At 38.4% G+C, this 72089-nt stretch overlaps 4 protein-coding genes across 5 annotated transcripts; 3 read left to right on the forward strand and 1 right to left on the reverse strand.

Moving 5' to 3' along the window:
- The first annotated feature begins 5469 nt into the window (after nucleotides 1-5469).
- LOC114226042 (olfactory receptor 8B4-like) lies at nucleotides 5470-14861 on the forward strand. Its single transcript, XM_028125941.2, is given in 4 exon segments — nucleotides 5470-5499; nucleotides 9486-9521; nucleotides 13933-14119; nucleotides 14122-14861. Coding segments are annotated over 4 exon segments (993 nt in total).
- Nucleotides 14862-38024: 23163 nt separating this feature from the next.
- Nucleotides 38025-38951, reverse strand: LOC114226011 (olfactory receptor 8C8-like). Its single transcript, XM_028125920.1, has one exon. The coding sequence runs from the start codon at nucleotides 38949-38951 to the stop codon at nucleotides 38025-38027; it is 927 nt and encodes a 308-aa protein (XP_027981721.1).
- Nucleotides 38952-48859: 9908 nt separating this feature from the next.
- LOC114226035 (olfactory receptor 8B3) lies at nucleotides 48860-54619 on the forward strand. Of its 2 annotated transcripts, none has more exons than XM_088018019.1 (2): nucleotides 48860-48870; nucleotides 53704-54619. In XM_088018019.1, the coding sequence occupies exons 1-2, from the start codon at nucleotides 48860-48862 to the stop codon at nucleotides 54617-54619; spliced, it is 927 nt and encodes a 308-aa protein (XP_087874145.1). The 2 variants fall into 2 exon arrangements, with proteins under 2 accessions (XP_087874145.1, XP_027981735.1); XM_028125934.1 differs by lacking the exon at nucleotides 48860-48870 and adding an exon at nucleotides 52488-52510.
- Nucleotides 54620-68506: 13887 nt separating this feature from the next.
- On the forward strand, nucleotides 68507-69454 carry LOC114226037 (olfactory receptor 8B3-like). Its single transcript, XM_028125936.1, has one exon. It carries the CDS (start codon nucleotides 68522-68524, stop codon nucleotides 69452-69454), a length of 933 nt encoding a protein of 310 aa, XP_027981737.2. The 5' UTR covers nucleotides 68507-68521.
- The last annotated feature ends 2635 nt before the right edge of the window (nucleotides 69455-72089 follow it).

Below are 72089 nucleotides of genomic sequence, written 5' to 3' on the forward strand. Positions count from 1 at the left end.
TTGATTTCTTTTCTTTTTTTTTTTAATTTAAGTTCAATTAGCCAACATATAGTACATCATTAGTTTTTGATGTAGTGTTTAATGATTCATTAGTTGTGCATAACACCCAGTGCTCATCAGTAGGCTTTTGATTTCTAATACTAGTTACTTTCCACTATGGTTCACTTTCTTCCTTCATCAGCACTGGAAGATTTCATTTCAAATGTGAACTGATCTAGGATGTTAAGATCTGGTTCTTTCTACAGAAATTTCATGGAACTTTTCAAGGGCTAATTTTAAATACCACATTTTTGCAAAGAAGGTAGGAGGTATAAAACTTTGTTGAGATGGTCTTGGCTAAATGACCAAATTCTTGAAGAATTTTTCAGAGTACTTGGGGGAAGTATGCTAGGACCCAGACAGCAGCAAGCATGGTACCTCCTAAGACAGTGGTGTGGAGCTTCAGGGACTTGGACTTTAAAGGATTTGGTCATGCTGGCTGGATGACCTTATAGAAAATGTCAAGGTTATGAAGTACAGGATTTGGGAAATTTTTTATACACAATCACTTCCTTGTTTCAAATTGTGCTTTTAAAACCTGAGTGGAGAAGTCTGAAGCTCAGGGGTCAGCTAAAAATCTGGAGAATATTTCAGAACCATAGAGGGGTCATTGTGTTACAAGCCAGTAATTAGGTTAGTACCACACAGCAGCCAGTCAGCAGAGGAAATGACCACTGACTGTTATGGTACTGTATGTGACAGAGACTATGTGAGGTATTCTCTGTGTGCCTCTCTAGATCAACTCTCTGTTTCTTTGTACCTTACTTCAAGTCCTGGGAGGCATACCCCAATGGATCTTGTCAATGGGCTCCCTGACCCTCTGTTTTCTTCTGGTTGGGTGAAGCCAATGGCCGCATCAGGAGAGGAAATCAGAAGACGAGTGGAGCACAATATTGTGATATTTATTTCCCTGATTTCCTTCCAGTGGGCTACAGTAACTGCTCAGCGGGGAGTCTGCTTTTCCCTCTCCCTCTGCCATTCCATTTGCCGCTCCCCCTGCTTGTGCTCTCTCTCTCTCTCAACTAAATAAATGAATAAAATCTTTAAAAAAATACTCAGTGAAAGGAAGTCTTCCTTTACTCAATTTTCTGGTCCTTCTCTACCCTCTCCAGGGTCTGCCACTGTTGCTTGTTGGTTATATGTTCTAAGACAGTCTTTCTATGCACAGTATTTGTGTTAGCCAAGATGCAACAGTGAGTTCCTCAGGTCAGAGGGCTGAAAGCTATCAGCAGAAGTGGGGAGGCAGAAGGGACAGAGGGACAAGCAGGCAAGGAATATGATTTGTTTTGCAGAACCAGCAGTTCCTGACAAGGAAATGCCAGGCTAGGTGCTTCCTCTGATAGCCCCTTGCATAGGCCAGTCTGAGCTGGTTTGGAGCTGAGGACCCATGCAGAAGTCCCCAAGCTGTCCTGAAGTTACCTTTAACTCATTATAATACTAAGATCTCTTATGGGCAGAGTTTTCCATTGTATTTTGAACATATGATGTATGCACTAGCATGTTGGCATGCCAGGCATGTGCAGTTGAACCAAAGTGCCTAAGTAATGGAATATGTATTACGTCCCTTACTGTACATGCAAGATCCCTGTCCCTGCCTCCTAATCCACTGAATAAAAGCTTCCTGTACTAACCCCACAGGAAGACAGTGCTTTGAGAGCTATCTTCCTGTCCCCTCACTTGTAACAAGTAATAAAAAGTTCTTTGCTTTCAACACTTCCTTGAATTGTGTTCAATTCAGCGCACCCCAAGTGGTGAACCTCTGGAGTTCCGTTACACCTGCACATACGTACACAATCTTGTCCTTGTTTTCAGTCTATGAGCAGCTGCTTTAAAACATATCTACCAATGAAATCTAATTTGCAAAGGAGGGAATGAGGGGTTGTTATTGGATAAATAAATGAATAAAAAAGCAGGAAAGATATATACGAAGGGTTGTGGGTAGCCAAAAAGAGGCAGAGAGAAAGACATGCTGTGAAAACAAGGGAATGTTGGCTCTGGTTACGTAAGTGTGTATCCAAGACACAGTTCACAGAATTTGTTTTTACTGATCTCTTGTTTCCAACTTGATTTTTATGATTGCATAAAATTCTAGTATATGGATGTATTATATCTCATTAACAATTTTCTACTACTGTATGTTATTTTTGTTTTCCCAAATTATAAACAATGCTTAACAGACTTATTCCATAACTCTTTGAGTTTTCCCCTAATTAGGATATATTTTTAGACAGGGAATTACTGAATGACATAAGATTATTGAATATTATTCCAAAATTCCTATTTTTTATTTTTTTTAAAGATTTTATTAATTTATTTGACAGAGAGAGACACAGCAAGAGAGGGAACACAAGCAGGGGGAGTGGGAGAGGGAGAAGCAGGCTTCCCGCTGAGCAGGGAGCCCGATGCGGGGTTCCATTCCAGGACCCTGGGATCATGACCTGAGCCGAAGGCAGACGCTTAACAACTGAGCCACCCAGGTGCCCCCCAAAATTCCTTCTTTAAAGTTTATCTCAATTTATACTCTCACTAGCAGTATAAACATACTCAGACGCCTACTCTTGGCCAGATTCTGTACTAATAAGGGTGTCACTCATAAAAACTGAGTACCTTTAATTTTGACAGTGGTGGTGTTTGTATTACTGTCTTCTTTCGTATCTTTTATTCCTTTTTACTTCATAAACTACTTGTGGTATCTGAATGGATAAAGAAGAGAAAAGCAGGAGCAAAACTGAGAATGTTTTCTTCTGCCTTCTTTTTCTTTCTTACATATTCCCTGTAGGGGAGGGAAATAATTTTCCCTCTGTCCTTCTAGATTGTTGGCTGAGACTCCCCTGTGAGAAAAGACTGATTAACAGAAGACAAACAGAACTTTAATAACATGTATACCTCCTATAAACATGGGAGATACTCAGGAAAAATGGCCCAAGCCACCACCTTAAATACCACCTCCAGCTAAAGACAAAAGAAGATGTTGGGGTGGGGGGTGGGGGGTGGGGGAGGGTTATCACTTATGGTAATCAGGCAAAGCCCAGTAAATGAAGGTATGGTTGTTACGCAGATTTAAGTTGCTACTTTCTCCATTGATAACAGTTTCTAGAGATTTAGTCATCCCCCTCTTCTTGGTACAGAGGGGGAGACACCCTTACAAATGGAGATTTCCCTCATAAATATACATTTCCCTCACAAAGAGGCAACCACTGCCCAGTTTCCAGAGTTTCTTCTATGTCTGTTTTCTTAAAAATAATCAGATTAAGATAATCCTTATGCCAAAGAGACATATTTTGGAGTAGCAAATTCTGCTCTACTTCATCCCTTTGTTTCTTAAATGGCTTTTTCTTGGCTTCATCATAACTCTGGTTATCTTTTTGATCCAGGAAAGGAAGATACTCTGGAGCTTTCCCTTTGTGATAATCTATTGTGAGGTGTCTTTCTGGAGTATCTTTCTCCCACCTCTCTTCTCTCTCAATGCTCCTGCTCTTCGTTCTCATAGTACACTGCTCTTAACCCGTTAAGTGCTGGTCAAAATGTAGGGCCACTGCTCATTTACTTTTCTGTATACACTTACACTATACATCAGACTGTAAGTTTTGTGTGAGAAGGGTCCCTGGTGTCCATTTTGATATATCCTCCACATTTTGTGGCTGTAGCAGAATCAGACTCTACATTAGATTTGTAAATCCCAACTGTCCACTCCTTTTTATGGTCAAGTATAGTGTTGTATAAAATGGTTGACTTAAGCAAACTCCAGATCACTATTTGATCGAACACTGGCTCTGAAAGCAATTTTATAAAATACCAATAATTGCGCATTCATTCTGTACTACTCTCCATTTTCACTCATATCTCAGAGACAACATACCAAAGAAAAAATTGTACAATGAAAAACATGAATCATTCATGTATGAAGCTCCCATTTCCCCCCAAATAGCAGACTAAGCCTAAAAGATTGTGTTCAAAAAGCTAATTTAGAAAAAAGTCACCAAGACCATAGCCTGATTCTTCCTTGTTGATTTTGCAGGGCACAGTACCGCTTTCCTTTTTCTTTACTGTCACAAATGAATATATTCTATATCCTGTCAGACTTACTTCTGGAGACATTTGACAATACAGTTTTCGGAACTTTGCAAGCTCCTAGTAGTTTTATTGAGGAAAATTACTACTTTTACCTTTGTAATTAAAGTTGTGGAGAGATATTTTGAAACTATGAAATATCTTGTTCATTTTTTCACACACCAGTTTTAGCATCCATTGATAATTCTTGCCTGAAACAATATTACTCTGATGGTTGAAAAGTGGAGATTTTCTAACTCCATGAACGCCTCATTATTGTTAGTTGGCACTTTGTCAGGAAGAACCTTTCTTTCTGTATTTATTTATTCATAAACTCATTCATCTGTTTATTCATTCATATTATTGTGGACTCAAGCATTCCAATTTTATCTAATGGGTTACAATTCATTATTGTCATCGCTTATTTTGATGCTCGGTTGTCCCTTATTTATTCAGTGGGAGCCTCTTCATACTAGTTCCTATGTTCTTTTAATAATTCTCTATTAATAGATTTTGGGTACTTTGTTGCTTTACAGCAACAAAACAATATGTTTCAGGCTGATTTTGTACCTTCCCTGCCCCAGCATTGGTTTTATTTAGAGATAAATGGTGTTTAAACCAAAATATGAATGGAAGGTGGAATGACCTGTACTTAGGTAATTCTGCAAGTAGGTATTTAATGAGAGAATATTCATGTTTATAAGATATTCATTTATATGTTTTTCCCTTGAGGATACCTGTGTGTACAAGTGGTAGACCTGCCTGGTCTCTGTGAATGGGCCAATGCTCTGTGTCCCAAAGTCCATGAGCCCTGAGTGTCATTGGTGGTCCCCTTCTCACCACTTTTTACCAACTTGCATGACAGCATCCTCAGGTTCCCAGCAGTGATTGGTGAGACCCCATGAAAGGAAGAAGTGGGGCCTGGAGTGAGAGGGGGAAAAAAGTTCTGAGACTCTGTCCACACAATTTGGTTTTGATGCCATTCAGTCTAGCTTCCTTAAAGACAGGACTCCTTGTCCCATCTGCTTCCTTCCTTCACATTGTATCTTGCTTGCAGTGACTACCCTTCCCCTTTCATCCTAACTTTCCAAACTTGCATGACTTGAGAATGAAGGTGGACAAGAGTTTCACACTCAAGAGACTCATGTTCTTCAAACCCCAATAATGATATTATGGAAACTTTATGTCCTTTGGACTTTACAAACATTTAATCTTCTCTACCAGTTAAGGAACTTGCTTAAGATTGTACAGATAGTAAGTGGTGGAGTAAAGAATTGAATTTAGACTGTCTGATTCTAGAGCCCATACTCTTAACACTTGCTGCCTTCCAGAGGCTCAGTCTGTGTGTATAAGAAAAAGCACATATATTCGTCTTGTGTAATGTCCAAGTTCTTGCTGCCTTTGAGCTGGGTAAGTTCATACATTCACTTTCATTTAGAAAAATCTGCCAAAAAGATATGACAAGAGAAAGACCCTAAAGATTTTTTCTCCTTATTTGTTGCATTGAACTAATAGGGTCAGTTATATAAGTAAGTGTGGGACCTGCTGAACTCCTGTAATATGAATTGTGCAGTAATATATTTGGAAAATATTTATTTGAGGTTATATTCTAAACCTCAACCTGGTGATCTAACACATGCAGAGAATTTAATGCATGGCAGATATAGAAAGTGCTAAATAAATGTTGAACGAATCCCTAGTGAGACCTTAAAATATTAAATTATGCAGTGTCAGAGGGAGAGGAAGAGAGAGTTCCAAGCAGACTCTATGCTGAGCACAGAGCCCCATGTGGGGCTTGATCTCATGACTCTGAGATCATGAACGGAGCTGAAATCAAGAGTCGATTGCCTAACCAACTGAGCCACCCAGGTGCCCCTGCAATGTTTTGTTAATTTAATTTTAAAAATAATTTTTCTTAAATTTGCAAAAGTAATGCTCAAGTACTATAGGAGTATTTAAGGTAGAGATAAGCAAAAGATTAAAAAAAAAAATCCATGATTCTACTACCTAGAGAAAACTAGTCTTAAGATTTTAGTGTATATTCTTTCAGAATATTTTTGTGTGTGTGTAGTTGTGATGACTTAGACCATTTTGCAAAAACTATATATATACACACACACATACTATATAAATATACATATATATACTCTCTTTATATATTCTATATACTCTGCTGGTAACCTTATACTATATAAATATATATTTATATGTATATATACATACATAGAGACAGATGTGATCATGTTAAGTACAACTTTGTGACTATTTTTCAGTCTGTAACATATTGTAAACAGCTTTTCATGTGATTAAATTTTCATCAAAATCATTATTTTCAATGACTATATTCATTGTATTTAAAGCTAAAACTCGGTGGAAAGATGCAAAATGTTTCTGTTTGCTGCACAGAAAGACTTTGTTTCCTTCTTCCAAAGAGTTTTTTAACAGTGATATGTTCATCTGATGATCCTAAATTCCTTTTCTAAATTCTAAGAGTAGCTTTGTCTTTGATTTATTCTTAGTGTCAATTCTGCATATTCCTCCCACTACCTTAGTTCAGTTTTCCTGGTCTCTATCCTTCTCCTTCATCTTTTATCAAAAGTCCAACTCTAGACATTCTAACCTCATTTATGCTTTATACTTCTCTTTCCCTAGGAAAGTAGTCTCTACATCCCAGGCAGGTGAATAAAGAAGCAACCCTCTCTCTTCCCCTTTACCATCCCCATTCTAACCCAAAGGAAAGGGATAGTTTATAGGATTAATGAGAAATCGGGAGAATGAACTTACGTGGCTCAGTGTGGCTGAGCCTATGGCCCTTAGCCCCATTTCTGGTTAGGACAGGCACATTCTCAGGATTCCTATTCATCTCTTCCAACTGTAAATCTTCTCCTTCTTAATAAGTATAAAAGAATACCAACTGTTGTCCGGCTTGGTTTAGACCTATATTCACTAATTTAGTCTGTGATGCGCCATAGGGAATTATAAGGTCCTACTGTACATCCAAGCTGGGTCTTTCAACTTTATCAGCAATAAAGTTGGATTTTTTTTTTTCTGACTTCTGTGTCTAATTTCTCAATTGGATTCTGGAGCCAGAAGTGGAAGAAAGATATTATTTATTATCACCACTAACCCTTTCCAACTATCTCCCATCCCTCCCTGCTACGTATACAATAATTCAAGTCTCAGTATCATTTGCCATTCCCCAAATTTGCAGTGCTTTTTTCCCTCTAATGGCCTTTTAATTTCTTTTTGTGATTCCTTTTGCTCAGAATGTCCTCCTGATTTTCTCTGCTGGTAACCTTCTACTTATACTCAAGCCTAATAGCAATGCATTTCTAAAACCATATCATAAAACAGATTGTATATTTCCATAGTAACAATGTAATAATTGGAGAACGCTTCTGAATAAAGATCTAGCACAAAATAACCTGTTAAGAAAACCAAAGATGTACTTTCTAGAATACCCTATAATGATTTTTTTTAGGGGAAAATCATTTCCCAAGTTTTAAAAAGTGTGCAGAAAGCTATTCCATGTATTGATTTCATATGAAATTATCAAAAGCAATAAAGTGAATATAGAGTCCATGAAAAACAGAACCCTATCATAACACTGCCCAATTTAAACAAATACTAGCTATTTAACCATTAATAAAAATAATCATTGTGTCATAAGCTTCCTTAGATGTTAAATATAATCCCTTTTTTTAATTATTATTTTTTGCTATGGCCCACATTGCATTAAAAAAGCTGGCCAGATAATTCATTGAATACTTTTCTTTTTAGCCAGCAAAGAAGTTTATTATTCATTCTACTAAACAGTGTAATGAAGCTTATTAAAAAAGAGGAGTCATTGAAGAATTGAAAGTTTTAAAAACTTCGTGTAGGAGTATGAAGAATAATCTGTGGAACTGGAAATGTTTATTCACTTATCCTCAAACCATATCCAAACATTTCCATGAAAGGGGAAAAATCATTCAAAATAGAGCAAAACTTTGAGGGAGTCTGTTAGATCCCTCTGAGAAGGTGATTTTGGTAGATGTGTCTGCAGTCATCCTGGGGATAAGAGAAATTTGTACCATAGCCTGAATGATCTCCCTGTCTCCACTCCCTGTCTACAGCTCCCTGAATGTCCAGTCCCTATTATACCAGCCACGGTTATTGACTGCAAACAGCAGAAGCTGATTCTGGTTAATTTTCGCAAAAGATGGAATTAATTGGCAAGAAATTGGGGGTAATTAACAGACTCTTAGAGCAGGCTGGGGAACCAGATTTTGGAGCCAGGCAGGATCTAGGGGGAAGCCATGTGGTGGAATCACAGCCAAGTTATACCACAGAACCATCTGGTTAGGCTGCATCGGTTGCTTCTGTTGGCACCACCAATACCCAACACGTTATCAATTGGGAGTTCTACCGTCTTTGTCTTTGCCAAAATGAAATGTAAGTTGTTCCTGTTTCTTTGTGTCACTTGTCCCAGACTTAGAGTCCTGCATGGAAACATCTCACTGGCTGAGTTGTCTTACGTTCTTTGGGGAAGTTTCACAGAAGGAGGCTGAGTCTGGTTCCAAACAAGGCTCACATGAGGCAGATTCCCAAAATAAAAGGAGTACTAATGCTGGACAGTGAATATTTCTAGTTAGTTATGTACAATTTTTGTTTATTCTAGGTATCTAGGTATATATCTAGATTATATATTGGAAAGGGCAGGAATTGTGTCTGTTTTGATTGTTGCTTTATTCTTAGAGCAAAACACAGGCCCTAGAATGTGGCAAATGCTTTCTCTATATCTACTGGACCTTCTCTATTTCTACATTTCTTAAGTTATATCTTTAATTCATAGTTTTTTTCCTATGGCTGATGCTAACTTCTGGATAATTTCTTTAGATCTACCCTCCAGTTGACCTATTAGCTCTTCACCTGCGTCTGAAAGGCTGTCTAACACATTCACAGAGTTCCTCATTTCAACTATCATGTTTTCATTCCTAAAAGCTCTATTTGATTCTTTTAAAAATCTGCCCTGTCAATTTTGATGTGGCCTTCATTACACTTTCAATTGCTCTTTTTCTTTTTGAACACATTAAATAAATTATTTTGTATTCTGTCCCTGATAAGCCTAATAATTTTGCATATCTGGTTCTGTAGCTTGTGGTTTATCATTAATGATGATTTTCATTCCTGGTGGCTTATTTTGTGTCTGGTTAGTGCTTTTCATTAAGAGTTCATGATTCCCAGATAGTTATCTGGGGGAAATTCTTTGATATCTGGAGCTAACTAGTATTTTCCAGAGAGGATATTTTTTTTTTTTTTGGTTATATTTGTAATATGATTTTTTTTTTTTTTTTTGCTTGAAATGCAGAGGTTGTTAAAGTTCTCAGGGGATATTTTAGCTCTTCTCTTCCCAGAGCCAACTTAGACACATATCTTTGCTTTCTTCCTATGTGTTTTTTTTTTTTTTTTAATTTCTCTAATTTAGCCATGGACGATGTTTCCTTTTGGAGATCCAGTATTACAAATGAATAATGGTTCCAAGCTCCCAGGCTTCTAAGGTTTAGTCATGAAAGGATTTATCCTAGGATATATCTCTTATGTTCTGCATAGGCAACTCAAGTAAAACCCAACTCTGGGCCATAGGGAATCTACTAGTTCCCCAAGGGTAAACTCCAGGTCCAGTGCTGTGTACCCCTCTGAATTATTACTTTATCTTTTATCTTTTGCTCTCACAGGAATTCACTTGGTTTCTGCCACATCAAACATTAACAGATAAATGATTTTTATATTTTACCCAGAATTCTTAGTTTTGTTCTATCAGGGGAGATTTGTCTGGGTATAAAGTTTGCAAGAGTGCTGGAAATAGCTGGCCTTAATACTTATTGGATGATAAATAAATGAGTAAGTTGATTTCTACTCTAATGAACAGAGGTAATTCTTAGTCTTTCATTGCTGGGCCATTGCCACACATCTGCTAAACTGTTATTCAAGAGGGGGAAATACAGTGGATATGAAATTATGTGTACTAAAAAGAAGTATCTATTTTCTTCATAAAAATAAACCAGAAATATCTAATATGGAAACAAAAAGAAATTTTCTGAGGAGTAAGAGGGAACTGGACTAAGTAATTCAAACCTGTACTAAAAATTCCCTGGGCCATTTCCCTTAAGTATTTTCCCCTGAGGTCTATCAACTAACATACAGGTCCTAGAGGGCTTCTGCACCCCCTTAATATTGGGTAAATGACCATAAACTTGCTGTCCTGTAGTATATCTTGAGACAAGGCCGGAGGGTTCCAATATAACTGTCCTGAAGGCTAGAGGATGACAAAAGAGAAGAGTGGAAAGGGGGGAATGGGGACAGTGAGAGAGATAGAGAGGGAAGGAGGGAGGTAAAAGCTGTACCGTTTTAGGGCTGAACATTCGAAGTCACAAAGCATCCCTTCTGCCATGCTCTTTTGGTTGGAGAAATCCTAAGTCCTTGCCTAGATGCAAGGGTAGGGAACATAGATCCCATCTCTTTATTTGAGGAGTGTCAGTCCTATTGTACCAAGAACATGTGGGATGCAAGATGTGTGTGTGTGTGTGTGTGTGTGTGTGTGTGTGCGCGCGCGTGCACGCACACATGTGCATGCAGAGGTATGGCCATCTTTGGAAAAAACAAAACAATCTTCCATACACATGTGCATGGTATAGTTGTTATAAATAAAAAATTACATCAGAAAACATCCAACATAATGGCATAATGCAAGGCACTCTATAGTTGCTCCATATGCATTAATTCTTTTACCACTTGATTTTCTCCCTTTATATGAGAAATAAAGGGAGTTTTATTCTAAGAGACACAAGATGAATGAAAAATAAAAATGATGGTTTTTTGGGGTTGTGTTTTTTTTTTTTTGCATGTGCTACCATACTGAGTTTTTAGGACAATAAATTCCTATTTTATAACTTAGGGAATTATGGCTCAAAGATTCTTAGTAATTTTAGTGTTGAAATAGTTTGTCAGGATGATTTATTAAAATATTGTTTTTGTTCTCAATTTGTTTTAAGTTAACATTTAAGTGTAACATAAGGATATCGTGTGATAAATTTTTACAAATTGAACACATCTATGTAATCAGCACCCCATCAGAAACAGAACATTGTCAACAACCCTGAAGCATCCTTCATATCCCTTTCCAGTCACTAGCCTCTGACAGACCAAGTATGAATAACTGCTATCTGACTTCTAACATCACAGATTAGTTTCCTTATTTTTGAAATTCATATAAATGGAATCATAAAGTATGTACTCTTTTGTGCTTGGCTTCTTTTGCTTCACAATAGGTTTGTGATCTTTATGCTATTAACTTTCATGGCTATATGGAATTCTATTTTATTAATATCAATTTATTATCCAGTCTATAGTTGATTGACATATGGGTTGTTTTCAGTTCTTGGTTATTATGTATAATGGTGCTATGAAACTTCTTGTCTTTATTTATTTTTTTAAAGATTTTATTTATTTGACAGAGAGAGACACAGTGAGAGAGGGAATACAAGCAGGGGGAGTGGGAGAGGGAGAAGCAGGCTTCCCACTGAGCAGGGAGCCTGATGAGGGGCTTGATCGCAGGACCCTGGGATCGTGACCTGAGCCGAAGGCAGACGCTTAACGACTGAGCCACCCAGGCGCCCCCACTTCTTGTGTTTAGATAGCATGTGTACTTATTTTTACTGGGTATGCACCTAGGAGTAGAATTGACATATGTAAATGTCCAAATTTGTTAAATATTACTAATCAATTTATTGTACCATAAACAATGATATTCAACAATGTTGTACCATTATACCAATGGTTACAATGTAAAATTGTACCAATGTTTAATCCTTGTACCTACATAATTCTTCTCTCTATTCCCATTCCACCTATGTTAGGCAGGTAGCTAGGGTTTGTATTTCTTTGCTTTAGAGTTTTTGGCTAGGTATAAATCAGAAACAGCTTGCAGCAAGTGCCCTTCCCATTTTTGAAAATAAATCTACTGAAGATATAATACTGGTTGGTTAGGAGGAGTAGGTTCAGTTAAGGAGAACTTTGAGGGCAAGGAGGGTAAAAGACAGAGAGATACTCCCTCAGTCAGAATGGGGATGGAGGTCAGTGGGTCTAGGAGAAGTAGGGACCAGAGGACCTGATAGCTGCTTATGCTCTTTTTAGTAGGGTGACCATATAATTTCTTATCCAAATCCAGACACTTTTGAGAGTGAGTGTACTATTAATAATTATACAGGGATAATAGATGTAAATCAAAACTATTCCAGGAAAACTGGGATTATTTTAGGCAGCTTCAGTTAACTTACAAATGCAGTTGCTTACATGCCTTTGAATGTTTCTTAAAATATTCATGTAGCAGATCATATGGAGAGCAGCTTTATCATCCGGAGAATGACAGGATTAAAACATTTAGGTACATCTCCTGTTAATCTCAGCCTGCATACATCCATAGAGTAACTTTATACAGGTGTATGTGTGTGCTTCCTTGCATATGTGTTGTTATATTTTAATCTCCTTATATATAGCAAAGGCGTGTCTGTGGCCCTTAATAGAGCTGAGGGTAGGTGGTGTTTGTGGTGGTGTCTCCACTGTTCTGAGCAGCTCAGGCTGTTAGAAACATTTTGTCTGAGGTGCTCTCTGTAGTATCTACATAGCAAAAGTCCCTTGGAATATTTGGAAATGGTGGCTAACATAAATTTTAGGCCATTTTCCTTTAAAGTCGAGCTTAAGTGCCAAGAGTTAATGGAGAAGAAAAATAAGCCCCCACACTCAGCCGCGAATGGCATGAAATCCCTGGAGTAATAGGGAAGTTTGAGTAGAACACCCAAGTCCCAAGATGCTAGGTAATCCAGACTATAAACAAAGATGGTGCAATTCCTTCCTTATAGAAACAAGTCTCTGAGAAATTCCCAGGGGAAACTGTGTCTAAGCAGACCCCTGAGATCATCAAGTAGCATAAACTTCTCTGTGATATGCCAGCTGGGGTTCTGGTAAAAATGAGAGTTGTTGTTTTTTTTTTTTTTTTCTCCTGAAGTTGGTGTAGACCATCTGGGAAAATCCACAAACAGAAATCTTAGTCTATTCCCAGAGCACCTTGGTGACTGGGGTCTGTAAAAGGTCTGATTCTCAGCACTGAGGGAATCAGAAGAGTTAAACACTAGAGGCTGCCTGCTTTATGTATGAACACTATTTTCTCCTTTGGGCTAATGGAAAAACAAGATTGCATAAGGTCCAGCACTGAGTGGGGACAGGGAGAAGGAAGGTAAATGTCTGAATCCCATCTTCCCTGATGGCCTTCTTTTAAACCCACAACTAAGACATCTAGAATATATTGATCCCTTCCCTGCTCTCAACACTGACTTTAATGTGAGATGGCGTGAGGGGCTTAGAGGAAGAAGGTAGGGTGTGTAGAGACAGTAGGGGACACTCTTGGCTTTCTCTCCAGAGTGGGAAAGGGAGGCAGAGAATGCGTGGAGACAATGGGGGACGTGAGAGCTCCTTTCTCTCAGAGCCTAAGGCTGTGGGCTCAGGTTGTATTCCTGGCTCTTGGGGTGTCCTTCTGATAGTTCTTGGACAATCAATGCAGGTATTTCACCTCCTCACCTCTCAAGAGGGACAGAATTCTTGTGCCCAAGAACACACTCTAGCCCAGGGGAGCTGAGATATAATCACAGGAACATTGTCAACAACTTGACTAGGGGAGGGGGCATAGATGAGAAAAGAGAGTGAAAAGGTAGGACATCATGCACTGGCTCATATTCTAGAGCCTTCTTCCATCAGTCATGCTTGTGCCTATTATCAATCTATGTGTTTTATCACTTGTTTCTACAGAGAGCTCCCTGGAAGAGAACGCCTCTGAGAAACAACTCTTCAGTGACTGAGCTTATCCTAGTGGCATTATCAGAACAACCAGAACTCCAGCTACGCCTCTTCCTCCTGTTCTTAGGGATCTATGTGTTTACTGTGGTGGGCAACTTGGGCTTGATCACCTTATCTGGGCTGAATCCTAGCCTTCACACTTTTTCCTCTTCAACTTGTCTTTTATAGATCTCTGTTATGCCTGTGTGTTTACCCCCAAAATGCTGAATGATTTTGTGTCAGAAAATGTAATCTCTTATGTGGGATGCATGACTCAACTACTTTTCTTTTGTTTCTTTGTCAATTCTGAATGCTATGTGTTGGTATCAATGGCCTATGATCGCTATGTGGCTATCTGCAACTCTCTGATGTACACGGTCACCATGTCCCCTCAGGTCTGTTCTCTGTTGATGTTTGGTTCATACGTGATAGGGTTTGCTGGAGCCACAGCCCACACTGGAAGCATGCTGAGACTGACCTTCTGTAATTCCAACATCATCCACCATTATCTGTATGAAGCTCTCCCTCTCTTGCAGCTCTCCTGCACCAGCACCCATGTCAATGAGCTGGTATTTTTTATTGTTGTGGGAGTTGTCATTTCAATATCTGGTATCAGCATCTTCATCTCTTATGCCTTGATTCTCTCTAATATCTTCCATATTCCTTCTGTTGAGGGCAGGTCCAAAGCCTTTAGCACATGCGGCTCCCACATAATTGCTGTTGCTTTGTTTTTTGGATCAGGGGCATATACCTATTTAACAACCTCTTTTCCTGGATCTATGGACCAGAATAAATTTGCCTCAGTCTTTTATACCAACGTGGTTCCCATGCTTAACTACAGGTTGAGGAATAAGGATGTGAAATTCGCCCTGGGTAAAACCCTGAGAAGAGTGCTCTTCTGATGGTTCTGTTGGTATCACTTAATTACTGGTAAGCATCATACTCAAGTATCTTTTTATTTACAGGTGCAGAACTTTCCATCTTTTTTCTCAAGTAGGGGCTTCTCTCCACTTTACAAATTGGAAGTCTCTTGCTTATACTCTTCTTGAGGATTATACCATTTTGTACTACTTAAATTGGTCCATTGCATGCAATTTAACATCTATTAAGTGTCCACTGTTTATGAGACTCTACACTATGCCCAAGAGATGAGTAATATGAGGCTCCAGGCCTTCTGTCCTTTCCTTGGTAGGCTAAATGGGTTTGTCCAAGCAACATTTCTGGCTGGGAAAGGGAGCAAGTAACGCTAAAGAGGGTCCAAGAAAGTGAATTTGTTTTCTTCAGTTATGGAGACAGCTTTACCGAAGACCAAATGTAGATACCTTGGTGCCATAAGTAAGATAGTCTCCCAGCTTCTTGAGAGAGATCATAAATCATCTCATATCCATACATGTACACACAAGAGAAGGCCTTGCACAAGAGTTCTTTACACAGTTTGAAATGTAAAGATAAATCAAAATGAAAATCTTTCATTTCCAAGTTTCAGAACTCTTAGGGCTTGGAATGTAACCACGGCGTAGGCGGTTTTGTAATTGGGCCAATTTCTTGGGCTCTGTATGCTAAGGCTGAAAGCAAGAACAAAGGAGAAATTCCATGGATTTATGTGATTATGTCAATTGCTACCTCTATCCTGCCCTGGAGATACTGTGTACATTATGGGGCATTTAGGAAAATTCTTTTATTCTTTAAAGTAGGTTTAGATTTTATTGTCTCTAAGAATATGTGTATGTAGGTATGTATGTGTGTGTGTGTGTATTACAGTTAAGTACTAGAGAGTCAGGAAGAAAGAGGAGTCATATTACACTTTTTACTTGCAGGGAAACTTGGAAGTGATCCAGATTTTGAGTGCGGGAGTCCACTCTGTACTACTCTGCTGAAGATTGTGCTATTCTATATCTAATAGTTCAGATTTCAAGGAATACACCCTCATAAACTGCCCTGAGTGTAGGCAGGAAGGTGAATCTCAGGCCAGACCAACCCATGTGCAGAGATGGGAGGATGGAGACACAGTGTGGCCAGAATAATGGGGCTGAGTAAGGGCTAGAACTTGGAGTGTCTTTGAGAAGACTCTCTGTGAAGAATATTTGGTACTTTTCTTCAGGATATGGGAAGAGTCATATAAAGTACTGAGTTGAGGTACTTTGCTTTGCTTATATTCCTCACTCTTCCATAAAATCAGATAGTTGTACAATGTGTGTTGGTATGAGAAACAAGGCAGCAAAGAGCAGTTAATTCTTCACATTTACCTCTCCGCTGACACTCATGTGGAAGCAGCAGCGTCATACTGAGAAGAAAGGTAGCTCAAGTGTTCCACATCTTGGCCAGAAGAAAGACATACTGAGATGGAGCTGAGAGCAGAATAAAAAAGCAATGCGGTATGGAACTAACTAAAGAGGAGACATAAGACAAATCTATTTTCTTCAAATATGCTAAAGAGAGGAGATCTTGAAACAAGGTGGAAAAATCCGATAGATACTTGGATTATACCTAGATTATGATAATCATATGTAACATTTACTGAGTATAAACCATATGTTTGGGTACTTCTGAGGCCTTACATACATTAAAGTCATTGGAATTGTATTAATGCCATACTGAACAACTGCTTGTCGGTCCTTTGGGCTTAGCTAACTTCTACCCTCTAGAGGACTGTCTGTGTCTGTGTATGTGGGGATCTTGGCGATATTAGGAAAGAATCAAGAATAGGGCAAGATAACAGAAGTATACTATGATACAAAGAAAAAATTACCATTTTGAGTAGGAACAAGGAATAAATCAGAACCATAAAGATATGAATGAAAAGGAATAATTATGAAAAAAATGCACAAAATCCCCCAAATATCCTTCCTTACACTCATTACATACTGGCATTGGGGTGAGTAAAGGTGAAAACATAAGTTTGACTTATTGAGACATGGGCTTGGATCTTTCGGAAAGCAGTCCCTTTGAAGATCTGAAATGAAAAACCTCAGAAGTACTTTTCCTGGTTCTTGCAATAGCCAGATAAGAGACATTTATTGCTCCTACAGGAAAGATGACATTTTGTAAATTCCAAAGACCTTCACTCTTCTCACAAACAAGGATAAATCATCTTTTGGTCCTTTTAGGTCAGTGTTGAGGAACTGCTGGTTCTCAGTGGTCAGCAACCAGGAACACGTTTGGGAGCGTCTGCTTTACAGTAACTGAGAGACCTTATTTAATACTCTGTGTCAGATGTCCTCAAGTGAATCCCTCTGCCACAGTAGCAAAATGCTGCCACCTGATCACATCATGACATTTTGATTTTCAGCAAAAGAAGTTTTCCCCTTTAAGAAGCACTGTTAAAGTTGGGATTCCTCTCGGTCCAGTCCTTGGTCCACTTGGTCCACTTCTCTTCTTGGTTCTTCCTGAGGCATCTCTCCAGCTTCTCTGGCCAAGAACTATTTACTTTATGGTGACTCTTAAATCCCTAACTCTGGTTTTGATCTATGATTATAATCTTTAATCTGTTTTAAATTAGAAATATAAAACTATTATCAATGTTGATGTCCAAATAGAATTATGTAATGATTAGGTGGCAAAATAGTTTCAGAGTATAAAAAAGAATAAGCTGTTCTTGATATCTACACATTCTCTACAGTCTAAACAGGTGGGGGAGCACAGAGATAAGTGATAGACACCAAGTAGCAGGAGTGAGAGTCCAAGGAGTACCTCTGGGTAGAGCTTGGGAGGGATAGGTCAGGTGTTTCTCTATATTCTGTGGAGCAGATGGGAGGATATCTGTGACTATGGTTCATTTCTGGCCCTCAGCCCATGTATTAGATAGAAGAACATATTACCTCTCTTCCCTCACACTTCCATAAATGAAATCAGTAATTTACAAAATTGCTTCAGCTGCTAATAACATGAGTCTGACTGCAGTGGCTTAAACTCATAAGGATTTGTTTTTCTCTAACATAAAAGGCATCTAGAATAGTAGGCAGTCCAAGGATGATATGGCAGTGTGAGTCAGCAAGGACTCAGACTCTCTCTTCTCTTCTCAGTAGTGACTTCATTCTCACCGATGCATCATGGGTTCCATATGGCTATTAGAGCTTCCGTGTCCACATTCTGAGCAGCAAGAAGATACAAGGACAAAGAAAGGCAGAGGATGCTTTACCTACTCAATGAGTGATCTCCACTGACATCACCCCCTACTTACAAGGGAGACAGCGCAACTTAGCATTTAACTTCAGGACATTGCCATCCTGGAAAAACATTAGGATTTTGTTACTAATTAAGAAGGAGGAAATGGCTGGGCACCTGGGTGGCTCAGTTGGTTAAGTGACTGCCTTCGGCTCAGCTCATGATCCTGGAGTCCCGGGATCGAGTCCCGCATCGGGCTCCCTGCTCGGCAGAGAGTCTGCTTCGCCCTCTGACCCTCCCCCCTCTCATGTGCTCTCTCTCTCTCATTTTCTCTCTCTCAAATAAATAAATAAAATCTTAAAAAAAAAAAAGAAGGAGGAAATGGCTATTGGTTGGCAATTAGCAACCTCTACCAAAGAACAGAATTGGTTCCACTTGCCAGGAGGGAAGAGTTAAGAACTGAGCACTTTCCACCCCTATTTTTGCTTTCTTACTTGCTGTACTCTATGAGAGGAAGATCGATTAATCTGACAAATAAGATGGGAAAAGAGACAAATTGGGCATGGATGGAACTGGACCCAGTCTCTTCATTACTGACCTGTTGGTATTGAATTAAGACAAAATCTTGACAAGGACAAGCCAGAGCTGTGCTATTTCATTTCCAAGTCCTCCTCCTATATCTTATTGGGTGAAGTTAGAGTCCAAGTTCTGGGAGGGAGGTTTGAGTCCTGACATATTTCCCCAATTAGCTTTGCTATTAATAAAGTTTGCAGTATTTTGATCCTCTTTTGGCTCCTTGTACTTCCTCACTAGTTAGATCTCAGAGGGCAGGAAGAATGAGTGATTACTATTGCTAAATCTCCCACATGATGGTTATCTTTGCATAAAGGACTTCCGGGAACCAAAGCTCTCATTTTTGTATGCTTCAAGATGCTCCCCCTTGATCTGTAGTGGGTTACTGGAAACTGTAGGGGAGGAACAAAATCCCCTCTATCCATCTTAGATTCCTTGACTTGGGCCCTAAAAATTAGAGAGAAAAAAAAAACAGACTAAAAAGAAAAACAGAAGTGTGTGTATTAACATGTGCATCCTACATTCATACAGGAGTTCTCAGTGATGGGTGGTTAGAACTTGGGCTTAAATAGTATCTTAAAAAAAAGAATAATAAATTTGTAGGTAAGTGACAAGACAAAAGAAAAGGGCTTTGAGCTCTAGGGGTGGCAAACTGTGGAAAAATATGGGGGAAAACTAATGGATGGTAAGGACTAGTTAGTAAGGTTTGTTATGTAATTCTGTTGGTGAGGTCTCTGTGTTGAGAAGTGTCGAGAGTTGTCTCCAGTGATTAACTTCTGTCCTTCCTGGTAGGGAGAGAAGGGGAAACACCTTTACAAATTTATGTCTTGCTTTTAGGTAAATAGAGGAAAGGCAGAGAGTTTTTCTTGTATCTACTTTTTCTTAAAATTGCCTTCAGCTCAAAATAATCCTTATGCCAAGAGTGTTATATTTGGGAGTGGCATATTCTGCTACCCTTCAAAATCATACCAAGAACAAAGTTCCTAAGAATATACAAAATGCAACCCAAATAGGGCCATGGATAGAGGGACTCACTGAAAGCTAACAGGGACATTTGACAAGAAAAATTAGGCTAAAGAATCCATAATATCACAGAGCAGTGAGAAGATTTGCTTATCTTATAAAATTTGCCCAACCATTTATGAGTTCAACATATATGCACTAAATTCTTACTAAGCTACAGGTGAAGAGTTCAAGATTTCACTTTATGGGATCATTAGGACTTGAAACTGCCTCGTGTTTCCCTTAACATGCACAACCATGTGCCGTAATAGATAAATAAACTGAAGTGGTATTAATTGATACAGCTTTCTGAAATTGAGAATCTTAAATTAGAACATTTGCCTAATTAGAACAATTTGATATCTCCTTGGAGGTAAGACAAGAGTATCTACAAGCTGACAAACAAAATGAAAAAGTATATTTAAGAGTGTGAAGTAAACACTACAAAATAATTTATTATTGACTAAAACTGGATGGCAGAAAAGGACAGGGGACAGGAAGTGGAAATGTGTTAGTTGTATCATTAATCATCGTAGGGATAAAGAGTTTTATATAAAGTTGTAATTATAAAAGCATGCATCAGAATTTCACACACATAAAGAGGAAGGAAAGCAAACCATCTAGTGAATGACTAAAATAATATAAATATAAAATATGAAGTCATAACATATTATGACAGATTTAAGGCAAATATATATTATATAAATAAATGTAAATGTCCTAACCTCTCTATTAATAGAAAAAGACTTGGGCTGAATCAATAAGCAAAATACAACTCCATGTTGCATATAAATCAAGTGATTCAAAAAGGTTAAAAATAAAATGGTGGCCAAGTGAATGCAAATGAATAAACAAATAAACAATATAGATATCAATTAGAATGGAAATCAGGCCAGGAATGCTAAGTAGGAACACTTTATAATGTTATAAAGTACAGTTAACAATGTTTGTGTAAGAGTTGTGACTTTCCATGAACCAAATAGTAAAACATCAGGAACCGTAAGAAAAAAATATATTGGTGGAAGGAAACTTTAAATTGCTTTCTCAGTTTATGGCAAAACAAGTTTATAGAAAAAGAAAAAGATAGAAAATCCTATGTCTAAATAAGATAATCAGTTAGATAAATCTAATTGATATATGTCATTTCCATGCTATAAGTAAATTTAATATATATGTGTATATGTACGTGTGTGTGTGTGTGTGTGTGTGCGCGCGCGCGCGCGCGCAGTTCTGTGTCCTAGAAATTAGAAATACAACTTATTGTGAAAAGGACAAGACAGTCACATAAACTGAATAGATATTAGGTCATAAAAGCAAACCTCAATAAATTTCATGTATTGGAAATAGTACCAAAAATATTTTCTGATCACTGTGCAATAAAACTAAAACTTAAATATATAACTGGAACACAAAATCCTCTATTACCTGGCTATTACAAACTCTATTTAAAGCTACCTGTAGGTGAAAGAAAACACACAAAATTGCAAACGATCCAGGGGTTCCTGGTGGTTCATTTGGTTAAGTGCCTGACTCTTGGTTTTGGCTCAGGTCATGATCTTGTGGTTGTAGGATCCAGCCCTACATTGGGCTCTGTGCTCAGTGTGGAGTCTGCTTCAGATTCTCTCTCCCTCTCCCTCTCATTATCTCTTGCTCAAATAAATAAATAAATAAATAAAATCTTTAAAAAAATTGCAAACTCTTTAGAAGAGGAATATGAAAAGGAACATTTTACAACTTATGGAATATGTACAGCTAAAGCAGAAAAATGGCTCACAACCTTAAATACTGTATCAATAAACAGAACAATGAAAATAAATGAATTAAGCATTTAATATGTCAGGAATATAAGCATAATAAATTAAATAAGAATAGAGGGTAGGAATTAATAAAGTTAAAATCAGAAATTATTGAATTGGAAAACACAATAGCAGAAGGAATACATAAATTCAATAGTGGGTTCTTTGCAAAACTGATACAATAGATCAACTTTTATCTATTCTGATTCAGAAAAAAAGGGAGGGAGAACAAATACAAAAATGAAGAAAGAAGGGGGAAGTAGAAATAGAGGAAATAAAAAACTCCCAAATAAACTACTTTGTTTCAGCTCTATTCAAATGAATTAAGAAGCCTGGATGAAATAGACCATTTCTGAGGAAAATATAATTTAATAAAACATGCTGAAACTTTTTTTTTAAGATTTTATTTATTCATTTGTGAGAGAGACAGAGAGAGAACAAGCTGGGGGAGAGGCAGAGGGAGAGGGAGAAGCAGATTCCCTGCTGAGCAAGGAGCCCGATGCAGGACTCGATCCCAGGACCCCAGGATCATGACCCGAGCCAAAGGCAGACGCTTAACCATCTGAGCCACCCAGGCGCCCAAAACATGCTGAAACATATAGAAAATACACAGTTCAATTCCATAGGACAAATACAGAAAGTTGTCAAAGAGTTACAAAAATTCCCACACCCAAATGGTTTCACAGAAGAATTTAGCCTAAGACAAATAGTTCCTATACTATTTAAACTGATCCAAAGACTAGAAAAAGAAGAAAGTTTCTAAAATTATTTTTATGAGATGAGCATAACATTGATGCCAAAATCTGGCAAGACTGCATACAAAATAGGAAACTACAGACCAATCTTACTTATGAAAATCAATTAAAAAAATCCTAAATAACTCTAGAAACTACAGAACACTTATGAAAGAAATCGAGGAAGACACGAAGAGATGGAAAAATATTCCATGCTCGTGGATTGGAAGAATAAACATTGTTAAAATGTCTATGCTGCCCAGAGCAATCTACACTTTCAATGCAATCCCTATCAAAATACTGTTGACATTTTTCACAGAGCTGGAATAAATAATCTTAAAATTTGTATGGAATCAGAAAAGATCCTGAATCACCAGGGGAATGTTGAAAAAGAAAACCAAAGCTGGGGCATCACGATGACTGACTTCAAGCTATGTTACAAAGCTGTGATCATCAAGACAGCATGGTATTGGCACAAAAACAGACACATAGATCAATGGAACAGAATAGAGAGCCCAGAGATGGTCTTCAACTCTATGGTCAACTAATCGTCAACAAATCAGGAAAGAATATCTAATGGAAAAAATACAGTCTCTTCAATAAATGGTGCTGGCAAAATTGTACAGCCATAGGCAGAAGAATGAAACTGGACCATTTTCTTACACCATACACAAAGATAAACTCAAAATGAATGAAAGACCTCAAATGTGAGACAGGAATCCATCAAAATCCTAGAGGAGAACATAGGCTCAATAACCTCTTTGACATCGGCCACAGCAACCTCTTTCAAGACACGTCTCTAAAGGCAAGGGAAACAAAAGCAAAAATGAACTTTTGGGACTTCATCAAGATAAAAAGCTTCTGCACAGCAAAGGAAACAGTCAACAAAAGTAAGAGGCAACCCATGGAATGGGAGAAGATATTTGCAAATTACATACAGATAAAGTACTGGTATTCAAGATCTATAAAGAACTGGGGTGCCTGGGTGGCTCCGTCATCAAGCGTCTGCCTTTGGCTCAGGTCATGATCCCAGGGTCCTGGGATTGAGCCCTGCATCGGGCTCCCTGCTCGGCGGGAAGCCTGCTTCTCTCTCCCACTGCCCCCACTTGTGTTCTCTCTTTCTGTGTCTCTCTGTCAAATAAATAAAATCTTTAAAAAAAAAAAAAGATCTATAAAGAACTTATCAAACTCAACAACCAAAGAACAAATAATCCAGTCAAAAAAATGGGCAGAAGACATGAACAGACACTTTTCCAAAGAAGACATACAAATGGCCAACAGACACATGAAAAAATGTTCAACATCACTAGCCATCAGGGAAACACAAATCAAAAGCACAGTGAGATACCACCTTACACTAGTTAGAATGGCTAAAATTAAGACAGGAAACAACAAATGGTGAGGATGTGGAGAAAGGGGAACCCTCTTACACCGTTGGTGGGCATGCAAGCCGGCACAGCCACTCTGGAAAACAGTATGGAGGTTCCTCAAGAAGTTAAAAATATAACTACCCTATGACCCAGCAATTACACTACCAGGTATTTACCCCAAAGATACAGATGTAGTGAAAAGAAGGGGCACTTGCACCCCAATGTTCATAGCAGCAATGTCCACAATAGCCAAACTGTGGAGGGAGCCGAGATGCGCTTCAACAGATGAACGGATAAAGAAGATGTGGTCCATATATACAATGGAATATTACTCAGCCATCAGAAAGGATGGATACCTACCATTTGCATCGACACGGATGGGACCGGAGGGGATTACGCTAAGTGAAATAAGTCAATCAGAGAGAGACAATTATCATACGGTTTCACTCATATGTGGAACATAAGGAATAGCACGGAGTACTATAGGGGAAGAGAGGGAAAACTTAATGGGACATAATCAGAGAGGGAGACAAACCATGAGAGACTCTGGACTCCGGGAAACAAACTGAGGGTTACAGAAGGGAAGGGGGTGGGGGGATGGGGTAACCAGGTGATGGGTATTAAGGAGGGCACGTGTGGTGATGAGCACTGGGTGTTATACGCAACTAATGAATCGTTGAACACTACAGCAAAAACTAATGATGTACTATATGTTGGCTAACTGAACAAAATTTAAAAAAAGTGATTTAAGGAACATAAGAAAAAAAAAATCCTAAATAAAATTTTAGATATTTCAGCTGCAGAAAAAAACAGTGACTCATCATTAACTCATCTAAGTAGGATTTAGTCCATGGCTGCATGGATGGTTCAACATCAGGAAATCTAATACAATTTATTTATTAATAGAGTGAGAAGAAAATCATATGATCATCTCCACAATGGATATTCGTTAAAATTTATCATACAATCTTGATTAAATTCATCTCATAAAATAGGAATTGATGGAGCCAATTTGAAGTTTGGATCTCTTTCTCTCTCTCAAGCTAGAACTAAAACCCTATTGGCTCTATTTCATTATTTTTATTTCTAGCAATGTATGATGCTCATCAAACTGCCTGCCCTCTTTGGATAAAATTCACAGACACATATTTCTCAAATTTCTTTCCTGGCCCTTAGTAACTCATGCCATATTAGGTAAAATGTAACATTTTTTGCTGTCTTATTCATTTTTATTTACACTCCTTTTATTTTCTAGCTATCCATGTTTTGGACAAAAATTCTGGGCCCCGTAATTGTAAGACCAAAAAACACAACATATTGTCCTTAGCTAAGAACCAAAGGGCTGTCTGCAGCATGAAATTTCTTTGTTTTCTTGACTATGCAAATATAGCTCCCTAGCAAATATAAAGATCTTTTATTCCTCTTTGAAAAAAGAAAGATGTGGCAGAGGAACTTCCTAGGAGTGAATTGAATACCTTTCCATGGAACTCCCATCTGTCTTCAGCCTCTCAGAAGGTAGAAATAATGTGTATTCTCTTGACTACCATCTTTTACAGAGGAATAAACTATTTCAGAGTTAAAGAATCTGTTGAAGGTCACCAGAATGTGGCAGATCCTATTTTTTTAAATTGAGGTTTAATTGACATACAACATATATTTTTTTTAGGTATACAAAATGATTCAATATTTGCATATATTGTGAAATGACCATAATAAGTCTCATTAACATCTGTGACCATATATAGTTACAGAATTTTTTTCTTATAATGAGAACTTTTAAGATGAACTCTCTCAGGAACTTTCAAATATGCAATACAGTATTATTAATTATAGTCATCATATTGTACATTATATCCTAATGGCTTATTTATTTTGTAAATGGAAGTTTGTACCTTTTGACTCCCTTTACCCATTTTACCTACCACCCACTCTTGCCTCTGGCAACCACCAATATGTTCTCTGTATCTGAGCTTTTTTTTTTTTAGATATCACATATAAGTGTGATCATATGGTATTTGTCTTTCTCTGTCTGACTTATTTCATTTAACATAATGCCCTCAGGATCTATCCATGTTGTCATAAATGGCAAGATTTCATTCTTTACAGCTGAATAATATTCCATTTTATAAATATTCCATTTTACAAATTATATATGTGTGTATATACATATATATATAATTTGTTGTGTACATATACATACATTACATTTTCTTCATTCATCTGTCGATGGACACTTAGATTGTTTCCATGTCTTTGCTATTGTAAATAATGCTGCAAAGAACATTGGGGTGCATATATATTTTTAAGTAAGTGTTTTTGTTTTCTTTGGATAAATACCTGGAAGTGAAATTGCTGGATCATATGGTAGTTCTATTTTTAATTTTTTGAGGAACCTCCATACTGTTTTCCATAACAGCTGCACCAATTTACAGTTGCACCAGCAGTGAATGAGGGTTCCCTTTTCTCCACATCCTTGCCAGCAATTGTTAGCTGTTGTTTTTTGATAATAGCCATTCTAACAGGTGTGAGGTGATAATCTCACCATGGTTCCAATTTGTATTTCCCTCAATATTAGTGATGATGAACATCTTTACATTTACCTGTTGGCCTTCTGTATATCTTCTTTGGAAAATGTTTATCAGATCCTCTGCCCCCTTTACAGTCTGATTTTTTTGTTGTTGCTGTTACTGAATTGTATGAGTTCTCTATATATTTTGGATATTGACCCTTTATCAGATATATGATTTGCAAATATTTTCTTCTATTCAGTAGGCTGCACTTTCATTTTGTTGACCGTTTCCTTTGATGTGCAGAAGCTTTTAAGTTGATGTAGTCCCACTTACACATTTTTGCTTTTGTTGCCTTTTCTTTTAAAGTCAACCCCAAAAAAATCATCACCAAGACTGATGTCAAGGAATTTATTGCCTATGTTTTCTTCTAGGAGTTTATGGTTTCAAGCCTTTCACACATTTTGAATTAATTTTTGTGTGTGATATGACAGTGGTCCAGCTGAATTCTTTTGCATGTTGCTGTCCAGTTTCCCTAACACCATTTGTTGAAGAGACTTCTTTGTTGTAAATTAGTTAAGCATATATGTGTGGGCTTATTTCTGGGCTCTCTATTCTGTTCCACTGATCTGTGTCTGCTTTTAATCTAATACCATACTGTTTCAATTACTATAACTTTATAACATCATTTAAATTCACAGAGCATGATGCCTCTGGCATATTCATCTTTCTCAAGATTGCTTTGGCTATTTGGGATCTTTTGTGGTTACATACAAATTTTAGAATTCTTTGTTCTGGTTCTGTGAAAAATGCCATTTGAATTTCAACAGGGAATGCCTTAAATCTTTAGATAGTTTTGGTAGTAAAATGAACATTTTAACTATATTAATTCTTCCGATCCATAGCATGGAATATCTTTCTATTTATTTGTGCCTTCTTCAATTTCTTTCATCAATGTCTTCTAGTTTTCAGCGTATGGGTCTTTTACCTCCTGGTTGAATTTATTTCTAGGTCTTTTATTCTTTTTGATGCCATTGTAAATGGCATTGTTTTCTTAATTTCTCTTTCTGATAGTTTGTTATTAGTATATGGAAACACAACCAGTTTCTGTATATTGATTATGTATCCTACACATTTACCTAATTCATTTACTAATTCTTATGGTTTTCTGGTGGAGTGTTTAGGGTTTTCCATATATAGTATTAAAAAAATTTTTTTATTCTTTTTAGAGAGCATGTGCAAGCAGGGAGTGAGGGGCAGAGGGAGAGAGAGAGAATCTTAAGCAGGCTCCATGCTCAGTGTGGAGTCCAAGGCAGGGCTCGATCTCATGACCCTGATATCATGACTTGAGCTGAAATCAAGAGTTGAACACTTAACTGACTGAGCCACCCAGGCACCCCCATATATAGTATTATGTCATCTGCAAATAGTGACAGTTTTACTTCTTCCTTTCCAATTTGGATGCCTTTTATTTCTTTTTCTTGCTTCATTGATCTGGCTAGGACTTCCAATTCTATGTTGAATAAAAGTGGTAAGTGTGGGTACCCTTGTCTTCTCCCTGATCTTAGAGGAAAAGCTTTCAGGTTTTTACCATTGAGTATGGTGTGAGCTGTGGGTTTGTCATTTATGCCCTTTATTGTTGAGATACACTCGCTCTATACCTACTGAAAGTTTTAATCTTAAATGGATGTTGTATTTTGTCAAATGCTTTTTCTGCATCCAAGAAGATAATCATGATTTTTGGCAGATCCTATTTTTAAACCCCACTTTATCTGGCTCTAACTCCACTTTTTTTTTTTTTTTTTTGCACTAATACACATTGCTTTCTAGGAAGGAATGGAAAAAATTGGAATATGAAATACAGAAATAAGAGAGAAGAGAAAGTGACAATCTGGAGAAATGACTGCAAATTAACATGGAAGAGAGGGTAGACACAGCAGTGGTATCCTATAAGTGAGTGAGATACAGTCTGCATTGGTTTAGATTCCAAAATGGTCTTGCATATACCCTTAAAAAAATTGTGTCCAGAACCAGATGAAGAAAGCAGCTACAGTGGAACATTTAACCTTGGCTTGTTTTCAACAGCTCTCTCAAGATAGGGGGACAGATCAACCTCATTCTGGGAATATGTCAGAATCTTCAGGGACATTGTATTTGGTTAAAAAAATTTACTGTCATATGATTTTGTATATTGGAAGTAAAATGAGTACAAATAATTTTGTAATGCAATCTAATGATATAAAATATTCTGGTGTGATTACACAAAAGATAGAATTTATCTTCTTGACACCATTTATTCCAGAGAATAGCAAACAAGGCTATTTCTTCAAGGTGTGTCCTCAGGATTTATAAAATTTAAATTTTCATCAAATGGTTTTAAGATGGTTAAAACACTGTTTTATAGGAATAAATGTGGATCATATGTTATATTGGTAAGCATTTAAAACGAGAGAGTAACACTAATTTTTATCCATAGCATTTTCTACAAACATCTATTATGTAAGTGTTAATTCATCAACTCTTTCATTTGTTCAACAACTAGTTTTTGTACTCCCATTATATTCTAGGTATTGGGGATAGAGCAATAAACAAAATAAAGACAAAAATACTTGGAGCTAACATTCTATTGGAAAATTCTGTTTATATTTGTGTGTATTATTTATAGTGATTGCCATGTCTTATCCATTCTTTCCTCATCACACAACATAGTAAATGCCCAGTAAGTTTTGCAAATTGAATATATTCAACCTGTTTAAATTTTTCCCTAAAGAACATCTTTTTAAAAAGTTTATGTATACAGACCTGTACCTCTGAAACAAATACATTGTATGTTAAAAAAAAAAAAGATAGTAGGAAGGGAAAAATGAAGGGGGGAAAATCAGAGGGGGAGATGAACCATGAGAGACTATGGACTCTGAGAAACAAATGGAGGGTTCTAGAGGGTAGGGGTGGAGGGATGGGTTAGCCAGGTGATGGGTATTAAAGAGGGCACGTACTGCATGGAGCACTGGGTGTTATACGCAAACAATGAATCATGGAACACTACATCAAAAACTAATGATGTAAGGTATGGTGATTAACATAACATAATAAAATAAAAATAAATAAATAAATTTTAAAAAGAAGCTATTGGGTCTTTCATACTGAATATAATGTCAGCCATACATTTTTCAGAGATGCCCTGAATCAAATGAGGATGGTCCCTTGCTGAGAATTTGTATCATGAAAGGGTATTGAATTTTTCAAATGCTTTTTCTCTCTTTTAAAGATGTTATATGGTTTTTCTCCTTTTTCCTATTAATATGGTGAATTACATTTTTGCTGTCCAGATGTTAAATCTGATTTCTTACCTGTATAAAATTTTAAACTCATTATTAAAACACATAAACTTTTTTTAAATTTTATTTTATTATGTTAGGTCCAGAGTCTCTGAAACAAATAATACATTATATGTTTAAAAAAACAACAAAAAAAGAAGAAGATAGCAGGAAGGCAAAAAAGAAGGATGGGAAATCGGAGGGGGAGACGAACCATGAGAGACGATGGACTCTGGGAAACAAACCGAAGGTTACAGAAGGGAGGGGGCTGGGGGATGGGGCAACTGGGTGATGGGTATTAAGGAGGGCACATGTTGTGATGAGCACTGGGTGTTACACGCAACGAATGAATCATTGAACAGTACATCAAAAACTAATGATGTATTATATGTTGGCTAATTGAACATAATAAAACATTTTATACATGGAGTTATATAAAATTCATGACTATACATTTAGGGGCCAAAAAAATGTAAAATATAAATTTTAAGCATTTTTTTTTCTTGTTTAAACAACATCACTGAGTCACCAGCACAACCTGGTGGTTGTTTGGCTGAACTGCCTGGTTTAGTGTTTAAAATTTCTCTTGTGAATTATGCCTCCACTCTTGTATTGATCTGGGCTTTTTTTTTTTTTTATTTACTTATTTTTGTATTTAAAAATCACATAAGAATTTTATAACTATCATGATTAAAATTTACACAATTTTTTTATTAAACAAATGTAGATATTTCAAAATACTGCATGTACTGGTCCTCTAATAACAATGGGACTGGAAGATTTGTCCCTCCTCAAAGTAATTCCTAAGGGTAAGAAGAGGGTCGTGCACTTTTTTGTTATAATCCTGTTCCCCACAGGAACTTAGTATTTTGTGAATTAAAAGCAATTTTTGTTTCACTCATTTGTAACATTTTAAAAAATTTGTGGGCTTTCCAGGTGATTGATGCCCATTTAACAGAGTCCGGGAAAAATATTTTTGTCAGATCCCTGATACCTATAATCCCAAGTGCTGGAGATGGTTCTTCCTTCAAGTGACCACAGCTAGAAATATCCGAGAAGAAGCTGAATGATTACCAGAAATGTCTTCAAATCTATTTCACCATGGATAGGGATGGTTGCACTAGAAGACCTCTAATTCTAAGACTTAAAAAACTATTAATGATACATTAAAATACATAATTTTCAACTGCTTGTACTTCCACTAACTAATGTAGGAATTCAACTCTTGTGAAATCTCCTCAAGAATTTCTGGGAGTCTCCAGAAGGATCTTGCTGTGCTCAGGAACCAGACATCCCACTGGCAGCACACTACTTTCTCCTGCCATCTCCCTCTCCCCTAGAGGCTATATTGCTCTTTTTGTTCTTCTCTGAGGAAAACAGACACTTGGGCCCCCGAGTTTCTGTCACATTTGTCTGTTGCCCCTCTCACCAGAGCTCAGAGAATAGTCCATGGGAGTACAGACATTCCTGAGGCTCCGTTACCAGCTCCTGACACAGAATTCTACTTCCTTCATCCCTCATTTCCCACTTCCCACACACATCTGCTGCTCTGGATGGTGGCCACTTCCATTGCTTTTTTTCTTTTTCACATATCACTGTAAGCAACATTTAAATGAGCATCTATGATGTACTGGGCCCTGCATTTGGCATTGGGGATACAGCACTGAACTCGGCAGATATGGTCCCAGTTCTCATGGAGCATCCATCCCAACAAATAAATATGGACACAAAACAAGGTTATCTCACCATTAATTGTTATGTTGGGTGGCTCTATTGGTGGGGGAAATTCATTCAGATAGGAACAGAATGAACATAGGATGCCCCATAACCATATATATTAAGGATACATCAAAGTTTAAGAAAGCTGTTCTAGTATGCAAAACACTGATAGCACTGAAAATGTTCATTTCAAATTAAAGATATATAATAAAATCAACATAAATGAGTGATATCTTAAGATTTCAGTTTTAAGGAGAATATAAATTTTAGAAATTCCTTTAAATGTTTTAACTTCTCTGTTTCAGAGATAAAAGCCTATATTCTTTATCTTTTAAAAAATGAAACTTCTAGTTTTAATTGTAGATTCACATGAAGTTATAAAAACAATGCAGAGAGATCCCATGTATCTTTTATTCAGCTTCACCCAATGGTAACATTTTAAGACTATAGTATAATATCAGAGCCAGGATATTGACAGTGACATAATCCATTGGTTTTATTCAGATTTTCCCAGTTTGAACTTTACTCATTTGTGTGTGTGTGTGTGTGTGTTTAGTTCTATACAATTTCATCACATGTATAGGCTTGTGCATTCACTTACCACAGTCAAGATACAGAACAGTTTCACCACAAAGACCTCTTATGTTGTTCTTTTATAATCACATCCATCTCCCCCCTTAAACTTCATTCCCATCTTTAGACCCTGACAACCACTAATCTGCTCTCCATCATGAAAAGTCTTTCATTTAATTGATAGTATATAAATGGAATAATACAGTCCATAACATTTTGAGACCGGCTTTTCACTCAGTACAATTTCCTTGAAATTCATCTAGGTTGTTGCATGTATCTATAGTTCATTCCTCCTTTTTTTTTTTTTTAAAGATTTTATTTATTTATTTGAGAACGAGAGAGAGTGAGTATGAGCGGGGGGTGGAGGGGCAGAGATAGAGGAAAAAGCAGGCTCTCCACTGAGCACAGGTCTCTCAGATCACGACTTGAGCCCAAGGCAGATGCTTAACCGACTGAGCCACCCAGGTGCCCCAGTTCATTCCTTCTTTACTGATGAACAGTATTCCATGATGTGGACAGAGAGACACAGTTTAATTGTTTCCCTATTGGAGAATAGCTGAGTTGTGTCCAATTTTGGGTTATTACAAATACAGCTGTTAACATTTGTGTATAGTTTTTGTGTGAAAATAAATTTTCCTTGCTCTGAGATACATGCCCAAGAGTGCAACTGCTGGATAACTGAAAACAATAACAAACTTTCCTAGAGTGATTACAACATTTTCTATTCCCACCAGCAATTTATGAGTGATTCAGTTTTCCTATATCATTGCCAGCATATGGTGTTGTCACTATTTTTCATTTTAGCCATTCTGAGAGATTTGTAGTGTTATTTCATTGTGGTTTTAATTGTGTTTCCCTTTAATGACATTGAATACTTTTTCATGTGTTTATTTGCCACCCGCATGCCCTCTTTAGTAAAATGTTTGTTCACGTCTTTTTTTTAACTTTCTTTTTTTATTTTCTTGAACTGTTGAGTTTTGAGAGTTATTTATATATTCTTGATACTAGTTCTCTGTCACATATATGCTTGCAAATATTTTCCCCTTCTGTAGCTTCTGTTTTTATCCTCTTAATAGGGTCTAAGAACTAAAACATTTAATTTTGGTGAGGTTAAATTCATAAATTTATAAGTTTTTCCTTTATGGATTGTGCGTTTGGTGTCAAGTCTCAAATATCTATGTTTAGCTGTAGATCCTGGAAATTTTCTCAAAATCTGTGTTCTTTCAACCAACCATGTATGCAAGCTTCACATTGCTGAGATTTTGTCTTGACCTCCAACTTTGTCTATCCTACTTAGGAAAGAAAGTTTCAGAAACAGAGGCTAGAAGATCAAAATTTTCTTTCAGGAAGGTATCCTTGGTGATCTTAGCTAAGAGTTTTATTCTTCCTCTTCAGTGATTATGAAGATACTCTGGGAGTCAGGGTACATCCCACCACAAACTCCATAGGGCAAACATCCATTATCATTGCTTTCAAAATGAAATCAATCATCTGGTGGTTTTCTTTTGCTGATTATAATTGTAATCTTGATGATATTTGAGAAAGATTGGGTAATACAAAAAATTTCCCTCCATTGAAAAGGAACAGTATTAAATCAAAACTACAATGAGATATCACCTTACACTAGTCAGAATGGCTAAACTTAACAACACAGGAAACGAGATGTTGGAGAGGATGCAGAGGAAGGGGAACACTCTTACACTGTTGGTAGGAATGCAAACTGGTGCAGCCACTCTGGAAAGCAGTATGGAGGTTCCTCAGAAAGTTGAAAATAGAACTTTCCTATTACTCAGCAATTGCACTACTAGGTATTTACCCAAAGGATACAAAAATACTGATTCCAAGGGGCACATGCACCCTGATGTTTATAGCAGCATTATCAACAATAACCAAATTATGAAAAGAGCCCAGATGTCCATTGACTGATGAATGGATAAAGAGGTGGTATTTATACACACACACACACACACACACACACACACACACACACACACATTACTCAGCCATCAAAAAGAATGAAATCTTGCCATTTGCAATGACGTGGATAGAGCTAGAGAGTATGATGCTAAATGAAATAAGTCAGTCAGAGACAGACAAATACCACATGATTTTACTTATACATGGAATTTAAGAAACAAAACAGATGAACATGGAGGGGGGGAAAGAGAGGCAAACCAGGAAACAGACTCTTAACCATAGAGAACAAACTGAGGGTTACTGGAGGGAAGGTGGGCAGGGGATGGGCTAAATGGATGATGGGGTTTAAGGAGGGCACTTATTGTTTGTTTTTTTAAATAAAGATTTTATTTATTTGACAGATAAAGACAGCATCACCCAGAAGTCAATGCCAGAACTAGACATCACCCAGAACTAGTATCAACTGCCACACTTTAGACATCACCCAGAAGTCAATACTATTAACGTTTTGCTGTATTTCTTTACAGTTCTAATTTGTAATTGCCATGTACTCTTTCACTGCGTGCTTGTGCTCCTCCTGGAATGTATCATGTTCTATAACCTTGGCCCCTTTCCTCACATTACTCTTCTAGAATACACTCTCCCTGTCATGTTCCCACCTGACTTCTCATCAGGCAATGCACACTTCTCCCTTTGTTCAGTTAACTCATTTCCTTCCTGTATTTTCTGTTTGAACATTACTTTCTCTGTTAAGTCTTCTGACCTCTTAAACCAATCTTATATGCCTGGGCACCATTGTACCTCTATCCTCACTGTGAGTATAAAACTGCTTGTCAGACTCTACTATAGACTTTAAGCTCTTACAAGACAAGGGACAAATTATTCATCACTGTATCAAGATTGCAGGAATGCTTCTGATATGTAGGCAGCAGGTTTCTAACCTTGGAGATACACAGAAGAGAGAGGAGTATAGAGCTGACAGACAATCAACATTATCTGTTCATCACAAGAGCTGAGAGACAATGAACATTATCTGTTCATCACAAGACATGCTGTCTTGTGGATTAATTCTCTTTTGTCTTACTTTCAATCCTAAAGAAATGTTGTGGGTTCTAGAGTCCACAGTAAGTGAAAGTAATATTATGTTGAATTTAGCCAGGCACCAAAGTGCCATGATATCACCAAATATCCTGAAAATGTGGTTTGAATGTAGCCTAAACTAGACAATCCAGGTAAACTAAGTCCTTTTGATTCTGTCTTCCCTATAGTTTTTAATAGAAGCAGAATTTGTATGTAACTTACTTCTAATAGCTTTAGTGGCAAAAAACCAAACTTGTAGCCAATGAGGTTGATGTTACATGAAAGAGGACTCCTTATTGGTAAAGCCAATAATGACATCGCTTTCCTGGTGTGGTATCCGATACCTAGCATTCCAGTAGCCTAAGATTTAGGGCAAGGCAACTGCCAGTCCTAATGAGGAAACTGAAATGCCATCCGTTTTTACCATAGTTCAAGCCAAGCCTGAGGACTATGCAAAATAGCAGAGATGCCTTACTCTGTTTCTGCGGCCACCCTGAGACAAAATTTTATCTACCACGATGAATTTTTATGTTATAAAAATTCCACAGCCACACATTAGTTGCATACACAACTAATTTGTTTACTTGATTTTATTAGCTTCCACTGAGATGGGCATAGGTTGCATTTTGGAGATAGGTTTTTAATTTCACATATATAATAAATAGCACAATCCAACCCTATTTCATTTTAGTTTCTGAAGGTAAAATTGCATGTTTTTCTTCATGCATGATACACAGAACATGTATCATGTTCTGTCACCTTGGCCCCTTTCCTCACATTGTAGCCCAACCAAACAGTTCCTTTTTTGTTTCAAAGGAAATCCAAGTTCTTCAGGAGAAACAAGGTATTTTGCAAATGGGGAGTGCAGATTACCGAAAACATCAGCCAATTTGAAAAATACTTGTGTTATAACAGAAAGAATGGCATTTCTTTTTATTGTATCAAACCAGACTCTTTTCAGTCTTGAAGAGTTATAGCCATGCATTTAAAGAAAGTTAATTTTCTGGGAAAAAAAATGACAGTTTTTATTAACATAAACTTTTAATCTGGCTTAGAGAAAAATTCTAACAAGTTCACAAATATAATTTCATAAATATTTATTTTGCCAGATTCTAGACTAACCATGCATAGGAGAAAGGACAAAGACTAGGTGGTCAAATTCTATTTGATTAGACAGAGATGTCAACAAAATTATGACAGTCTGATATATATAGGTTTATCTATATATGTTTTATATATATATATATCTTATCTCCAATGCTTTTAAAAGGGAAGTCAGATTAAATTAAGTTAATTAGGTTCATTTCTCTCAGTTCCTAACAGGTATTAACATATGCCATACTTTTAAGCTAACACTTGCAATCCCTTCGACTAAGCATAAATATCTCAGAGATACTACTGAGGCTTTGTTGAGCTTACCACAGTCCCTCATACTGCACATAAGGGAGTGTCCTTCTTTGGCCCCACTGAGAATCATTAAGGAAAGTAAATTAGTGTTGTATCTCTGTATTCACATAAAACAAAAAATTTGTTAGAGCTCAATTTTTGATATTTTGTATTATGAAAAGACTACATTTTTTTTCCAAATGTAAAATATAATTAGTTGTCTCCTTTTGAAAGTATTCACAGAGATTCAGTCATGCCTCATCAGTATTATACTATGTAATTGTAAAATTCATATTAAATATTTCTGGACCCATAAGCATTTCTCTAGTTTGATGTTAAAACCTTTATGGACCATTCTTCCACTTACAAAGACTTTCAGCTAAGGGTGTCATTCCTACCCTCACTTTCAGGCAGATTCTAAAATAATTCTCCAGATTTTTATCTCCCTTCTCTTATACCTCCTTCCCCTCTCCCCTTTAATTCCGCCCTGAGAAGCAAAATGATAATACGGAAAGAATACAGGGCTTGTTTTTAGATAGATTAGGTACAAATCTGGGCTCTCCTCTGAACTAATTGTGTGACCTTGAACTGAATTTCTGCATCTCAGTTTCTCTATCTCTAAAACAGGACATTAAGACTTGCATTATGATAACACTTGAAAGGAGACAACGCCTGTTAAGAACTCCATAATTGTTACTTCTGTCTCCTCCAAAGAGAAAGTTACAAATGTAAACCATGAAGCCCTCCATGACAAGGGTCTGCTCATTCTTGTTTATATGTCTTGAACAGAACAAGTGAGCTTGGTTAGATACCAGCCCTTTATCTGATATGTCATTTGCAAATATCTTCTCCCATTCTGTAGGTTGCCTTTTAGTTTTGTTGACTATTTCCTTCGCTGTGCAGAAGCTTTTTATCTTGATGAAGTTCCAATAGTTCATTTTTGCCTTTGTTTCCCTTGCCTTTGGCAATGTGTCTTGCAAGAAGTTACTGCGGCCGAGGTCGAAGAGGTTACTGTCCATGTTCTCCTCTAGGATTTTGATGGAATCTTATTTCACATTTAGGTTTTCATCCATTTTGAGTTTATCTTTGTATATGATGTAAGAGAATGGTCCAGGTTCATTCTTCTGCATGTGGCTGTCAAGAAGTTAAAGATAGAGCTACTCTACAACGCAGCAATTGCACTACTGGGTATTTACCACAAAGATACAGATAGGGCACCTGCACCCCAATGTTCATAGCAGCAATGTCCCCAATAGCCAAACTGTGGAAGGAGCATAGATGTCCCTCAACAGACGAATGGATAAAGAAGATATGGTTCATATACACAATGGAATATTACTCAGCCACCAAAAAGGATGAAAATCTACCATTTACATTGATGTGGATGGAACTGGAGGGTATTATGCTAAGTGAAATAGGTCAATCAGAGAAAGACAATTATCATATGGTTTCACTCAAATGTGGAACATAAGGAACAGCACAGAGGGTCGCAGGGGAAGGGAGGGAACATTGAATGGGAAGAAATCAGAGAGGGAGACAAACCACGAGAGACTCTGGACTCTGGGAAATAAACTGAGGGTTGTGGAAAGGGAGGTGGGTGGGGGATGGGGTTACTGGGTGATGGACATTAAGGAGGGCACGTGATGTGATGAGCACTGGGTGTTATACACAACTAATGAATTGTTGAACACTATATCAAAAACTAATGATGTACTATATGTTGGCTATTTGAATTTAAATAAAAAAAATAAGTAGGAATTGGGCTGAATCTCTGGAGCATGCTGTTAGGAATAAAGCTCAGTTCAGTATGGGGCTGAGAATAACCATAAGATTTAATAATGTTTGCATGCCTAATTGACAGGCTTACAGAGAAATAAGTATTTAAAGCAAAAACCTTGCTCTGAAGAAAATTATGGGGACATGCACACACACACACACACACACACCCCATATACACACCCCAACAACCCAGCAACATTAGTTCTGCTTAATTTGCAATTCTCTTCAGGGTTTTTTTCAGAGCACACTTGACATCTTTGTTCCTTAGACTATAGATGAGAGGGTTCAACATGGGTACTACATTGGTGTAAAATACTGAGAAGAACTTCCCCTGGCCCATAGAACCAGCAGGAGAGGTCTTGAGATGTGTGAACAACCCAGATCCATAGAATAGGCCAACAGTTACTATGTGGGAGCCACAGGTGCTGAAGGCTTTGGACCAACCCTGAGCTGATGAGACGTGGAGGACACTGGACAGGATCAAAGCATAAGAAATGAAAATAATGAAGCTGGATATTATGCCAACTGTGCCTACAATAACAGAAGTCACCAGCTCACTGGCATAGGTGCTGCTGCAGGAGAGCTGGAGGAGGGGGAAGATGTCACACATGTAATGGCTGATGATGTTGGAATCACAAAAGGACAATCTGACCATGTCCCCTGTGTGGACCATGGCACCAGCAAACCCCATCACATAAGAACCAAACATCAGCAGAGAACAGACCTGAGAGGACATAGTGACTGTGTACAGCAGGGGTTTACAGATGGCCACATAGCGATCATAGGCCATGGCTGTCAACACATAGCACTCAGAATGGACAAAGAAACAGAAAAAAAACAGCTGAGTCATGCATTCTGTAAAGGAGATGACATTTTTTTCTGACACAAAGTTCATCAGCATTTTAGGCGTAATGACCAAAGAGTGGCAGAGATCTATGAAGGATAAGTTGAAGATGAAAAAGTACATGGGAGTGTGCAAATGAGAATTCAGACAAATTAGATTAATTAAGCTCAAATTCCCTACCACAGTGAACACATAGTTCAGTAAGAAGAGAAAGAAAAGGGGTAAGTGGAGCTGAGATTGATCTGTAAGTCCTACCAGGATGAACTCCATCACCGAAGAGTCATTTTCCATAGTCACATCTGCAGGGCTGTGATCTGTGAGGAAACGAGAGAAGTGTCACATCAGGAAGGGACTCAGACCCTTTGCGTCTGGAGCAAGGCCTTGTTCTGTGGGGGCTCGAGTGTGGCTGTTGGGACAGAGCCCTGAAAGAAGAGCCAGGGCAAGGATTCTTCATCTTTAACTTCCTACTCTTGCTTGCCCTTTTCTTCCATGTTTTCAGATCTCGACTGTAACTCCTCACCTTCCCTGGGCCGACACAATCCAGGGTGAAATCTTTTAGCATGAACACCAAAAGTGATGATCGCATGTGAGAGATGAATCAATATCTTGAAGAGATGAATAGGCTGGTCAAGGTCATACAGATAGAGAACAGAGGAGCCAACAGTTGTACTTGGGACCACTTCCTGTGAAAATCCCTGAAGCTCCAAGACAGTAAAGTTACTGTGATACCCACTGCTCAACCCACTCGCTCTCCCTTTTACCTTTCAGAGACTCAGTACCCAGCTTAGTGAAAGTGCTAAGAGGTAAAAAGGTTCGGAGAGATTAAGTAACTTTTCCAAGATCACACATATAGTACCTGTTGTGAACTTCTCCTGCCCATTCCCTTTACCCAGTCTTACCTCAAAATCCCAATGAATTGTTTAGGAAGGACAAGTGGCCTCCCTACAACTCTTCACTGCTGTAGCCATGGGTATGAAAACATTAGATGGACTCAGTTGCCCAACTTTCTTTTACCTGGAGACCTCACAGGGGCCAGACTCCTAAGTGTTCTTTTCCTTTCACTGTCCCAAAGGAGTCAACAACTCTGAATATGGAGGAGCCAATACCCCTTCTGTTTGTGGATTTGCATAAAATGTCTTCAGGGCAAGGCAAATGCATCAACTTTATGTCTCCAAACCATCAGCCGGCTAATATTGTGAATTTATCTTATTCTCTGTGGATCTCAGCAACTTGTTCAGAATCTTGAAACAAGGCTCATTTAGCATTGAAGTTTGATCAGGCTCCTGAGGGAAGAAATTACTGAGCTTATGTATACATCCTTTGCCAATAAGTTAACATTGGTTCCCTTGGTACTCAATGTTCTCCAAGCATCAGTTCACATTAAAAATTTTGGGTCCTCTGTGCAGAGAGGGAATAGCTTCATTTGTGTTCCTAGTTATCCTAGAGCTCATGCTCAATTATAAAAGAGGAGTATTCAGGGGCAGAGCCATTACCATTCCCAACACTTTTTTTTCATTTTTCTGTGATTGCTATAGAATTACGTCATAACTTTATACTATCCATCTTTTGGTGTATTTCATATCTATAGAAAAGTATAATAGAGAAATATTAAAAGAATGAACTCTGGGGGGGGGTACCTGGGTGACTCAGTTGGTTGAGCACCTGACTCTTGGTTTCGGCTTGTCTTGATCTCAGGGTTGTGAGATTGAGCCCCACATCGGGCTCTGTGCTCAGTGCAGAGTCGGCTTGAGAGATTCTCTCTCCCTTTCCTACTCCCTCTGCTCTTCCCCCAGCTTGTTCTCTCTCTCTCTCTAATTAATAAATAAAATCTTAAAAAGAAAAGAATGGGTTCTGGAGTCAAATTAATCAAACTTGAATTCAAATTCCTCCACTTACAATGTGTGTTATCTTGGACAAATTACTTAATCACTCTGAGCTTATTTTACCTCATCTACACTATAAGTTTAATAATAGTTCCTACTTTTCTAGATTGCTTTGAGGATCAAATGCCTCATAATCTCTAGCACATTTAGCACAGTGCTTGGTATATGGTAAGTGTTAAGTATTAGGTTTCCTTCCTCTTTATCCTTACCTGTATCTATACATGGATCTCTTCCCCAAGTTTCTAATTCTGTACCCAACTGTTTACTAGACATCCCCACTAAATTAAATTCAGCATCTCCTTGTGGTCCCAGAACTGTTTCTCTTCTTGTTATCCTTTTCTAAGTTAATGGCACCATTCTTAATCTAGAGAGCTAATCTAGAAATGGGTTGTCATTCTGGGCTCCTCCTTCCCATTAACCATTAGCATCTGATCTTCGAAGTTTACATAATTCTATCTCCTTAAAGTCCCTGTTTTTTTAACCTTCCTCTTCACTATACTGCCTTTGATAAAGCTCTCTTGCCTCAAGTTTGGAATATTTTAAAGGTTTCTTAACTTGGGATCCTACCATCACCCATTATATTAGCTTTTTATTGTTGTGTAATAAATTACTGTAAACTTAGTAGCTTGAAATAACACCCATTTATTAGTCATAGTTCTATAGGTTAGAAGTGTAGTACAGAATGTCATGCTGGATTCTCTGTCCAGGCTGAAATCTGGGTGTGGGCAGGACTGCATTCCCTTCTGGAGACGCAAGCTCATTCAGGTTGTTGGCAGAATTTGGTTCCTTGAAGTCTCCATTCCCTTGCTGGCTAACCACTAGGGGTCACTCTCAGCTTCCAGACACTTCCTGTATTCTTTGTATAGCCCCCTTGTCTTCAATCCAGCAATAACACATGAATCCTTCTTGTGCTTTGACTCTCTCTGACTTCCCTTTCTGCCACTAGCTTGAGAAAAACTCTCTGCCTTTAAAATGTTGGTGTGATTGGGTGGCCTGCCCTGATAATCTCCCTAATTTAACGTCAGCTATGCCATATAACATATCACAGTCACTAGAGTGATATCTCATTATATTTACAGGTTCCCCTCACACTCAAAGGAGAGAGGATTATACAAGGGAAAAAGTCATTAGGGAGTCATGTTTTAGAATTCTGCTGTCCACCACTATCTTCTCTGGAAATCTATTCACACATTTTGTATAGAATTACCTACAGAGATTGCAACATTTCCTTGCTTAAATCCCTTCCTCTTCTCTCCCAACACAAGTGCAAACCCCCCAGCCTGTCAAAGAAAGCTCTCTAGAGTTTGCTTCCTAACTGCATCCACAGCTTTATCCCCCATGTCTCCACTCCTTGAACTGTACTCTCCAGTAATACTGAAGAGTCTGAATTCCTCTCATACATTCTGATGATTTCTTGGCTCCATGTTGTTTCATCTGCCTGGAATGCCTTCTCCCTTCTCCCTCACTTGGATACCACATACTCATTCTCCAAGATTCAGTCCTGCCCTCATTTCTGATGGAACATCTCTTCTGATCTCTTCCCCTGTCCCCACTTTCAGCACCTGAAGTGCCTTCTCTGTATGCTGCTGAGGCATCTTGTGCATGTTCCCACTTAAACACAACAAACTTACCTGTGTATCTTCATTACACTTAGACTGTACACTCCCAGAGGGCAAGGATTCAATCTTACTCATTTTTATCCATGCTGCTACGAACAGATTTCTTCCTTCTTTCTCCCCTGCCCTTTCTGTCCCTCCCTCCCATCTTTAATTTCATATTTCTAAATAACATGCATTTGCTTCTCAATTTGTCAGTATTAGGCCTTGTCAATTGACTTTAAGTTTGGGAAATGAAATTTAGCCAGTTTTCACCTTCCACCATCACAAATATACTTCCAGTGTTTTCATCCTCCCAACAGTTTTTTAAGTTAGATCAATATTCAGTATTTACATGATTTATAAAGATGTACATGTTCTGCATACCTTTTTAAAAAAAAATATTTTATTTATTTACTTGAGAGAGTGCTCGAGCGCTCATAAGAGCGGGGGTGGGGGGTGGGGGAGGTGCTGAGGGAGAGGGAGAAGCAGACTCCCCGCTGAGCAGGGAGCCCATGCCAGGCTCCATCCCTATCCCAGGACCTGAGTTCATGACCTGAGAGGAAGGCAGATGCTTAACGAATGAGCCACCCAGGTGCCCCTATGCTCTGCATATCTAGGTAGTAAAATATGCTGATTACTTTTCCTTTACAATCCTTGTTCTTTTTTTAAATTCTTGTTCTCTCCACAGTAAACAACGGTCTGGATTTTTTGTTGGTTCAACTTTCTGTGTTCTTACAATTAATCTCAACACTCTCCCCCAGTTGTTTAAATCATCTTTCAATACTTATAAAAACTGTTAAGTGTTCAAAATCAAATATACATAATTAAAATACAGTAAGTTTCTATCTCACTCATTGGCAGTCCAAGACATGGTTTCTAAATCATAGACAGCTTCCTAAACATAAAAACTTGGACCTAAAATCCTTCTTGCAGCCCTGTCACCTTCAACATGTACCCTTTTTTTAAAAGATTTTATTTATTTATTTGAGAGACACAGCAAGAGAGGGAACAGTTTTCTCCATTGTAAATTTACTCTTTTTCCCTTTTCCTACTCAATTCTTTAGAAGTAAGTCACTATGTCCAGGAGAGAGGAATTAAGTTCTACTTCCTTGAGAGGAGTTATCTAGATATATATATATATTTGAAATTCATATGTATTCATGTATATTTACTTTATTCTTTGGGTTATAATCCAATAGCATCATTATTTATTTTGTTTTCCAAATAATTCCAGCTTTGGTTCTTAAGAGCTCCCAGGTTAAATCCTATGAATTTTTGACCATGATGCCATCCCCTTTTAAAAAATCAATTTTTTACTCTCTGACACTATAATATGTTTCAGAATCATTCTGAAATTTCCTTGGTCCAACTCTAAAATGAATCATTTCTCCAAGGAACCCTACTTCTTACCAGAGAACACTATTCAGAAATAAGATCTGGGTGCTGGATGTGTTCCTTGATACTAGGATATCATTGTTTCTAGGTCCTCTGAAGCTGCCTCGGCCCGTCCCACCAACCTAGTAGTCTTTAAGCTTTAGGAAGCACCCTTACCACAAATGAATGATTAACCTTTCTTTGTATATCTATAGATCATTCATTCTTTCCTAGAAAGAACAGAGCACCTCCGCAGGTCAGGAAACAGAAACCAGACCCCTTTGAACAACTGCCATAATCAAGAGCATGTAATCAAGAAATGTTGGGGACCACTGTACTCCCTTTATTAACTACCCTAAACTCCTTCAAACCCCCCGGGCCAGGCAGGAACCTCGGAGTTGGCCTTCAGACAAGAGCTCCCCTTCTACCCAAGTGGCTGGCCTCCTGAATAAAGCTCATATTCCTTTCCAATCAAAACTCTTTTGTGTATTGGCTTTTTGAGGGACAGGCAGCTGAACTTGGATTTTGGTAACACTCTCAGTGGAAAGGGGCGGGAAATATGTTGTGTATTCAAACTCTTGTGTGTATCTCCATATCTAATTATTTCTATATTCATCTATCTTAATATATAATAGAAACATGAATTAATACTGTTATCTCCAGCTCTAATCTAGCAACACAAGGTTCATTATAGCCTCCCTCTTTTGCCTATTTGTATCTTATTTCTGTGCCAATGGAAAACATGGCTCCATTAGCTACCATTTATTTACTTGTTTGACTAGATATCGTTAAGTTTAAGGTAAAAAGAAATGTGTAAAACATTGCACTTTAATTGCTAAATTTATTTTTCACAAGAGTATATTTGCGACTCTGACACTCTGTTACATGCATACCGGACACCAGGATTGATTAATAATAAGTTTTAACAGAAATTTTGTCATACTCAAAGCCTTTTCCGGGCTGACCTGCTTATGATTAATAAAGATGATGTTGCCCCCAGGGCAAACTGCTCGCTAGCCCGCGCCCCGCCCCGCCCCGCCCCGCTTCCTCTCTGTGGCTGGGCGGCTCCACCTGCGCTTGGAGCCAAAGGGAGCCTCCCCAAAGCCTACCCGGAGCGCGGGAGCCGGTGCTCTGGGTGCCCCCTGTGCCGGAGCGCAGGGGCAGCCTCACCCTTACCTTCCCCCGGGGAGTCTCCGAAGACCCGGCTGTCTCTCGGAGGAGGCGGCTGGCGACCCCATGCAGGTCCTGTGCGAGGGCTCCTGAGCTTCTGCAGATGCTGAGCCCCAAGGGTGAGGGGCACGCAGAGGATGAGTCCATGACCTGACGGCGCTGGAGAACCGGCAGCCCGAGAGCCCCAGCGACCTTCATGTGCCCAGGTGACAGAGTGGAGGCTGCGGGAGGAGCGGGTCCGGTTGCGCATGTGCGGCCTCCACCAAGGCCAGTGCCTTGTACCACAGCAACCTGAGAGATGACTCGAAAGCCATTCTGGAAAGTACTAGCGCCCATGGCCAGAAGCACCATGGAGTCCCTGCCCCGGCCCACGGCAGCCCTGAGCTAGGCCGCCCACCAGCTGCGTGCAGCCTGGCCCCTGACACACCCGACAGGACAAATGTTCCGCCATCTTCCGCTCAGCCTGGGGACACAGGGCCTGCTGAGCTGCACACACTGCCCCCCTGCGGCGCGGAGGAGCGAGGCAGGCTGAAGCACTGCGTGGAGAGCATGCGCAAGGAGAAGCGTCGGCCGCCACTTGGAGGTCTTCTGGGTAAAGGAGCAGTGCAGTGGCCCCGAGCAGGAGAGAGGCCCCGGCAGAAGACACCAGGGAAAGCAAGGCAGAAAAGTACATGCCCAAGATCCTGGGTACATTCAAAGGCAAGAAGTAAGTCTTCTGGCCCACCAGTTCAGGCGGGGGTGTCCGCATCCCTGCTACCGATGAGGCAGAGCACCTGGCCCTCCTGCCACAGTAATTTGGAACCCAACTGAGCACAGGCAAAGCTCTGCTCCACTTGGGACTCACTGTGGATGCTCTGTCTCCTTCCCCTCTGCCTTTCCATCCTTGAGGCCCCAGCTCCTCAATGCCCCATGCCTTACACCCCCTTCCCCCACTTCCGTCCTTTTTTAGCACCTGTCTCTGGGCCCTCAGCCACCTCTTTATGCATCTGCCTCCACCCTTTTAGGCCTTCATTCAAATCAGGGAGCCATCCCTTCATGCCTTAGTCCTCCATCTTTCCGGGCGGGGGGCATCTTTTTGTGCTTCAGGCCCCCATTCTCTCAGGGCTTTGTGTTTTGGGGCTTCTGTGATCTCAGGGTTCCCCTCTGTTCACAGCCTTCTGCTTTGCATCTTTACTCTGCCGCCTCTGTACTATTCTCCTGGCACCCCATCCTCTCTCTCAGGACCTCCCACCTTGCACAGGTCCTTCTCAGGGCCTTTTCTCTCCCATCTCCATCTCAAATTGGTGAGGTCTCACTTGCCCTGGTTGGATTCTCATTTTTTTTGACTGCCCTCGTAGCACCTTCCTTGGTGGCCTATCCTTTTGCTGTGGGGAAGCAAGAGCTGGTTGCAGGCAGTTTTTGAGGGAGGGGTGGAGCCAGACCCAAAGGGTGCCTCTCTCAGGAAGTGCAGTAGGGCCAGTGCAGGCAAGGGGGCAGGATACAGAGGATCCCTGAGAGGCTGCCCTGTCAGTGCCAACTGAAGCAGATCTGGCTCACTCCTCCAGCAAGGCTCCAGCTAGCACCTGGTGAGGAGTGAGAACATTAGGCTTTGCAGCACAATAAAACTCAATCCGGAGAGATGATGATACCCCAGCTTCATGAAGGATCCCCGGCATCCTCTGACAGACACACATTCACGGGCCTATCGCCAGCTATGCCAGGAAAGGGGTTGGATGAGGACTGCTTCTTCTTGAACAGGTGAGGGCAGGGGACAGAGGATGGTGGTGCCTGAACCCCAGCCCACTGCTCCACTGGGTCCTGGCACACTATGAGATGGGAGTAGTCCTTGCCCTGCAGGTACCCAGCAGACCCCAACTTCACCATGTTGTTGGTTTTTTCCTCTTTGTCACAAACCTGCAAAATCTGTCCAAGTTTCTTTTCTCACTTTTCCTGTATCTTCTTCACCTCCAGAGAGTAACTTTGATTTCAAATGAGACATTTTGGCATTAAATGCTTAGAAAGCCTCCCACTGTAGTTTCTAGCACTGTGAAATTAGTGTTTCTGCTATTTCTTTTCCCATAGTTGTGTTTTTGTTTTTTTTAAAGTGTAAGAAATTACAAGAGCAAAAGGATTTAAGAAACAAGGCCATTCAGCAAAGGTAGCAGTTCTGAGAAGCTGGAGAAGGGAGGATGGTGGTGTTTGGGGGACACTTTCACTCCCTCACAGCTTATTGTCTGTTACCAAAGCCACCTCTTAGGTAGGAGTGACAGCAGGGACTTTTTTGGGGGTGGAAAAAGTCATGTTTGTTTTTGTGCAGCCTGGTGTGTTGCTGTTCTGAGCAGGCTGTTCTAGGCCTGTTATTAAGGGAGAACCTTTGCAGGAAGTGGAGCATTCTGTCCATGCAGGGGCCAGGGTTTGGGAGTCCATCCAGAGCTCTTGGAGCTTCTGTCTGCATCCTCTCACATCTTGTTAAATAAGACATCTCTTAAAATGTGATTCTTTACATTTTGGTGTTAACAACAAAACACAACACACACACACACACACACACACAAATAATGATGTGCACTTTCAGAAAGAGTAATGGTAGGACATACCTTGTGTTCCCCTTGTTATTGATTATAAGACCAACCAGATTCTGGGTATGCCAGTCTTTATTCTTGGAGGAGGAAGAATGAGAGTCTTGACTTAGGTTGGCTTAAAGAAAATTCCAAGATGAATAATGTAATAAGATCATAAGAGGAACAAGGTATTACATCATGGTGTAATAACAATTTTTTACTGTTTTCCCCACAAAGAATACCAATTTTGACAATCACCCACAGATGAGAGAGCCTTTGTGGAAGTCCAAAAGCTTAGCCCAGAAGTACCAGCACACTATTGGAGCAAAAAAAAATCCAAGATTGGATACACTGAAGAGGGTAAGAGGAGCAGTTTCACTTTATCTATGTCCTGCCTCTCCCAAGGCAGCATAGCTCATTGTCAAAGGAGGTGTTCTTATAACCTGTGACTTGTGATTCCTTCCACTGGGAAAAGTAAGAGCATGTGAATGAAGGTCTGGTTTCCTCATCTATGGGAGACACTGCCAAAGAGATCCACTTCTCATTCCATTCAGATTGCTGAGGTATATTGTGTGACTGAGGGTGGGTGTATCTGGGAAGGTAGCAGGTAGGATTGTTGGAGGGCATCAAAGGGATGTGGATCCTACTAATTATACCGTGGACTCCATTGGGAAGCTTGTTATTGCGCCACTGGGGTTGTCCTCAAGTAGTCATGGGCACCCCCTGCCTCTGTGCACCTTACCTACACATAACCCCATCCTGTAGATGGTTTTCCATTATGTGCTTCCAGTGATAGTAAGCCTTTGCAGATGGCTAGTAATCACATGCAGAAAGGTGGCCCAACTGCAGACTGGGGAAAAATCACACACTTGAGCGTTCAGTCCCACCCTAGGGAAAGCAAAAAGGAGGCTCTCAAAAACTAACCTGGCTTTGCAGGATGGAGGAAAGGCATACAAGTTTAAGAATTCTGTCATAAGATGAAATAAGTTTGGAGCAGGAATAACCATAGAAAAGGTCTGAGAAAGCCTCAGAATCACTAGCAGGGGTGACAGAAAGTAATTCTCTGCTAAAGCAAGTCAGAAATACTGAAGGAAGTAACTGCTTCTTCATATATGAACATAACAGCAGTCTTCAAGGAATATGAAAAATCATTGTAACCTGACACCACCAAAGGGACACAATAATTTTCTAGAAATAGATCCCAAAGAAATGGAGATCTGTGATTTGTCTTATAAAGAATTCAGAATAGCTATTTTAAGGAAGCACAGTAAGCTGCAAGAAAAAAACACATAAAGACAATTCAGTGAACCATGAAAACAATACACAAACAAAATGAGAAGTTTAACATGGATATAGAAACCATCAAAAAGAAGCAAACAGAAATTCTGGAGCTGAAGAATACAATGAATGAAATGACAAATGCAGGAAAGAATATCAGTATCAGACTGGATCAAGCAGAAGAATGAGTCTTTGACAGGACATTTAAAATTATGCAGTGAGAACAGAGGAAAATAATAAAAAGGGATAAAGAAAGCCCATGTGGCCTATGGGATACCATTAAGAGAAACTAGTAGACATTGGAGTTCCAGAAAGAGAAGGATGGAGAAAGAGGAAAAAGCTTGGTTAAAGGAATAATGGCTGAGAAGTTCCTAAATCTGGGGAGAGATTTGGACTCCTAACTTCATAAAATTAATAGTTCACCCCAATATTTCCACCCAAAGTGATCTTCTTCAAGACATACTATAATTAAGCTGTTTAAAATCAAAGATAATGGAAAGAATTTTCAAAGCAGCCAGAGGAAAAATAACCCTCATATACCAGGAAACCCACCATAAGGCTATCAGCAGATTTCTTTGGAGAAACCTTGAAATGCAGGATCGTACACTCAAAATACCGAAAGAAAAAACTGTCAACTAGGAATGCCTTACCTAGTAAAGTTATCTTGCAGAAATAAAGGTAAGATAAAGACTTTTCCAACAAACAAAAACTGAGGTAATTCATTATCACTAGCCTGCTTTATAAGAGATGCTGAAAGAAGTGCTCTGAGCTGAAACAAAAAGACACTAACTAGTAACATGAAAACATTAGAAAATATACAACACACTGGCAAATATAAATATATTTAGTCAAATTCAGAATACTCTAATACTACAACATGGTGGTTAAGTACTTAACTCTAGTAAAGGTTAAAGGACGCAAGTATTAAAAATAACTATAGCTACAATAATTTGTTAAAGGATATACAATATAAAAAGATAAATTGTGACATGAAAAACCAAATATGAGAAGGGAGTAAAAGAAGAGAATTTTTGTATATGTGACTGAAGTTGTTGTCACCTTAAAATAGACTAATGTCTATAAGATATTTTATGTAAGTCTTACAGTAACCATAAAACAGAAGCCAACAATGGATACAAAAGGATAAAGAAAAGGGAATTGAAGCATACCATTACAGAAAGTCGTCAAGTCACAAAAGAAGACAGCAAGAGAGGAAGAGAGGAAGGGAACTACAAAACAGCCAGAAAATAATTAAGACGGCATTACTAAGTCCCTACCTATCAATAATTACTTAAAATGTAAATGGTTTAAATTTTCCAATCAAAAGGCATAGAGTAGCTGAATAGGTAAACAAACAAATGAAAAACAAGACTTAACTATATTTTGCCTACAAGTCTTACTTCAGCTTTAAGGACACATAGACAATAATGAGGGGATGGAAAAAGATATTCCATGCAAGTTGAAACCAAAAAACAGAGGGCTATCTATTCTTCATCAGATGAAATAGACTTTTAACTCAATAGCTGTAATAAGAGATAAAGAAGATCATGACATCATGATGATGATATGATGCATAGGAGATGTTACAACTGATTCTGCAGTATTAAAAGGATCATAAGAGACTATGAACAGTTATATGCAAATTGGCTAACCTAGAAGAAATGGATATGTTTTTAGAAACAGCCTACAAGACTGATTCATGAAGAAATAGAAAATCTGAACAGACCAATAACTAAGGACATTGAATCAATAATCAAAAACCCCCTAAGAAGGAAGAGCTCAGGACCTGATGGTTTCACTGGGGAGTTTTACCAAACACTTAAAGAAGAATTGATGCCAAACGTTAAACTCTTCCAAAAATTGTAGAGAGGGACCACTTTCAAACTCATTGTACAAGGCCAGAATTACCCTCACACCAATGCCAGGCAAGGACATAAGAAAAGAAAACTACAGGCCACTATCTCTGATGAATATTGATGTAAAGTCTCCAAAATTCTAGTAAACTATATTCAGTAGCACATTAAGAGGATCATACACCATTATCAAGTGGGATTTATCCATGGAATGCAAGGATGGTTCAACATATACCAATCAATAAATGTGATGCCCCAGATTAATAGAATGAAAGATAAAAATCATATGATCATCTCAATAGATGCAGAAAAAGCATTTGACAAATGTCAACATTCTTTCATGATTAAAAAAGGACAGGAAATGGATTTCAAAAGAGTATGAAAGAACTTTTGAGGGTGATGGAAATGCTCTAGATCTTGATTATGGTGGCAGTTACATGAATGTATTATTTTTTGAAAGTCATTGAAAAACTGTACTTTTAAAGTGGAGGCATTTTATTGTATTCAAATTATAACACAATAAAATTGATAAAAAAAGAGAAAATTGCAAGAACAATACTCAACTGTGATCTTTTTGCCCCTGCCCCTGAAACATTTTCCATAAATAAAACAGATCTAGTTTTGTATTAAACAACCTCGTTATTTTTAAGTTACTACAGAAGGTTGAATAAATGTGGGTTGTAAAAAAATGCAGCACAACTCAATAGTAAAAGAAATGGAGCAATGATGCATGCAACAACTGGGATGGACTTAAGGGCATCATGCTTAGTGAACAAAACCAATTTCAGTGGTTATACATGGTGCAGTCTCATTTGTTGTCTTTCAAATGACTCCACTGTAGAGATGGAGAAGAGGTTAGTGGTTGCCAGAAGACAAAGAGGAAGATGGGAGGAATTGGGTGTGACTAAAAAGGGGTAGAAGAAGGGAGTTCCTGTATGGTAGTGGGACAGTTCTCTTTCATGATTGTGGTCATGATCATATGATCATGATCTTGATCACATACCACACACTTTGTGGTCAGATCACATAGATCTACACACATAACACAAACACACAGTATATGTAAAACTGCTGAAATCTGAAAACGTTTGTAGTTCTGTATCCTGTTAACATTATTATACCAATGTCAATTTCTGTGTTTTGCTATTATGCTACAGTTGTTAAAGATGTTACTATGGTAGGAAGCTGGGTTGATTTCAAGGAACTGTGTACATTATTTTTGCAGGTTTCTGTGAATCTATAATAATTTAAAAATAAAGAAAAATTGGATGGTTTCTGACAAGCATCATCATAAATTAATACATAACTGGGAATTCTAAAGTCATATTTTCTTGAAATGGAAGCTCCTTAACAGTGATTTTTCTTAGAGATTTGACATAATATGTTAAAAGCAAAGACATATTGAGTCAGAACAACCCAAGGTAATTAAATTTCCATGAAATAATGGCTCATTTTTATATTAAATGATTTTTATTAAATAATAAGATCTGAAATCAGTTAAAAAGTTCCTTTTGTTTATGTCTATATAATTTGCTCACACACTGAATATTTAAAAGGACTCAAATATTTTAAAAAGGCAAAATAAGTAAACTTCACTGAAATGCTCATAAATCTTTCTGAAAAATCCTTAAAACTAATATGTTACCTACAATTATAATTAGAAAAATTTTCTTTTTTCTTAATTTAAATTCAATTAGCCAACATATAGTACATCATTAGTTTCAGATGTAGTGTTCAACAATCCATCAGTTGCGTATAACACCCTGTGCTCATCACATCACATGCTCTCCTTAATTTTCCAATGACATTAATTATTTGAACCTTTACAGGAGACAGCATAGGATCCTTTCTCATATGCCCTAGGGAATGTATAATCCCTGATGGGAAATTAACATTTACTGTCACAATTAGGGTATAAACAGAGACACTAGTTTCTTCCCTACAGAGCTTATCATGATGGGAAGGTCCTAAGGGAGATCTACATGTACCTGGATTTCTAATCAGATTCAAAAAAAATATAAGCCTTAAGCAAATGCCTTGAACTCTATGACACAGTGGCTCAGGTGTCAAGTGTGTAGTTGCCTGTCATACTTTCTTAGTAAATTTATAACAAGTTTGATCTACGCCAAGAATGACTCCTGGAATGCTCAGACTGTGAGATCTGTGATGTGACTCTGGCCAAAAAAGGAAGAAGATTCTGGGACTACATTTGCTCAGCTTTGATATCCCAAAAGCCAGTTCTTCTTCCAGTGGAGGTGAAATACACATAAAGGGTCAGCACAGTTCTTTCAATGGAAGGAGAGTGAGTTAATCAAATTTCTATTTATCGCTTATTCTCTCTGTTCTTGAAAAATGAGGGAAAATATTTATATTGAATAACAAGAAACTCAAAAGTATGGAGCTCTGACTATACCACCTGCATTATTTTGAGCATACCTTCTCTGTGTTGACTTCATCTTTGGTCTGGCAACAAGATAGCTATAGCAGTACCAAGTGACACATCTAGAATATAATAACATCAAAGGAAGAGATTTATCTCTTTCCTAAGATAAAGTTTTTAATTGAAATATGCATATAAAAAATTTGTGTTATAAGCATGCAGCTTGATACATTTTCACAAACTTAACACCTAATTTAATCAATGTCCACATTAATTATCTTTTTCTTTCATGCCCTCCTACAAAACCAAGGAAAATAAATCCGCCTTCCTTTATTCATCCTCTGTCTGGCTAGGATGGAGCAGAGAAGAAGAATGTGTAGAAACAACTGAGTAGATGATGAATTATAAATCTTAGGCTACCAAGGTTCTCCTCAATACTTGTTATAAATTACTGACTTCATGGATTCTTGCAGTCAGTTATCTGAAAACATTATAGACTCATAGAGACTCTCTTCTAGGAAGCACAGTTGTGATATGGTCTCTGCCAAGAAGAATCCTCTTTCATGATGGCCGTCACAGGAACTGAGGTATCTGGTAGGGTAATGGAAACATGAGTAGGAACTAGGAAGTGAAGGATCAGATGAGTGGGAGCGAGATATGGGGACACCCTCTCACTACTGAAGCTCACCAACAGGTAGGCTTAATCCTCAGCTACTCCATCCCTTTATCTTCTAGTAAAGATAGGAGCAGTTGTTTGTCACATGCAGCTCGTGCAACAAAAGACAGAATGATTTTAATGTTGAGGGGCATGTGTGGCAGTCCATTCTGACCCTGTGAAACAAAGAAAGACTTGATTTCTGCTGATCTGAGTCTTATAAATGAGACTGTGTAAGGAGACAGCTGGGGTTTCTATTAATGCGATTTTCTTCTGTTCTCACAGATTTCCAAAGAGGAGAATATTGGTTAGAAATGACTCCTTAGTGACTGAATTTCTTCTTGCTGGATTAACAGACCACCCAGAACTCCAGCAACCCCTCTTTTTCCTGTTTCTGATGATCTACATTGTCACCATGGTGGGCAACCTTGGTTTGATCATTCTTGTTGGTCTCAACTCTCACCTCCACACCCCCATGTACTACTTCCTCTTTAACCTATCCTTCATTGATCTCTGTTACTCTTCTGTTTTCACCCCCAAGAGGCTGATGAACTTTGTATCAAGGCAGAATATCATCTCCTATGTCGGGTGCATGACTCAGCTGTTTTTCTTTCTCTTTTTTGTCATCTCGGAATGCTACATGTTGACCTCAATGGCCTATGACCGCTATGTGGCCATCTGTAATCCATTGCTGTATAGGGTCACCATGTCCCATCAGATCTGTCCCTTGCTAAGTGTTGCTGCATATATGATGGGATTTGCCAGAGCCTCTGCCCACACAGGGTGCATGCTTAGACTAACCTTCTGCACTGTCAATATCATCAACCATTACCTGTGTGACATTCTTCCTCTTCTCCAACTCTCTTGCACCAGCACCCATGTCAATGAGGTAGTAGTTCTGATAGTTGTGGGAATTAATATCACCGTACCCAGTTTTACCATCCTGATTTCTTATGTCTTCATTCTCACTAGCATTCTTCATATCAAATCTGCACAAGGAAGATCAAAAGCCTTCAGTACCTGTAGCTCTCACATCATTGCTCTTTCTCTTTTTTGGGGGTCAGCAGCATTCATGTATCTTAAATATTCTTCTCCTGGATCTATGGAGCAGGGAAAAGTTTCTTCAGTTTTCTATACTAATGTAGGGCCCATGCTTAATCCCTTGATCTACAGTTTGAGGAATAAGGATGTCAAAATTGCACTGAAGAAAGCCTTGATTAAAATCTGAGGAGAAACATGTTCTAATTATAAGCAGAAGCAATATAAAGAAGTTCAGCTTTTTATTTGATAATTATTGGCGTTTTTCAGGATGAGACTGTGTCTATAACCATATTGCTTCTATAGATTGTGATTATGTGTGATTTAATAGACTTGCTTATCATTTTCTGGATAGCTGATCTTGTCTTATTTTTCCTTCTGTATCTCCATCACCTTGTGCAAGTTTACATAAATAACTAATACATTTTATAAATAGAAACTATGCACTGACATTTCAAATAACTTTTATGCTACTTTTGTTTCTGGGCTATTCCTAATATGGAAAATATGGTTAGTTTTATCAGTTATATAAAATTAAAATTAGAGCTCACTCATCTAGACACAGAAATGAAAGCAGCACACGAACTCTCATTTTTAACAATATTGTCACTGGTATAGGCAGTAGCTTTCCAAAGAAATGCATTTCAAATTGTGTATAAAGATTAAAGTAGGATCAGATCCCCCTGATATTGTCCTTTTGTTCTATTTTTCTTAACACTTTCTCTATTATTATTCTGACTTTCCTTCTTCCCTTTGGTAATGGCAAATCTATACTATGTACATACTGCTTCTAAGAAAATACACAGACTCCACTGTTCATTGCCAATCATAGTAGTAAGAGGGAATGATTAGAGGAATAATACATATGTATCTCAGGATCGCAGTAAGGGGAGGGGGCTGGTAGTTTATTGCATTATAAAACTTGCATTCTTTACCATCTAAAATAATACCAAATATTTGAAAAAGAGTATTAGTTCTTATTGCAAATTTTGAAATTTAGCACTTTAAGGAAAATAGCACACAAAGTATCAGGAGAAACATTTTAGGTATTGTTTTACTTACCCAGTGAAGTTTATCATGAAAAAAAGGTGTATATTAATAATAATAAACTATATTCCTAGCAACATTTTGTGAATATACTTAAACCTTGTCCCACCAATAAGAAAATAAATGTATTTAACTAGATGCTTTTTCCTATAGTTTTCCTATTTCTCCAATGCTCTTCCCATTTCTGTATTTAGAATATCAAATATAGTGGGAGGTCAAGAAATACTTGTTGAGCTGCATTATCTTGTTCAAATAATAACAATAATAAATTTAATGTTATAATAGTAAAATATAATAATACATAATAATAAATAATAAATCAGAAAGAACTTTGGGGTATAATTTGTTTTTGAGATTGAACTATAGCAGTCATAGGGAGGTGCTGCTTAGCTCCTCTTCAAGAGAACCAGCTGTGGGAAGCATTGTTGACTGATAGTCTATAGCTTATACTCCTTTAGATTCACCATCGTGTTCAGGCAAAGCCCATGCTCACTCTGAGATGTTCCCAGCCAGTGGCTTAGCGTGATGGGTCATATAGGAGCTGGCCAATAGCTGTGTAATACAGATGTCTTCTGATAGGTATCTTGCTTAGGTACTTCCTGTCATCCTAACAGACTTTTTAGGACTGCACTGTATTCCGAGATTTTCCTACCATGTCCTTCTCTCCTTTCTTACGTGTCAGAGTTTCAACCCACTTTGAAGGCCTTTATCACTGACTCCCTCTTCCCCCTCCCCATTTTATCCTTCACAGCTATTTACCACAATAAATGTCTTGGATGTCTAATTATTTCTTGGCATCTGCTCCTTGGGAGACTCTAGACGACACAGTAGATTTACACTAACTGATTTTAACACTTAGATTTAGGCTCTGATAATGGAGACAGATTGGTTTTGTTATAAAAATAGACAAATCCAGGGCAGAGAATAGAATATTCTGAAACAGATTTTCATTTATATAATCCATTAATTTTTGACCATGTAATTAAGCAATCCATAGGCAAAGTAAAATCTTCTAAGCAGTTGATTCTGTAAATAGTAACTATTCATGAGGAAAGGAATGAACTTTGACATTAACATTAAATTTGTCAATGAAAGAAGAGAACTCTTCCATTACTTAAATATGATTTCAATTGCAAAGTTTAAAATGGTTGTAAAAATGATGTAAAACTATCACCTATGTAAAATATTTCTTTTTAAAAATTTCTTGATGATTCTAAAAGAAATTGGAGATACAGTAATTAAAAATTCTTGATCAGGAATTACAAACACAAGCACAATTACAAATAAGCACAAAGCCTGTTATAAAGAAATTATGTTCTGGAAGCAAGTAAAAATTTTCATTAAGAATTATGGATATCTTTGAGAATGTTACATAAAAAAATAACGTGTTTCTTTTTTTTTAATTTTTTGTTGTTATGTTAATCACCATATATTACATCATTAGTTTTTGATGTAGTGTTCCATGATTCATTGTTTGTGCATAACATCCAGTGCTCCATGCAGAATGACCCTCTTTAATACCCATCACCAGGCTAACCCATCCCCCCACCCTCCTCCGCTCTAGAACCTTGTTTGTTTTTCAGTGTCCATCGTCTCTCATGGTTCGTCTCCCCCTCTGACTTAATCCCCTTCATTCTTCCCCTCCTGCTATCTTCTTTTTCTTTTTCTCAACATATGTTGCATTATTTGTTTCAGAAGTACACATCTGTGATTCAACAGTCTTACACAATTCACAGCGCTCACCATAGCACATACCCTACCCAATGTCTATCACCCAGCCACCCCCTACCTCCCACCCCCCACCACTCCAGCAACCCTCAGTTTGTTTCCTGAGATTAAGAATTCCTCATATCAGTGAGGTCATATGATACATGTCTTTCTCTGATTGACTTATTTCACTCAGCATAACACCCTCCAGTGCCATCCACATCGTTGCAAATGGCAAGATCTCATTCCTTTTGATGGCTGCATAATATTCCATTGTGTATATATACCACTTCTTCTTTATCCATTCATCTGTTGATGGAAATCTTGGCTCTTTCCACAGTTTGGCTATTGTGGACATTGCTGCTATAAACATTGGGGTACACGTACCCCTTTGGATCCCTACATTTTTATCTTTGGGGTAATTACCCAATAGTGCAATTGCTGGATCGGATGGTAGCTCTAATTTCAACTGTTTGAGGAACCTCCATACTGTTTTCCAGAGTGGTTGCACCAGCTTGCATTCCCACCAAGAGTGTAGGAGGGTTCCCCTTTCTCCACATCCCCGCCAACATCTGTTGTTTCCTGACTTGTTAATTTTAGCCATTCTGACTGGTGTGAGGTGGTATCTCATTGAGGTTTTGATTTGGATTTCCCTGATGATGAGCGATGTTGAGGACTTTTTCATGTGTCTGTTGGCCATTTGGATGTCTTTGGAAAAATGTCTGTTCATGTCTTCTGCCCATTTCTTGATTGGATTATTTGTTCTTTGGGTGTTGAGTTTGATAAGTTCTTTATAGATTTTGGATACTAGCCCTTTATCTGATATGTCATTTGCAAATATTTTCTCCCATTCTGTTGGTTGTCTTTTGGTTTTGTGGACTGTTTCTTTTGCTGTGCAAAAGCTTTTTATCTTGATAAAATCCCAATAGTTCATTTTTGCCCTGGCTTCCCTTGCCTTTGGCGATGTTTCTAGGAAGAAGTTGCTGCGGCTGAGGTTGAAGAGGTTGCTGCCTGTGTTCTCCTTTAGGATTTTGATGGACTCCTGTCTCACGTTTAGGTCTTCCAACCATTTGGAGTCTATTTTGGTGTGTGGTGTAAAGAAAAGGTCCAGTTTCATTCTTCTGCATGTGGCTGTCCAATTTTCCCAACACCATTTGTTGAAGAGACTGTCTTTTTGCCATTGGACATTCTTTCCTGCTTTGTCAAAGATGAGCTGACCATAGAGTTGAGGGTCCATTTCTGGGCTCTCGATTCTGTTCCATTGATCTATGTGTCTGTTTTTGTGCCAGTACCATACTGTCTTGAGGATGACAGCTTTGTAATAGAGCTGGAAGTCCAGAATTGTGATGCCGCCAGCTTTGCTTTTCTTTTTCAAGATTCCTCTGGCTATTCGGGGTCTCTTCTGGTTCCATACAAATTTTAGGATTATTTGTTCCATTTCTTTGAAAAAAGTGGATGGTATTTTGATTGGGATTGCATTGAATGTGTAGATTGCTCTAGGTAGCATTGACATCTTCACAATGTTGGTTCTCCCAATCCATGAGCATGGAACGTTTTTCCATTTCTTTGTGTCTTCTTCAATTTCTTTCATGAGTATTTTATAGTTTTCTGAGTACAGATCCTTTGCCTCTTTGGTTAAATTTATTCCTAGGTATCTTATGGTTTTGGGTGCAATTGTAAATGGGATCGACTCCTTGATTTGTCTCTCTTCTGTCTTGTTGTTGGTGTATAGGAATGCCACTGATTTCTGTGCATTGATTTTATACCCTGCTACTTGACTGAATTCCTGTATGAGTTCTAGCAGTTTTGGGGTGGAGTCTTTTGGGTTTTCCACATACAGTATCATACCATCTGCAAAGAGTGAGAGTTTGACTTCCTCTTTGCCGATCTGGATGCCTTTGCTTTCTTTTTGTTGTCTGATTGCTGTGGCTAGGACTTCTAATACTTCTAATACTACGCTGAATAGCAGTGGTGATAGTGGACATCCATGCTGCGTTCCTGACCTTAGGGGAAAAGCTCTCAGCTTTTCCCCATTGAGAATGATATTCGCTGTAGGTTTTTCATAGATGGCTTTTATGATATTGAGGTATGTACCCTCTATCCCTATACTCTGAAGAGTTTGATCAAGAAAGGATGCTGTACTTTGTCAAAAGCTTTTTCTGCATCTATTGAGAGGATCATATGATTCTTGTTCTTTCTTTTGTTAATGTATTGTATCATGTTTCTTGATTTGCGGATGTTGAACCAACCTTGCAGCCAGGGATAAATCCCACTTGGTAGTGGTGAATAATCCTTTTAATGTACTGTTGGATCCTATTGGCTAGAATTTTGGTGAGAATTTTTGAATCCATGTTCATCAAGGATATTGGTCTGTAATTCTCCTTTTTGATGGGGTCTTTGTCTGGTTCGGGGATCAAGGTAATGCTGGCCTCATAAAATGAGTTTGGAAGTTTTCCTTCCATTTCTATTTTTTGGAACAGTTTCAGGAGAATAGGTATTAATTCTTCTTGAAATGTCTGATAGAATTCCCCTGGGAAGCCATCTGGCCCTGGGCTTTTGTTTGTTGGGAGATTTTTGATGACTGCTTCAGTTTCCTTAGTGGTTATAGGTCTGTTCAGGTTTTCTATTTCTTCCTGGTTCAGTGTTGGTAGTTGATACATCTCTAGGAATGCATCCATTTCTTCCAGGTTATCTAATTTGCTGACATAGAGTTGCTCATAATATGTTCTTATAATTGTTTGTATTTCTTTGGTGTTCGTTGTGATCTCTCCTCTTTCATTCATGATTTTGTTTATTTGAGTCTTTTCTCTTTTCTTTTTGATAAGTCTGGCCAGAGGTTTATCAATCTTGTTAATTCTTTCAAAGAACCAGCTCCTAGTTTCGTTGATCTGTTCTCCTGTTCTGTTGGTTTCTATTTCATTGATTTCTGCTATGATCTTTCTTATTTCTCTTCTGCTGGGTTTAGGCTTTATTTGCTGTTCTTTCTCCAGCTCCTTTAGGTGTAGGGTTAGGTTGTGTATTTGAGACCCTTCTTGTTTCTTGAGAAAGGCTTGTATTGCTATATACTTTCCTCTCAGGACTGCCTTTGCTGCATCCCAAAGATTTTGAAGAGTTGTGTTTTCATTTTCATTTGTTTCCATGAATTTTTTTAATTCTTCCTTAAGTTCCTGGTTGACCCATTCATTCTTTAGTAGGATGCTCTTTAGCCTCCATGTATTTGAGTTCTTTCCGACTCTCCTCTTGTGATTGCGTTCTAGTTTCAAAGCAGTGTCGTCTGAAAATATGCAGGGAATGACCCCAATTTTTTGGTACCGGTTGAGACCTGATTTGTGACCTAGGTTGTGATCTATTCTGGAGAATGTTCCATGGACACTAGAGAAGAATGTGTATTCCGTTGCTTTGGGATGGAATGTTCTGAATATATTTGTGAAGTCCATTTGGTCCACTGTGTCATTTAAAGTCTTTATTTCCTTGTTGCTCTTTTGCTAGCATGATCTGTCCATTTCCGTGAGGGGGTTGTTAAAGTCCCCCACTATTATTGTACTGTTGTCGATGTGTTTCTTTGCTTTTGTTATTAATTGGCTTATATAAATAGCTGCTCCCATGTTAGGGACATAGATATTTACAATTGTTAGAACTTCTTGTTGGATAGGCCCTTTAATTAGGATATAGTGTCCTTCCTCATCTCTTATTATAGTCTTTGGTTTAAAATCTAATTTGTCTGATAAAGGGATTGCTACCCCAGCTTTGTTTTGGTGTCCATTAGCATGGTAAATGGTTTTCCACCCCTTCACTTTCAATCTGGGGGTGTCTTTGGGTCTAAAATGAGTCTCTTGCAGACAGCATATCGATGGGTCTTGTTTTTTAATCCAATCTGATAGCCTGTGTCTTTTGATTGGGGCATTTAGCCCATTTACATTCAGGGTAACTATTGAAAGATATGAATTCAGTGCCATTGTATTGCCTATAAGGCGACTCTTACTGTATATTGTCTGTATTCCTTTCTGGTCTATGTTACTTTTAGGCTGTCTCTTTGCTTAGAGGACCACTTTCTATATTTCTTGGACTGGTTTCTTGTTTGCAAATTCCTTTAGTTTTTGTTTGTCCTGGAAGCTTTTTATCTCTCCTTCAATTTTCAATGACAGCCTAGCTGGATATAGTATTCTTGGCTGCATATTTTTCTCGTTTAGTGCTCTGAAGATATCATGCCAGTCCTTTCTGGCCTGCCAGGTCTCTGTGGATAGGTCTGTTGTCAATCTAATGTTTCTACCATTTGTAGGTTACAGATCTCTTGTCCCAAGCTGCTTTCAGGATTTTCTCTTTGTCTCTGAGACTCGTAAGTTTTACTATTAGATGTCGGGGTGTTGACCTATTTTTATTGATTTTGAGGGGGGTTCTCTGTGCCTCCTGGATTTTGATGCCTGTTTCCTGCCCCATATTAGGGAAGTTCTCTGCTATATGCTCCATTTACCTTTTTGCCCCTCTCTCTCTTTCTACAACAGTACATTAAAATGATTATTCACCACGACCAAGTGGTATTTATCCCTGGGTTGCAAGGTTGGCTCCACATCCGCAAATCAATCAATGTGATACATTAATAAAAGAAAAAACAAGAACCATATTATCCTCTCAATAGGTGCAGAAAAAGCATTTGACAAAGTACAGCATCCTTTCTTGATCAAAACTCTTCCGAGTATGGGGATAGAGGGTACATACATCAATATCATAAAAGCCATCTATGAAAAACCCACAGCAGCTATCATTCTCAATGGGGGAAAAACTGAGAGCTTTCTCCCTAAGGTCAGGAACACGGCAGGGATGTCCACTATCACCACTGCTATTCAACATAGTATTAGAAGTCCTAGCCACAGCAATCAGACAACAAAAAGAAATAAAAGGCATCCATCACCAGGCTAACCCATCCTCCCACCCCCTCACTTCTAGAACCCTCAGTTTGTTTTTCAGAGTCCATAGTCTGTCATGGTTCCTCTCCCCCTCCGATTTCCCCCCATTCTTTTTTGCCTTCCTGCTATCTTCTTCTTCTTCTTCTTTTTTTTTTTTTTCTTTTTCTTTTTTTAACATAAGCGTCTGACTCTTGGTTTTGGTTCAGGTCATGATCTCAGAGTCATGAGATCGAGCCCCACATTGGACTCCATGCTCAGTGCAGAGTCTGCTTGGGATTCTCTCCCTCTCCCTCTGCCCCTCCCCAGCTCACACACACTCTTTATAAAATAAAATAAAATAAAATGAAATAAAATCTTTAAAAGTGAATGGATAAACTTTGGCATATCTGTATAGGGGAATATTATTCAGAGATAAAAAGAAATGAGCTATCATGCCATGAAAAACATGTAGGAGTATTGAAGACATATTTTCAAGTGAAAAAGCCATCTGAAAATGCTACATACTGTGTGTTTCCAACTTTTTGATATTCTGGAAAAGGCAAAAATATAGAGACAGCAAAAACAGTGGTTTTTGGAGGGAGCAGTGAGGGATGAATAAAGGAAAGATTGGGGATTTTTAGGACAGTGAAACTATTCTGTGTGATACTGTAATGATAGACGAATGATGTTATGTATTTCTCAAAACCCAAAGAGCATTACAGTACAAAGAAGGATGCTTAATGTATAAAGTCTGAAAAATCATTTATGAAGTCAGGACAATACCAGGAAGGAACACAGATAATAAAAAGAGAATCTTAGTGCATTACAAAATTATGAAACCTCAGTGAAGGAGGTAAGGGGACTAGGTGCTAGAAATGAGTGAAGTTGTAAGACTAAAAGCAAAGGAACTGCCCATAAGCACTGTGCTCTAGTTGATGAAGTTGGTTTCTGTGGGGGTATGGGTTAAGAATTCTGATACTGCTGTGCATGTATACTGGAACTAAACAATTACATAAATGGATGGTGGAAGGTGGGAGCTAGGCTTCTTGCTGTTGGAGTGGGAATTTACAAATAAGTAGAATTAACAGGAAGCTAGAATGATGGATGTGGTAATAGAGTTGGAGACATTAGTAAGAACTCACATTTAGCTTAATATAGGTACAGATGCTACATATAGACATATTCATACATATGTGTATATAAATTTTTAGTATACAAACATATTTCTTTTTCTTGTCAACTGAAAGGGCCTTAAAGGAATGACACCCCTGTGGCAACAAGCACAACTAGCATTGAGATCTTGGTTTCTAATACCATTCCCTAATAAAAAGAATTTAATACCATTTCCTAGAGAAATGGCTGATTCTATGGCCAGGATAGGTGATAACCAAGATGAGCCTGGAGCATCTTGTAATGCCACAAAGTAAGGAAGTGCTCTAAACACACACACACACACACACACACAAGCACATGCATGCAGACACATGCACACACACGTGCATGCATGCACACACACACACAATGGGGGTATTTCAAAGGGGTGTAGGAGCCAACTGAAAGAGCTCCACTGGAAAATTTCAGCTGGAAAATTTGAGTAAATAAAGTAGTATTGGATTATAACCCAGTGTATGAAGTAAATATGGTAAATTGATATAAATAAATAATTCAACAAATAACTTCCTATTCCTTAGGTGTGGGCTGCTCATAGTATTACTCCTTTCTAAAAAGTACAGTATGGGAGTTGGGATACGGAGAGCCTGACTTTACAGTGGAGAAATCTGACAAACACTACTTCAGCCAAGTGATCAAGGTCATAATGAATATCCATAAATCATAAAGATAGTACATATTCTTGATATAATGTGATGAAAATGACATTACCTCTGTGACCAGCCTTTCCCAAGCCCATAACCCCAGTGTAGTCGTTACAAAATCATCAAATTCCAATAGAGGGACACCCTATAATATACCTGAGAAGTACTCTTCAAAACTGTAAGGTCATCAAAAACAAGGGAAGTGTGAAAATTGTCACAGCAAACAGGAACCTAAAGAGACATGACAAATAAGTGCAATATGGGATCCTGGAAAGAAAGACATTAGGTAAAAGCCAAATCTAAATAAATTATGGATTTTAATTAATAATAATGCCTCAATATTGGTTCATTTATTGTAATGAATGTACCATATGATTGTAAAATGTTAGTATTAGGGCCAACTGGATGCAGAGGGATGTATGAGAACTCTACTCTCTTGTCGATTTTTCTATAAATAGAAAACTTTTAAAAAATAAGGCCTAAAAATATTAAAAACATGACACAAGAACTTGGGGCAAAGCCTGCAGCAAAGCCTGTCCTCAGAAAATAATTATAGCTACAAACATTATCTAAAGATGTTCTCCCTACATCGGGAAGCAAAAATTTTTATCACCAATGATGGGAGAGTAAAGACTGAGAAGTCTTTACAAACTACTAACAAACCTTATTAAACTGTATTTTTCTAGGTGATTCTCCACAATTAGCTATCCTAGCTAAAGCCCCTTTGCCTTGTCATGTTTCCACAATTTGCTACTCTTTGTCCAACTTAGCATTGTAAGCATTTGGCTCTAAGTGGTTTCTTTTGGTCTTCACTTGTCTTGTGAAGGCTTCCATGCACATGTGAAAAAAATAATTAAAAGGTGTATGTTTTTGCCCTATTAATCTGTTTTAAGTCAGTTTAATTCTTAGACCCAGCTGGGGACCCTAGGCATGTAGAGGAGAAATTTTTCCTCTTCAGAATACAGTTTTCTTAATTTTACTACCTATATATGTACCAAAAACTTACAATTAGAGTAGTTTCATATATTTAAAAATTTATGTGTTCATACTGTGACTGGCCTTTTGAATTTTTTTTTAAATTTTATTTATTTATTTGACAGCAAGACACAGCAAGAGAAGGAACACAAGCAGGGGGAGTGCGAGAGGGAGAAGCAGGCTCCCCGAGGAGCAGGGAACCCAATGAGGGGCTCGATCCCAGGACCCTGGGATCATGACCTGAGCCGAAGGCAGACGCCCAACAACTGAGCCACCCAGGTGCCCACCTTTTGAATTTTTAATTCAAAATCATGTTTGGTATTTATTCTTGTTCCTAGATGCAGGATTTGTTATTTGCTTTCATTCTGGGCTGCCAGGGTCTGTGTAGGGGGTATCTGCTCAGATCACCTGGCATGTAGCTGACCCCTTCCCCCAAATCTCTCACACCATCTCCATTGCCATTTCTTTTGTTAAAGTTCGCTTGGCTTTTTGCTTTTTTCCCTTTTCTGAAACCCATGCACCTTTACTGAGATCCAGAGCATGTTGCTCTGTCTGTATTAAAACAGGCATTCACCTGTGAAAAAACTGTGATAAGCTGCAGACACCTGCCACATTCTAAACACTGGGTAATGATCTAAGGTTTTTCTCCTCAAAATATCGTCATGTGAACAGCAGCTTCTGCATTAGCTGGGAGGTTATAGAGGTACAGAATTGAGTAGCCTACTCCAGATTTACTGAATTAGATTCTGTTTTCCCTTTTCCTTCTTGGAACTTGAAGATTTAATTTTCTTTTTACTACCTCAGGTATATATTTACATTTAAAAATATAGTAGCTATGTTTCTGCATGTTATAGCAGGTTAGCTCAGTGTGACATAGTCCTGCAAATTAAGAATATTTAGTTAAAAATAAGTTTTCCTTTTCTGTATCTTTAAGATAATGCACTATAAGGCTTAAATTACCACTGACTTTGACAAATTAGAACATACAGGGCTTGAGTTGCTTAAAAAGGAGTCAGGAGATGGTTTGGTATAGCTCATGAAAAGGATGACTATTTGATATACTTTGTTATAATTGAATTAGGCTAAGATTACTGTTATGTAGATGAAACAAAGGAAATGAATGAGATAGTTTTACACTGTAAGGATAAGCTCAGAGTCTCTCTACACTCATTCTGTATTTGCACATATTAGCACTGGTTGTATTAAAGGTGAAAGAATGACTTTCAACTCTAGGGTAGAACCTTGGCATAAAACTCTTCTTGCAATGTGATTTGATATAATATGAACTGGGAGTGTTTCTTGTTCTTACATCACCTAAATAAGACTTCTTAACATTTACATAGAAAACACATGTTTTAATGAATCTCTAAGGTCCTCATCACTGCTGCAGCCCAAGGAATGTCGATCTTGTGGGATATATTTCAAATTTGCCCTGAGGAATGTTTATTCCCCTTGTAATTTTGAGGAGTCTGAGAATAATAATTGGGAACCATTTTAGTAATGGTTGGGTTTTAAATTATCCTAAGTATAAAATCCATATGAAGGACTTCCCAAATATTTTTCTTGACCTCTGCTCTTTTTCTCTTTACTCTGTCTCTCACTGAGTTCACATATTGTCATGGCTTTAGCCTTTATAGAAATAATCTCTAAATCTTTTTTTTTTTCATATTCTGGTCTTTGTCATGAACTTTATTTAGCTTTACTTAGGCTGTATACTTCTACTTGGATGTCCAGTTGGCAACTCAAGTCCACCATGGTCAAAACTGAATGTATACATTTACAAATATTTCTACTCTTTCTGAGTTCTCTGTGTTTATAGTAACACCATAGTTTATCCATATGCTAGTATCTTTGGCAATTTCTTGTCTATTTCTATTCCCTTTGTGAGAAGTCCTGATGAATCTTTCCTTACATCTCTTGCATTATATTTGTTATATATACATTTATTTATGTATTTATTATATATTTATTTATAATAATATTATATTATAATTGCCTCTCCTAGCTCATCCTGCCTCCAGTTTCTCTTACACCAGTCCATCCTACTGGCCCTACACCATATTAATCCTTTCAAGTCTGCACTTTGATTGTTTCCATCCTGTGCCAAAACAGGAATAAAAATCTTGAGTGGTTTAATGACTTCTCATAATAAGTTGACCTTGATTTTGGCATTTGAAAGCTTCCTATACCGATCCAAATCTGACTTTCGATCCAATTCCATGCTGCAATCCAGAGGAACGGGGGGTGAGGGGCATTGGGACCTCTCTGAGAGCCTGTGAAGATAAGTCCTCTATGTGACATTCAGGGAGAAGGGAAATTACATTCTTTCTTTGAGCTCAGTAACTCTTATCTGGATGGTATCTAAGAGTTCAGCAGTGGCCTTTTCATGTGTTACTGCCCCACTTTCAGGTCTACAAAGAAAAAACATTGGTACTACATAAGCCTTTGCCTGTGTGGCTAGAATTCTGTTATAGTATCCATTATAAGTTCCAGAAAAGATGGGAAAAGGATCGTCATTCATATATTCTTCTGTTATACAAATATTTATTGAATACTTACTATCTATGTCAAGTATTGCTGTAAGATGCTATGGGAATAGCACTGAAGAAAATAGACACAATCTGTTTGGGGCTTAGATTAAATGTAAGTGTATCTTTATATGTGGAAAGAACAAACAATAAATGAATAAATGTGTAGTATTTCATATAGTGATAGGTGCTAGAAAGAAACCAGTGTGGATGCAGGAAAGATCATCATGTTTTTCTATTAGGTAGGGATGTACCTACCCCATTTGGTAGGAAATTAAAATGTATGTGAAATGGTACACTTCCAATGGTCAATGTTATTATCATGACCTAAGTTGTAAATGTAGACTAGGTGAAAATTGTTTTCCACTGCAAAGCCTAATCTCTGGGGAAAACACTGGGAAAACATAGGTCTTCCAATTTTTAATCAGGTCCTTAGGATTTCCCCACTCAGGAAAACCCCTTGGGTCATATTAGCAGATGGATCTTCTGGCACCAGCAGATGATATTTACTTCCCCCTCGTCTGAGAGGACACTGGGCAAAACCACCGTCAGTAATCATGATCCATAACTCATGGCTCTTCAGAGTCGGTGGTACTGAGATTTGTTTTCTGGCATCTTCAGTCCAAAAGTCACTCAAAACAACAACAACAAAAAAATCTCTGTTTTAGGTTGTTAATCCCTAAAATTTATGAGAGCCACTGTCCAATTTTGAAGTTCTGATGCAGAAGGGTGAGTTTTTGGATTTTATCTGTCCTGCTATTCTTTTTCCAAATCTTTTCTATGAAAGCCACAGGCTCCTTGAAATGATACATCTCCTGTTAGATGGCAGTTGTCTCTGAGGGGGTACTGGTAGACAGTCAAAGCAGAAGTGCAGCAGAGATCCTGCAGAGTCAAGAGACAACAGGGTTCCTGAATTTTATCCCAATAGAATTGCCTTTTATGACCTTTTGATACACATCTTTAAACAATCTCTCAGCCTTTATACAGTGGAGACAACAAAGGCACACAGCAGGGTGGGTTTGAGTTCATTCTCTCATTCAGGGTCTCAGTCTCATTTTGGAGGGATTGGGGGGAGAGAGCTGGTACTCATTGTAATGTCACCCTTTGTCCTGTTCTCACATGTATGCCTTAGGGAAGAATGGCCGCAGGAAATGACTCTTCAGTGATGGAGTTTATCCTCCTGGGTTTAACACAACAATCACAACTCCAGCTGCCTTTCTTCTTCATTTTCTTAGGAATCCATGTGGTCACCGTGGTGGGGAACATGGGCTTGATTATTCTGATTGGTCTGAACCCTCACCTGCACACTCCCATGTACTACTTTCTCTTCAACCTTTCCTTCATCGATCTCTGCTACTCATCTGTCATAATCCCTAGATTGCTGATAGGTTTTGTAAAAGAGAACGTCATCTCTTATGCAGAGTGCATGACACAGCTCTGTTTCTTCTCCTTCTTTGTTATTGATGAGTGCTGTATTTTGGCATCAATGGCCTATGACCGGTATGTGGCCATCTGTAAGCCCTTGCTTTATAAGGCCATCATGTCCCATCAGGTCTGCCTCATGCTGATGGTGGGAACATATGTAATGGGGTTTGTGGGTGCCATGGCCCACACCGGGTGCATGCTGAGACTCACCTTCTGTGGTGACAACTTCATCAATCATTACATGTGTGACATACCTCCTCTCCTCCGGCTGTCCTGCACAAGCACCTACATCAACGAGTTGGTGGTTTTCATTGTGGTGGGCGTCAACATAACAGTACCCAGTCTCACCATCTCCATTTCTTACACCTTGATCCTCTCCAACATTTTCCACATCCGTGCTACAGAAGGCAGGTCCAAAGCCTTCAGTACCTGCAGCTCCCACATAGTTGCTGTTTCTCTCTTCTTTGGATCATCAGCATTCATGTATCTTAAGCCTTCTCCTGCTGGGTCTCTGGATCAAGATAAAGTATCCACAGTTTTTTATACCATTGTGGGGCCAATGATGAATCCTTTTATCTATAGTCTGAGGAACAAAGATGTTAAAATTGCACTGAGTAAGACTCTGAAGAAAAGGGTGTTCTCATAAATGGAAACTGTGTTAGTTACAGATGCCAAAACCTAGGAGGCGCACATAATGTATGAAGCTATGGAGAGAACAATAAGAAATCAAAATAGAAATGCAAATGATTCAAATAATAGGGTAAATGAAGTTAATTATTTGTAAATCATTTCGCAAAGACAATATAAAGAAGAGGAGGACCAGTCCTTTATCTTTTCATAGAAAGTAAAAAGGACTTCATTTGTCATTCTCCTGCTTATTTTCAGAAGTTTTAAAGTTGTAAGTATAAAAGGTTGAATGGTAATAAATCCAGAAATGGTAAATGGTGAGATATTTTTGACCGAGGCATGTCTGGAATTCCTATGAAACTTTGTTATGGATGGACTTTGGTGGACTGTAGATTTGGCCATTTATTTATTCATTAATAAACCTCCATTGGAAGACTATTGAGTTTAAGGAACTGAGGGTAGTCTTTTTGAGTGCTGTAGGGGCTTTTGTTTCAGGAGATCCTTTTATTTCCTAAAAGGGGATAAGAATGGGGATATGTTCCTATCACTCTGGTCTCTGGTCTCTTTTCACTTTAGTCTCAAGGGAATGTGGTAAAGCAATATTTCCTTCTGGTCCGTGTTCCTAAGGACAAGAAACTGAGATAACCTTTTAGAGCCATCAGGAGTAAAGGAAATCTACACTGGGTTTTACCTCTTGGGACTTTAGGGCAGAAAATAAGACTTGCTGTGTCTTCATTGGGAAGAATTTTGCTAGAAATCTTTGCCAATTATTAGCAGAGGAATATGTATTCTTTCCTCAAACGGGCTTTCAACTCTAATTCATTAGCACTCAGCATTTTCCCTTTATTATTTTCATTATCCATTTGTGTCAGGTTTATATGCTACCAATGATATAATTTTACTTAATTAACAAATAGAAGCACTTATCCTGTACTGGACTCTGTTTTTAAACATGAAAAGATACAGAGGTGAACAAGACAGACAATGTGTGTACTCTCATAGGGTTCATTGTCTACAGTAAGGTAGAGCTGGGGTGCACATGGGCAGGACGAGGAGACAGGTAATGAGCATATGTGAATACATCAGAAAAATGCTTTGCAGAGTCTTTTTTTTTTTTTTTTTTTTTTGAAGAGAGAATCTCAAGCAGGCTCCATGCTCAGCATATAGCCTGACATGGGGCTAGCTCTCAGAACCTTGAGATCATGACCTGAGCCGAAATCATGAGTTGGACGCCTAACCAACTGAGCCACACAGGTGCCCCTGCTTTGCAGAGTCTTAAGTTTAGGTGATGGTACAGGGAGCAACTGTGTGGTTACTTTAAGTTGGGTGGAACGGGTTTTCTGAGGAGGTGATGTTTCAGCTGAGATCTCGTTGAGAAGAAGAGTCACATGTAGAGCATTCCAGGCCAAGGGGAATTGTGGCAAGTAATCATGGTGTTGAGTATAAGGGACAGAAAACAGTCCATTGTGACTGTGACTTAGTGGTAGAAATGTAAGTATTAGGAGGTGTATGTAGCATGTAGGAAAAGATTTAGGAAATGAAGGTGGAGAATCAGGGCTGTGCAAGTCTTGAAAAGAGTAAATATTATCTTAAGCTCAGTAAAATCCATGTGATATTAATCACACAAAAGACCTTACCTCTGCTTCCTCCTCTCCTCTTGGGAGGCCTGTCAATTATTATTTATAACTCATCTTGGAGAAAAGTTCAGGATTCCATGACTGATTTCTAGTGAAACCCATGAAGCAGTATATCTTAAATAATACCAAATTGCTATGTCCTACATGAGAGATTTTTCTTTTGCTAATTTTGCATGCTTAAAGAAGATGAGTCAAAGTCTGTAGGATGTCACCTGAAACAGAACATGAGTTAGGTGGAAGTACCCTTGATCTTGTCTCTTCACCTAGTAGATACAAATGTCCTGAAATAGAAAGACTGTTGAATTTGAAAACATGCAACCATGTTTGGTTCCAGATTCTGTGATTTTTTTAAAATTTTTTATTGTTATGTTAATCACTGTATATTACATAATTTGTTTTGGTGTACTGTTCCATGATTCATTGTTTGTTCATAACACCCAGTGCTCCATGCAGAATGTGCCCTCCTCAATACCCATCACCAGGCTAACCCATCCCCCCAGCCCCTCCCCTCTAGAACCCTCAGTTTCTTTTTCAGAGTCCATCATCTCTCCTGGTTCGTCTCCCCCTCTGACTTACTCCCCTTCATTCTTCCTCTCCTGCTATCTTCTTCTTTTTCTTTTTTCTTAAAATATGTTGCGTTATTTGTTTCAGAAGTACAGATCCGTGATTCAACAGTCTTACACAATTCACAGCGCTCACTGTAGCACATATCTTCCCCAATGTCCATCACCCAGCCACCCCATCCCTCCCACCCCCGACCACTCCAGCAACCCTCAGTTTGTTCCTGAGATTAAGAATTCCTCATATCAGTGAGGTCATATGATACATGTCTTTCTCTGATTGACTTATTTCACTCAGCATAACACCCTCCAGTGCCATCCACATCGTTGCAAATGGCAAGATCTCATTCCTTTTGATGGCTGCATAATATTCCATTGTGTATATATACCACTTCTTCTTTATCCATTCATCTGTCGATGGACATCTTGGCTCTTTCCACAGTTTGGCTATTGTGGA

The sequence above is a fragment of the Eumetopias jubatus genome, unplaced genomic scaffold, assembly GCF_037043125.1.
Source record: "Eumetopias jubatus isolate StellerSeaLion01/CBP00866 unplaced genomic scaffold, mEumJub1_p1.0 scaffold_13, whole genome shotgun sequence".
In the NCBI taxonomy this organism is placed as follows: domain Eukaryota; kingdom Metazoa; phylum Chordata; class Mammalia; order Carnivora; family Otariidae; genus Eumetopias; species Eumetopias jubatus.

What these genes read in the sequence shown, in the direction of transcription:
- LOC114226035 (XM_028125934.1), top strand. Translation starts at nt 52,488, where the DNA reads ATGACTCCTGGAATGCTCAGACT. An exon ending in ACTCCTGGAATGCTCAGACT is followed by an intron (nt 52,511 to 53,703) that starts GTGAGATCTGTG and finishes AATATTGGTTAG; the next exon opens with AAATGACTCCTTAGTGACTG.
- LOC114226011 (XM_028125920.1), bottom strand. Translation starts at nt 38,951, where the DNA reads ATGGAAAATGACTCTTCGGTGATGGAGTTCATCCTGGTAGGACTTACA.
- LOC114226037 (XM_028125936.1), top strand. Translation starts at nt 68,522, where the DNA reads ATGGCCGCAGGAAATGACTCTTCAGTGATGGAGTTTATCCTCCTGGGT.